At 43.4% G+C, this 63817-nt stretch overlaps 1 protein-coding gene, 1 long non-coding RNA gene and 1 other non-coding gene across 4 annotated transcripts; 1 reads left to right on the forward strand and 2 right to left on the reverse strand.

Moving 5' to 3' along the window:
- The first annotated feature begins 8790 nt into the window (after positions 1–8790).
- On the forward strand, positions 8791–57647 carry LOC129620860 (uncharacterized). 2 transcript variants are annotated; one of them, XR_008698754.1, is made up of 5 exons: positions 8791–9776; positions 25844–25961; positions 28690–28756; positions 46242–46412; positions 57334–57647. It is a non-coding gene; the product is annotated as an uncharacterized LOC129620860 (long non-coding RNA). The 2 variants fall into 2 exon arrangements; XR_008698753.1 differs by lacking the exon at positions 46242–46412.
- On the reverse strand, positions 9457–12438 carry ZBED3 (zinc finger BED-type containing 3). The gene is made up of 2 exons (XM_055536633.1): positions 12268–12438; positions 9457–11021 (listed from the first exon to the last, which is right to left on the reverse strand). Exon 2 carries the CDS (start codon positions 11005–11007, stop codon positions 10369–10371), a length of 639 nt encoding a protein of 212 aa, XP_055392608.1. The 5' UTR covers positions 11008–11021; positions 12268–12438; the 3' UTR covers positions 9457–10368.
- On the reverse strand, positions 23534–23671 carry LOC129622192 (small nucleolar RNA SNORA47). Its single transcript, XR_008699868.1, has one exon. It is a non-coding gene; the product is annotated as a small nucleolar RNA SNORA47 (small nucleolar RNA).
- Positions 57648–63817: the final 6170 nt, after the last annotated feature.

The raw sequence follows: 63817 nt of genomic DNA on the forward strand, positions 1-63817 counted from the left end.
AAGGCGTTTCTGGACCCAGCACCTGAAGGTTCTCAGGGACTGTTGAAAGTGTCTTCCCCATTGTGTTCTAAGTGTGCTTCTTATTTTTTAGGGCATCACTTATGTCTCTGCTATGAATCTTTAAAACATTTCATTTTACTTTTTTCAGGCTTTAAAGTGGAAATATATTTGCATTCTTTAAAATGAGTCAGTGTTTACCTGTGTGTCTATGTGAATCAGGGCCCAGGCTTTTTTCTTTGTCTTTCTGCTTTACTATTCTTAGTTCTGGCTTATGTCCTTATAATTGCAAAATGACTTTTGAAACTCCAGTCATCACATTCAAGTCCAAAACAGGGGAAAGAGCAGTATTCCTGTTGTTTCTCCTTTATCAGGAAAGCAAAAGCGTACTCAGAAACTCTCATAACAGACTTCTCCTTGGGGTCATTAGCCAGAACCTGGTAACATGACTGCCCATGGCCCCAGGGGAAGTTGGAAAGGTGGCAACAGGATGGTCTCTGTTGCCTTCAGCCAGTGGTGAGCCGTCACAAGGTGGAACATGTTGCTGTTCGAACAAAATCAGGCCTCGGTGAGCAAGGCAGAAGGAGGTCAGTGACTACTGAATGGGCAGTGACTGAGATAACCCAAGTGCCAATCAGTGGTGACTGGGGGGTTGGTTAAATGGTAATGCAGGCCCACCATGTAATACTGTAGCCATTCAGGTGAGTAAGATAGAACTGTCTATATCATGATGGAGAAGAATATTCTTACTACATTGCTGATTTTAGAAAAGTATGTAAAGCATAATCCCACTTAAAAATGTATATAAGGGTCATATCAAATTATTAATTACCCCTAGAGTGAGCAGATTTTCACTTTTTTATTATTTCTATATTTGAACTTTAACGCAGATAAAACCCAGAGAAGGCGATGACACCCCACTCCAGTACTCTTGCCTGGAAAACCCCATGGACGGAAGAGCCTGGTGGGCTGCAGTCCATGGGGTCGCTGAGGGTCAGACACGACTGAGCAACTTCACTTTCACTTTTCAGTTTCATGCATTGGAGAAGGAAATGGCAACCCACTCCAGTGATCTTGCCTAGAGAATCCCAGGGACTGCGGAGCCTGGTGGGCTGCCATCTATGGGGTCGCACAGAGTCGGACACGACTGAAGCGACTTAGCAGCAGCAGCAGCAGATAAAACCTGTATTGTTAACTGTGCGTACTCAGAGACATTATAGTAAGTAGGAATATAACACTAGGAAGTGGAGAGGCCTTCAGGGCACAAGCCCAGGTGTTTTCCTTATGCTCATACACCCAATTTCATTTACCATCTGTACTCCCATGGCTTCCAGGTTGTCTTAGCCAAGATACGTATCCAAGCAGCTTATTCAAGATGGAACCCAGAGTCTTCTCCAAACCTGATGTTTTCCAGTTTACTCTCGGCAAGCAGCATCATCTACCCAGTTATGCAAGTCAGAACCTAGCAGGCAACCTCCATTTCACTCCACACCCTTGTCCCTCTCCCCCTTGACTTCCAGTATATTGAGTCAGTTCACTGTCACTATTCACCCGGATTATTCCACTAGCTTCCTAACTTGCCTCCCTGCAGTCACTCCTTCCCTCTAGTCCGTCTTCCACTCTGCAGAACATAGTGTCTTCACAACTCTCTATTCATCATCTTCTGCTTAAATCCTTGCATGGCTTTCCATTACTCTGAGGACAGAAACAAAAACCCTAGCCCCTAGGTCCCCAGCTGGCCTAGCCACTGCCAGCCTCTCCAGTCCTGTCTTGGGCTGCCCTCCTGCTCATTCTCTGGGCTTTTTCTCAGTTCCTCAAACATGCCATGTCCTCTCTCATCCCAGGGCTGCCTATATGTTGTTCTATCTGGAATGCTAACTGCCCGTTTACCTAGTTAACTTTGACATGTTCTTTAGCTCTCTGCTAATGGATTCTTCTACAGAGATGGCTCCCTTGTCTCCTGAGATTAATTGTCTTTGGTTCATGTTCTTGAAAATCCAGATGTGTTTCATTTAGACTACTTAACTTGGGTTCACAGCTAAGTATTAGTGTGATTCGTATATTTGTCTGTCCATGTGAGCAAGATTTTGGTTTTCCTCAGAACCCATTCCTAGTGCCTTGCACCATACACTTACACACACAGAAGAGGTGCCTGGCATCATACACCATGGACGCATAGAAGGGGAAGAGCAGGTTGGGTTTGAGGAACCACAAGTGGTTTGGTATCAATGGAGGTTTATGTGACTGAGGAAATGGAAGAAATCGAGGCTACAAGAGAAGGTAAAGCAAAAGCTTTCAAGCCATTTTGACCATGATCTGCGTTAAGAAATACAGTTTATGTCACAGCTCACTACATGAGGGTCTGTATGTGCATATATAACAGGTTTTATAGATACCAATACTAGGGCTTTCCTGATAGCTCGGTTGGTAAAGAATCTGCGTGCACAATGCAGGAGACTCTGGTTCGATTCCTGGGTGGGGAGGATTCACTGGAGAAGGGATAGGCTACCCACTTCAGTATTCTTGGGCTTCCCTTGCGGCTCAGCTGATTAAAGAATCTGCCTGCAATGCAGGAGACCTGGGTTCAATCCCTGGGTTGGGAAAATCCCCTGGAGAAGGGAAAGGCTACCCACTCCAGTATTCTGGCCTAGAGAATTCCATGGACTGTATAGTCCATGGGGTCGCAAAGAGCTGGACATGGCTGAGTCACTTTCACTTAGCTATTAGTTCATGTAATGCACTTCTTTTTTGTTTTCCAAATTACTGATTCCAACCACTGCATTGATTTTATAGTCCATTAATGGGGTGAGCCCTACAGTTAGAACAACACTGATCTGAACTTGGTTTTCAAACTGTTTGACAGAACCAGTGGCATTGTCTTAGGAGCTACAAGTGTGTGAGTGTGAGAATGAGAGAGATGTAGAGGTGGGAACAGGATGGGACGCTAAACTGGTGAGTCCAGTTCTCATGCCATGGACAGAATAGGAGCGGGTAACCATTTCCTACTCTAGGGGATTTCCTGACCCAGGGACGGAACTTGCTCTCTTGTGTCTCCTGCATTGACAGGCGGGTTCTTTACCACTGCACCACCTGGAATATAAACAGTACTTTCAGATTTGTCCCTAAATCAGACATTCTTAGGGGAATATTATAAACTCTGCCTTCAAAATATTTCAGTCATGTTTTTAAGGGTTTTGGATATGTAGACAACAGTAGAACCTTAGAGGCTGCAAGCCCCTCACTTGATTATGAATCTTCTCTGACTACCTGAAAATATTAGTACTTCTGCCTCATCAGACATTTGGGTTTTGTGGTCCTAAGTCTCAACAATAGAGCACTGAAGTACCAAAGAAACAAAACAAAAACCATTTATCAAGTTGTTAGAAATTGGAGTTGATGGAAAACCTTTAAATCAAAAGTCCCTGGAGGATGAGGAGCTTGGGGAAGCTAATGTGATGGACGCAAACAGAGTCTTGAGTGCGCTGAGTCAGGATGACTTTCAGAAATTCTCCGGACAGAAAGCCAGCTTTCCTTATCTGTGTTAGAATGCCATGGTGTTTCATTGCCCAGAAAGCAAGACAGGGAAAAGTTGGTGGACTATTATTAAATATATTTAAACATGTGACAGTGTGTTACTTAGCTTCCAATTACTAGTAGACTTCAGAGGCCAGGAAGGTTGCCAACTCATTCATCTGATCATTACTTACCTTGACCAAAGGCCCAAGAGAATATATACTGAAATAATAAAGCTCTCATTAGCATTTAATGCTTTTCCTTAAAGCCTTCATTTTAATACTATGAAATCAGATTTCAGAGAATGTCGTAATTAAGATTTTCATAAAGAGAAACATTTAATACTGTTTAAATATGTAATGACTCCCAGTGCTATCTGAATTCATTCACATCATAAACCCACTAAAACGGGCTTTAATCACCACTAGGATTATGCTCCCTTTACTTAACCTTAATGTACAACACCTTCAAGGCCAATTTATGAACCACACACAGAATTATCGCTGCTTTATTATAATCACACCCTATTAACCAGAAATGTTAATCTGGTTATATTCATCAGACTGGGCTCTGAGTAACTGGCAGCTCTTTTCAAAAATCAACTTTTCCTGGAAAGATGAATATTTGTAACTTTAGAACACACCAGAAACTCCTCAAGGGCTTTAAGCTTGGAAGCATTTGTGGAATAACTATATAATCTTCAAAGGTGATAACTTTGAAGGCAGAAGTGCATAGATGGATTGGCTTTGATAGATTTACTTGTAAGATGAGTCAGACGACTTGGTAGTCACAAGTCAAGTTGAGCTTGACTGGATTGGCTTCTTTGGCAAATCAGGTGTGATATTTATGTTTTGATAGAAGAGTAGTCCCATCATGAGGGAGAATGATTTGGCAGAGCCTTGTGGCTTATGTTCCTCTCCTCTCGGGAGTCATCCCGGAGGAACTTGCTCTTTCTGAAGTCCTTCGGATTGGTTTAGAGCTGTCTTTCAGATAAGTAAGAGAAAAAAGGAAAAAAAGGAGTCATTGTTACTGAGTTTAAAATACGTCAGAATTTGCCTAAATAGTAATCATAATAGCAACTCTGTAAGGTATGTCTTATCCCCATTTTACTGATGAAGAAACTGGATTTCAGAGAGATTGAAGTGGTTGCCAAGGTGACATCTAATAGAGGTAGTTGGAAGCTTAGATTTTATTTTTAATTTTTTTGTGTTTCAACATTTTTACTAATAACATTTGAGCACTTTTTTTTTAACTTAAGAGTTTAATTCACATCTGACTAAAGACTCAACTCTTCACACACACACACACACACACACACACACACACACACACACACACACCAGCCTTTCTAGTCAGTGTACAAATTTATAAACTCCGGAGGCATTCTTCATACCACTTTCTAGGTATCTTTCTCAGAAAAGGCTATGAGGACTCCCTGCACTGGGCAGAGAGACCGAGGAAGACACAAGAGGGAAAGATGAGGATCCCCAGTAAAGTGCTGATTCCCAAGGAGGAGGGGCTCCTCAGGCATGTTCCTTTCTCACATCACCCCCATCCAGACCCAGGTCAGACAGTGTAATGTGCTACGGTAGGTAGATAATGCCTGCCACTTCCCCACCTCCCCACGCGTCCATACCCTAACCCCTGGAACCGCAGTATTACCTGGCAGGGGGGACTCCGTTTGCAGTAGAATTAGGTTGCTGACCAACTGAACTTAAGTTCAGTAGACAGCCCTTTAAAATGTGGACGAGAGGGGCAGACTGATGGGTTGTGAGAAAGACTGGTCCCTGCTGGCCTTGAAGAAGAAGCCAGAACTTGGGCAGCCTCCAGAAACCAGAAAAAGAAAACACACACACACACAAAAAACAAGATTCTCTTCTGGAGCCTCTAGAAAAGAACACAGCCCTGCCAACACTTTGAGAGGCATTTTAAGACTTCTGACCTGCAGAACTGTAAGTTAATACATTTGTGTTGTTTTTAGCTACCAAGTTTGTGGAATCTGTTACAGCAGCCATACAAAACTCATGATGGCCAGCCTCGCTTCCTCTCAGCCCCAGAGCTCATGGGCAGGAATAGCCCACATGGACCAGTGTCAGCAGACACTCAGGCCACGATACAGGTCAGGCAGTGGTGAAGAGGTGGGTCAGAAGAGAGTCATGGAAGGAGGTCGGCTGTTTGGTTCCACATCTGGCTGGGGCCCATGGATTGATGTCCAGCTTCCAGTCTGCGGCTTAGGAGCTGTGGTCTCTCGTAGGCCGTTTCACCTTGTTGAAGTGTGGGGCCTCAGAGTAACACATGGATGATTATACCTGCCCTGCTTGCAGGGTGCTGTGAGAACCGAGACTGGGGAATGGGAGAGCATGCTTACACACATTTTCAGTTCTGGGTAGTGAATCTCATAGTGCCTCACTTCTGTAGAAGAAGTGTGATACACCATTGTTATTTTTAATAGTAAAAACATATATGTGACTAAACACTTTCTTCTAAATCTACAATTAACAGGAAAATCTAAACAGAACCACCGATTCACTCAGAGATTGCTGTTTCACTGAACTTTATGTTATCATAGTACATTAGAGCCAAGGGGACCTTAATGATCACATCATCCATTTTCCAGACAAAGGAGCAGACTGAAGATCAAACCTTTTTAGAAACAGAATTCCCCAGTAAGTCCATGGTAGCAAAACAAAAGCTTAGTTTTTATGAATCCTTTCTGAGACATTAAGACATAGACAGCTTTCTAAAGTAGAAATTCAGCCCAAACTAAGCAAGCCGTTCCCTTCTCCAGCCTCCAAGGGCGACACCTTAGGTGCATAGAGCTCTAGCTCTTTCGGTCTTGGTTGTCATTACCCTGATTTGCCCACACCCTCTCCTCTGCCGAATCTCAACTTAAAAGAAGTGGCCCATCACTTGACATCATGGCAGGAGTTCAGGAGTTGGATTCAGGGCATTCTGCATCCCAGTTCCAGACCTCCACCTTGCCATGTGCCTTGCCCTCAAAGGCAGCAACTGTCTGCTGCTATTAGCAAGCCTTACTGTATCAATCAGGGAAGTTCTGCCAGTATAAGAAGGGCACATCCCCACCACCCATTAGCAGTGACAACGCTAATGTGAGCAGACTGGGCCAGAGAGACCGAGGTTATCCCCGGAACCACCTCTGCACTTTCAGATCCCAGCACTTACCCGACAGGATGCCAGCTCAGGCAGCTGGTCCTGGTAGCCCTTGTGCTCTGCCAGGTGAGCCAGCAGAAGCCCTCAGGGCCAGAGAGGGCCAGGGCCAGGGCGAGAGTGTCTGACGAGGATGGAGTCAGGTGAGGCATTGTAGCCACCAAGTGGATGAGCCACTCAGGCTTATTTTTCTCATCTGTCAAATGATCGAGTTGGACTGCATTTCCTTCTAGGCTTTTCTGGAATTGCAGGTTATCTCAGTTCTTGTGTGGGAAGCCTTGTGTATCTTAAATAAGCTGAATGCTGATAGTAAGGATTTTCCATTTGCAAGAAGTAATCTTTATTTTTAATTATAAAAGTAATTTATGCTCGATATGGAAAAGCTATAGCAATGCAGAAGTGTAAAAAGTGTTTTAACACCCACAACCAATAGTAAGTCATCTGTCAGGCTAATTGCTTTCCCCATCCCCTGAACAGATGACTGGTGCACCCATTAGCCACCTTTCTTGAAAGAGTGGTTAAGATTCTAAAACTCATTCTTTGCTTACATTAATGGTTTGAACAATTGGTGAAACTGAAGAGTGACATTTTTTTTTCTTTCCTAAAAGTCCAAATTCAGATTGTATAGCCCAATTATAAACACACATGAAGAAGTTACATTTCAGTTCTTAATAGAAATAACATTATTTTTAGAGTAATACAAAAACTGCAGGAGACAAGAAGAATAAAATAAAATGTTAATAGCAGTCTGACTAAGATGACAGGACTTTGGGAGATTTTTTCTTTCAGTTTTTCTTCCTAGATTGGGGCATTGCATTTATATTAATTGTGTAATGAAAAAAATAATAATTTTAAGAAAAGTGTTCCTGATAATTGATATACCTCGTGATTAGATTCAAACCAAACAGCCCCAAACGGACACATTAAAAGTTCACTGACTAAACAGCTTTTAAAAATTTACTTCTGCTTCCTTTTAGGCTACTTCTTTTTTCTGTTAGGAATTCCACTCAGAATTAAAGATAAAGGAATAATTGTATTAATTGGGAAAACTGAATGGGTTTATCGCCTCAAATATTTATTGAGCAGCTGCCACAGGTAAGACACTGGGGGAGCTGGATGAATGAACACCAGTCCGGCTCCCAAGGGTACACACCAGAGGGCCTTCCTAAGGGCTTTGAGACACAAAATGCTGAGAGTCCAGAGAAGTAAAGAATCATTTCTGAATGATGAGGAATCCAGGAAAGCTGCATGGAGGGAGTCGAATTTGAGTTTATTCTTAGAAAATGAGTGGTATTTTTCATACTCAGATTGAAGGGCTTTTTTTAAGAGGTGGAAGTGCAAACAGGCACAGAGGTGCCAAGACCAGGACACATCAGAACAAGGAGTCCAATTTGGCTGAAGCATACAGCGTGTGTGGAGGAGGGGACAGATAAGACTGGCACAGGGCTGGAGGGGACTTGACTGTCAGGCCACAAAGAGAGCTTGCAGAGGATGGGTGATCTCGTCTTGAGCAGGAAATGTGATATAATCAGTGTCAGAACAATTCCTCTGGCTAAGTTGAGTGTCAGGTAGGTGGTAGTGTGAGAAGACGAGGATGGAAAAGTGAATCCCAGCTGAATGATAACCGGGTCCTGAGCTGGGCAGGTGACATCAGAAGGAAGACAGATGTAAAAGTGAAAGTCTCAGTCACTCAGTTGTATTGGACTCTGTGACACCATGTTCTGTAACCCACCAGGAATTCCTGGTGCTCATGGAATTCCTCTGCCCATGGAATTCTCCAGGCAAGAATAATGGAGTGGGTTGCCATGCCCTTCTCCAGGGGATCTTCCTGACCCAGGGATTGAACCTGGGTCTTCTTCATTACCAACTGAGCCACTAGAAATAGACTCAAGAGATCAGGGGCCTAGGATTCAGCAGGACTGGTGCTCAAATCCCATTCTTCCTCGACATTACTTAGTTCCTCTGAGCCTGTCTCTCCTCTGCAAAGTGGGTGTAGGAGTAATTATATCATGGGGTTACTGCACGGTAGGCAGTTATTGTCCAGCATTTTTGCACAGCTCTGGCATGGTGAGTGGTCAGTACATGTCAGTGTCACTGATGGTACGACCTGGAGCTGGAATTAGGAAGCAAACAGGTGTCAGCTGGGATGAGTGAGTAACAAGGGCAACAGTACAGCAGCCGGGAACACGGCATCTGGAGGTAGAGACTGGATTGGACTGCTGACACTGCTACTTACCAGCTGTCATCTTGTACAAGCCACTTTAGCCCTCTCTCAGTTCCATTAGCTGTAAAGTGGGCAGAGTATTAGTATTAATATGCCCCCCTCCCCAGGGAGCTGCTATGGAAATAAAGTGAGAAAATACATGTAAAGGCACCTGACACATTTTAAGAGCCCAATAATTCTTAGCCATTGGGTCAGGGGTGGGGATGTGGAGTTGAATACATTTACCCCTTCCATCCCCAGTGGCAAGATGTGCACGTAGAGGTGGAGATGTGCTGCAGGGGACTGAACATGAAGGACAGACCTGGGAAGAGCACACAAGGCTGGAGGTAGTCAGGAGTTTCTGGCACGGCGGTGACTGTTGGAGCTCTCCGGGTAGATGAACCAAGAAGGAGTACATAATTTGGCCTAAGGAAACAATCAGAAAAATCCAGAGTATCCGACATTCTATAAGACATCCATGGGGCTTCCCAGGTGGCTCAGTGGTAAAGAATCCGCCTGCAACGCAGGAGCCGTAGGTTTGATCCCTGAATGGGGAAGATCCCTGGAGTAGAAAATGGCAACCCACTCCGTATTACTGCCTGGGAAGGAGCCTGGGGACTACAATCCATGGGGTCGAAAAAGAGTTGGACAGGACTTAGCATGGCAACATCAAAAGACCCAAAAAAGGTGAAGGAGGTGGCCTCAGATGGGAGGGTGCCTTCCCCTTGGCCCAGGTGTGAGGGCTGAGGAGACGTGGGGGAGGAAGCTCCCTTCCTGTCAAGGAGGGCGGGCTGAGGTCAGGTCTTGCAAGTAAGGTGGCAGGTGTGAGGCAGTGAAGTGGGGAAACCTGCCACAGCTGCCATCAGGCTGCAACGGGGGAAGGAAGACGGCGGAGGTGAGACAAGGCGCTTGGTACTGGGGGGCCAGCTGGGGAGGGGAGCAAAAGGAGGGCTTCTCCAGGACTGCCTTCCTAAGGCACTAGGAATGCTAGGGTAATGAGCAGTTCTGGAAACTAAACCTGGGCAAGGGCTACTCATCAAAGACTTACTCGTTAGGAAGTAAAACTTTTGGGGGGTAAAAATGCCTGATCCTCGTTTCAATGCACACTCTACCCTGGGTTGCGGGCACATGGTGTGATAGTCTTTGGTGTGTAAGGAAGTTTCGGTCCTTTCAAAGTTACCGGCCGAAGAATGGCCATGGCTCCAAGTGCTCTAGGTTCACGGGGCCAGTGGACTCTTTTCCAAAGGCGGTCAGAGGAAAACCCCCGCCTGCGCGGATCCCACGAAACGGCACCAGCAGAGGAGGCCGCCGGAGAGGATCACGAGCATGTTCTGGTTCTGCTTCTTAAGACCCTGCATTTGGCGATTTCAATTCGGCAGAGGGGTCAAGGGACTGAGATCCCGCTCCCAGGTGAAGCTGAAGACGCCGCTCCGCGGGCCACACGCTGGTGGAGTTGGGGGGGGGGGGGGGGTGGGAGCGGCCAAAACCTACAGGAGAACCTTCGTGATGACGCAGCCGTCCCTGGGTTCCCCCTCGGGCTCGTCTTTGAGCGGAGCGTGCAGCGAGGGGGCCGGGGCCAAGGCGCCCTCGCGCCGGCTCACTTCTCGCTGCCGCGCCTGCAGCGCCTCCCTCTCTGCCTGCAGCTCCCGGCGCGCCTGGGCCGCCGCGCGCTCCTCCTCCTGGAGCGCCCGCCGCCTGCGCTCCAGGGCGCGCTCGCCCTGCTCCACCGCCGCCTCGCGCCGCGCCAGCTCCCGCTCGCGCAGGCTGCCCCGCACGGCCAGCGCGCCCATCTGCTCGAGGAGGCGCGCCCAGTCGCCCTCGGCGGCCGCGACGGGGCCAGGGGCGGCGGGTGGCGAGCGGCGGGCGGCGCTCTCCGCCAGCTCCCGCCGGTGCGCGCTCCTCAGGTGCTTCCAGAGCGCCGGGGTGCTCGCGTGCCAGCCCGGGCCGCGGCCCACTTGCTCCCCGCACAGCCGGCAGGTGGCCCAGGGGCCCGCCGCGTGGCCAGGGCGCGCGGGAGCCAGGTGGAAGTACCCCCAGGCCTCGGAGTACGGCGCCCCCAGGCGGCCCGCAGCCGCGTCTGGCCCGCCGGTCTCTTCCATGGTCACTGCCGGCTCTTCGCTCCTCATTCTTTAGGCAGCGCCTGCACCGAGGGAGACAGGGCTAAAGTTAACGACCGCAAAATTACATGTGCAACTGGACAACCGCTCCAACACACAGCTTCTAGGACTAGATTTAACCTGTGAAGAAACCATGCCTCGTTCTCACTATTGATAAAATCCTGTAGTTTGGATAGTCACTTGCATTTCTTTATCAGTTCGGTTCAGTTGCTCAGTTGTGTCCAACTCTTTGCGACCCCATGGGCTGCAGCACGCCAGGCCTCCCTGTCCATCACCAACTCCTGGAGCTTACTCAAACTCACGTCCATTGAATTGGTGATGCCATCCAACCATCTCATCCTTTGTCGTCCCCTTCTCCTCCTGCCTTCAATCTTTCCCAGCATCAGGGTCTTTTCCAGTGAGTCAGTTTTTTGCATCAGGTGGTCAAAGTATTGGAGTTTCAGCTTCAACATCAGCCCTTCCAATGAACACATGGGACTGATCTCCTTTAGGATGGACTGGTTGGATATCCTTGCAGTCCAAGGGACTCTCAAGAGTCTTCTCCAACACCACAGTTCAAAAGCATCAATTCTTTGGCACTCAGCTTTCTTTATAGTCCAACTCTCACATCCATACATGACTACTGGAAAAACCATAGCTTTGACTAGACTGGCCTTTCTTGGCAAAGTATGTCTCTGCTTTTTAATACGCTGTCTAGGTTGGTCATAGCTTTTCTTCCAAGGAGCAAGGGCCCTTGAGAAATAAGTCTTTCTCAGTATGTATGTTCATTTGTTTATTTCAGCATGTTAATTACTCAGAAAAAAAAAATGTTCAAGATGCCTAGGACTTCTTTCCATAATCAGGAGTCTTTGAAATTCACTGGATCCTTACCTAACAAGTACTGAGACTAAAATTGGGAAGCCAAGCTTCCCATAAGTTTTAAAAGTGCTTTATATATATATTAGTTTTAACTAGTCTCTTTTATGCTTTTTTTAAAAGAAACTGACCTTTTCTGAATAAAAGCAAGGCTCCCTTTTGAATTCTTCTTGCAGTGTTACAGAAGGAAGGAGTGGGGAAAAAGAGTTTTAGGAATGAAAATTTTGTTTCTTAGACCTTAAGTGCTAGGACTAAGCAGCTTTTTAAAAAGCTTTCAGAGAAAACTTTTTTCAAGATAAAAATATCTTTTTGTGATTTTAAAAACCATGTGCTTATGAGAAAATTGTCCTGAGTCATTAAAATGCACATCTCATTTAGAAAACAGCAATATACAAGGCAGTTTTCTAAACTTACCTTCAAATGAGGCGGTGGGCAGTCTCGGTCATTGCCTCAGAGTTTTCAGCAGACCCAAGTTCTCAGGTGGAAACACTGGCGTGACTTCTGAGATCTCAAGAACCATCAGCTGTGCTAGGAGTAAATTCAGAGGACAGGCAGCCAGTAAAAGACATTCAATTAAACAGCCCTAAAAGACACTAGAAATACTAGCTAGTGCCATGACCTTCTGGTGTTCATTTTCCCAACCCTCTCATAGTTGCTCCAGTCATGAAACAAAATTAGTTCTCTGTGCTGCTTATCCCAACTAAATGGCCCTCTCTGTATATTTGCAAGATAAAAGGTTGGTCAGTTCCAAGAAAAAAATAATAGTTGTTTGTTTTGTCCAACAAACAGTTGTAGTTAAAGGGGTCCAAACACAACACAATGCCTCTCATTGCAAGGTCTTTTCTATTAAGAAAGCATTTCCCAATGTGATGACCTATCAAATGAGGAAGGAGATAGAAAAGGTGACATTTCTTCTTTAAAAAAATAACTTCACAAAGGATCAAATGTATGATTCTCAACAAATCTGCTTTGGAAGTTTAAAAAAGGAGAACACCTTGGAGCTCTCCTGAGAACTTATTTCATGGGGAGAATTCAGGCCAAGTTGGGAGAAGACTGGGCAGTGAGATGGCCAGTGCTCCTGTCAGGGTTTGAACCAGCAGCCGTGGAGATGGTGAAGTTCCAGAATCTTTTATTAAAGGCAACGAGGGATGACTGGGGGATTCCCTGGTGGCTCAGAGGATAAAGTATCTGCCTGCAATGTGGGAGACCCGAGTTCGATCCCTGGGTCGGGAAGATGCCCTGGAGACGGAAATGGCAGCCCACTCCAGCATTCTTGCCTGGAGAATCCCACGGACAGAGGAGCCTGGAGGGCTACAGCCCACGGGGTCGCAAAGAGTTGGACACAAAAATAAGAACAGAAAAGACAAGTTGATTTTTTTTAATTTATTTTTTTATTGAAGGATAATTGCTTTACAGAATTTTGTTGTTTTCTGGGCTTCCCTGCTGGCTCAGATGGTAAGGCATCTGCCTGCAATGTGGGAGACTTGGGTTCGATCCCTGGGTTGGGAAGATCCCCTGGAAAAGGAAATGGCAACCCACTCCAGTACTCTTGCCTGGAATGGATGAGCCTGGTAGGCTACAGTCCATGGGATCACAAAGAGTCAGGCAAGACTGAGCAACTTCACTGGCTCACTGGTCAAACCTCTACGTGAATCAGTGATAGGAATACATATTTCCCCTTCCTTTTGAACCTCCCTCCCAACTCCCTCCCCATCCCCCCCTCTAGGTTGATACAGAGCCCCTGTTTGAATCTCCTGAGCCATACAGCAAATTCCTATTAGTGATCTATTTTACATATGGTAATGTAAGTTTCCATGTTTACTCTTTCCGTACATCACACCCTCTCCTCCCCTCTCCCCATGTCCATAAGTCTGTTCTCTAGGTCTGTTTCTCCATTGCTACCCTGTAAATAAATTATTTGTACCATTTTTCTAGATTCTGTGAATGTGCATTAGAACACAATATTTATCTTTCTCTTTCTGAGTCACTTCACTCTGTATAATAGGTTCTAGGTTCATCAGCCTCATCAGAATTGACTCAAAGGCGTTCCTTTTTGTGGCTGAGTAATATTCCATTGTGTATATGTACCACAACTTCTTTATCCATTCATATGTAGATGGACATCTAGGTTGCTTCCATGTTCTAGCTATTGTAAATAGTGCTGCAATGAGCAATGGGATACATGTGTCTTTTTCAATTTTGGTTTCCTTAGGCTATATGCCTAGGAATGGGATTGCTGGGTCATGGGCTCCAAAATCACTGCAGATGGTGACTGCAGCCATGAAATTAAAAGACGCTTACTCCTTGGAAGGAAAGTTATGACCAACCTAGATAGCATATTCAAAAGCAGAGACATTACTTTGCCAACAAAGGTCCATCTAGTCAAGGCTATGGTTTTTCCTGTGGTCATGTATGGATGTGAGAGTTGGACTGTGAAGAAGGCTGAGCACCGAAGAATTGATGCTTTTGAACTGTGGTGTTGGAGAAGACTCTTGAGAGTCCCTTGGACTGCAAGGAGATCCAACCAGTCCATTTTGAAGGAGATCAGCCCTGGGATTTTTTTGGAAGGAATGATGCTAAAGCTGAAACTCCAGTACTTTGGCCACCTCATGCGAAGAGTTGACTCACTGGAAAAGACTCTGATGCTGGGAGGGATTGGGGGCAGGAGGAGAAGGGGACGACAGAGGATGAGATGGCTGGATGGCATCACTGACTCAATGGACGTGAGTCTGAGTGAACTCCGGGAGTTGGTGATGGACAGGGAGGCCTGGCGTGCTGGGATTCATGGGGTCGCAAAGAGTCGGACACCACTGAGCGACTGATCTGAGCTGATCTGATGGTGGTTTTATTCCTAGTTTTTTAAGGAATCTCCATACCATCTTCCATAGTGAAGATGTATCAATTTACATTCCCATCAACAGTGCAAGAGTGATCCCTTTTCTCCACACCCTCACTAGCATTTATTGTTTGTAGATTTTTTGATGATGGTCATTCTGACTGGTGTGAGGTGATATCTCATTGTGGTTTTGATTTGCATTTCTCTAATAATGAGTGCAGAGAAGGCAATGGCACCCCACTCCAGTACTCTTGCCTGGCAAATCCCATGGATGGAGGAGCCTGGTAGGCTGCAGTCCATGGGGTCGCTAAGAGTCGGACACGACTGAGCGACTTCACTTTCACTTTTCACTTTCATGCATTGGAGAAGGAAATGGCAACCCACTCCAGTGTTCTTGCCTGGAGAATCCCAGGGATGGCGTAGCTTGGTGGGCTGCCGCCTATGGGGGCGCACAGAGTCTGACAAAACTGATGCGATTTAGCAGCAGCAGCAGCAGCAGCAATAATGAGTGATTTTGAGCATCTTTTCATGTGTTTGTTAGCCATCTCTATGTCTTCTTTGGAAAAATGTCTGTTTAGGTCTTTTTCCCACTTTTTGATTGGGTTGTTTGTTTTCTTGGCATTGAGTTGTATGAGCTGCTTGTATATTTTGGAAATTAATCCTTTGTCAGTTGTTTCGCTTGCTATTATTTTCTCCCATTCTGAGGGTTGTCTTTCCACCTTGCTTATAGTTTCCTTTGCTGTGCAAAAGCTTTTAAGTTTAATCAGGTCCCACTTGTTTACTTTTATTTCCTTTACTCTAGGAGGTGGGTCATAGAGGATCTTGCTTTGATTTATGTCATCAAGTGTTCTGCCTGTTTTCCCTAAGAGTTTTATAGTTTCTGGTCTTACATTTAGGCCTTTAATCCATTTTATCTTTGTATATAGTGTTAGGAAGTGTTCTAGTATCATTCTTTTAGATGTAGCTGTCCAGTTTTCCCAGCACCATTTATTGAAGAGGCTCTCTTTTCCCCATTGTACATTCTTGCCTCCTTTGTAAAAGATAAGGTACCCATAGGTACATGGGTTTACTTCTGGGCTTTCTATCTTGTTCCATTGGTCTATATTTCTGTTTTTGTGCCAGTACCCTACTGTCTGGATGACTGTAGCTTTGTAGTATACTCTGAAGCCAGGAAGGTTGATTCCTCCAGCTCCATTCTTCTTTCTCAAGACTGCTTTGGCTATTCAGGGTCTTTTGTGTTTCCATATGAATTGTGAAATTTTTTGTTCCAGTTCTGTGAAAAATGCCACTGGTAATTTGATAGGGATCACGTTGAATCTGTAGATTACACTTGGTAGTATAGTCATTTTCACAATATTGATTCTTCCTACCCAGGAACATAGAATATCTCTCCGTCTGTTTATGTCATCTTTGATTTCTTTCATTAGTGTCTTATAATTTTCTGTGTACAGTTCTTTTGTCTCTTTAGGTAAGTTTACTCCTCGATATTTAATTTTTTTTGTTGCAATGGTGAATGGGATTGATTCCTTAATTTCTCTTTCTGATTTTTCATTGTTAGTATATAGAAATGCAAGTCATTTCTTTGTATTGATTTTGTATCCTGCAACTTTGCTAAATTCACTGATTAGCTCTAGTAATTTTCTGATACTATCTTTAGGGTTTTCTAGGTACAGTATCATGTCATCTGCAAACAGTGAGAGCTTTATTTCTTCTTTTCTGATCTGGATTCCTTTTATTTCTTTTTCTTCTCTGATTGCTATAGCTAGGACTTCCAGAACTATGTTGAATAACAGTGGTCAAAGTGGACACCCTTGTCTTGTTCCTGATCTTAGGGGGAATGCTTTCAATTTTTCACCATTGAGAATAATGTTTGCTGTAGGCTTATCATATATGGCCTTTACTGTGTTGAGGTAGGTTCCTTTTATGCCCATTTTTTGAAGAATTTTAATCATAAATAGGTGCTGAATTTTGTCAAAGGCTTTTTCTGCATCTATTGAGATTATCATATAGTTTTTATCTTTCAATTTGTTAATATGGTATATCCCATTGATTGATTTGCATATATTGAAGAATCCTTGCATCCTGGAATAAACCCAACTTGATCATGGTGTATGAGCTTTTTGATGTGTTGCTGAATTCTGTTTGCTAAAATTTTGTTGAGAATTTTTGCATCTATGTTCATCAGTGATATTGGCATGTAGTTTCCTTTTTTGGTGTTGTCTTTGTCTGGTTTTGGTATCAGGGTAATAGTGGCCTCATAGAATGAGTTTGGAAGTGTTCCTTCCTCTGCAATTTTTTGAAAGAGTTTTAGAAGGATGGCTTCTAAAACTTCTCCTGTGAAGCCATCTAGTCCTGGGCTTTTGTTTATTGGGAGATTTTTGATCACAGCTTCAATTTCAGTGCTTGTAATTGGGTTGTTCATAATTTCTATTTCTTCCTCATTCAGTCTTAGAAGATTGAACTTTTCTAAGAATCAGTCAGGTTCTTCCAGGTTATCCATTTTATTGCCATATAATTGTTAATAATAGTCTCTTATAATCCTTTGTATTTCTGCACTGTCTGTTGTAACCTCTCTTTTTTCATTTCTAATTTTGTTGGTTTGATTCTTCTTTTTTTCTTGATGAGTCTGGCTAAAGGCTTGTCAATTTTGTTTATATTCTCAAAGAACCAGATTTTAGTTTTATTAATTTTTACTATTGTTTCTTTAATTTCTTTTTCATTTATTTCTGCTCAGATCTTTATGATTTCTTTCCTTCTACTAATTTTGGAGTGTTTTTTTTTTTGTTCTTGTTGTTGTTGTTGTTCTTTTTCCCATTGTTTTAGGTGTAAAGTTACGTTGTCTATTCGATACTTTTCTTGTTTCTTGAGGTAGGATTGTATTGCTATAAACTTCCCTCTTAGAACTGCTTTTGCTGCATCCCATAGGTTTTGGGTTGTTGTGTTTTCATTGTCATTTGTTTCTAGAAATTTTCTGATTTCCCTTTTGATTTCTTCAGTAACCTGTTGGTTGTTTAGAAATGTGTTGTTTAATCTCCTTGTGTTTGTGTTTCTTACATTTATTTTCTTGTAATTTATATCTAGTCTGCATTGTGATTAGAGAAGATGCTTGATACAATTTCAATTTTCTTAAATTTACTGAGGCTTGGTTTGTGAAGCAAGATGTGGTCTATCCTGGAGAATGTTCCATGTGCACTTGAGAAGAAGGTGTATTCTTCTGCATTTGGATGGGATGTCCTAAAGACATCAATGAGATCCATCTCATTAATGTATCATTCAAGACTTGTGTTTGCTTATTAATTTTCTGTTTTGATGATCTGTCTATTGGTGTGAGTGGGGTGTTAAAGTTCCTACTATTACTCCAGCTTTCTTTTTCTTCCTATTTGCATGGAATATATTTTTCCATCTTCTCACTTTCAGTCTGTATGTATCTTGAGGTCTGAAGTGGGTTTCTTGTACACAGCATATATATGGGTCTTGTTTTTATATGCATTCAGCCACTCTGTGTCTTTTGGTTGGAGCATTAAATCCATTTGAAATTAAAGTAATTATTAATATATATGTTCCTACTGCCATTTTCTTAATTGTTTGGGGTTGATTTTGTAGACTGTGGCTTGGATCATGAACTCCTTAGTGCCAAATTCAGACTGAAATTGAAGAAAGTAGAGAAAACCACTAAACCATTCAGGTATGACCTAAATCAAATCCCTTAGGACTATACAGTGGAAGTGAGAAGTCAATTTAAGGGACTAGATCTGATAGAGTGCCTGATTAACTATGGCTGGAGGTTTGTGACATTGTACAGGAGACAGGAATCAAGACCATCCCTACGAAAAAGAAATGCAAAAAAGCAAAATGGCTGTCTGAGGAAGCCTTACAAAGAGCTGTGAAAAGAAGGGAAGCAAAAAGCAATGGAAAAAAGGAAAGATATACTCATTTGAATGCAGAGTTCCAAAGAATAGCAAGGAGAGATAAGAAAGCCTTCCTCAGCAATCAATGCAAAGAAATAGAGGAAACCAACAGAATGGGAAAGACTAGAGATCTCTTCAAGAAAATTAGAGATACCAAGGTAACGTTTCATGCAAAGATGGGCTCAATAAAGGACAGAAATGGTAGGGACCTAACAGAAGCAGAAGATATTAAGAAGAGGTGGCAAGAATACACAGAAGAACTGTACAAAAAAGATCTTTATGACCAAGATAATCATGATGGTGTGATCACTCACCTAGAGCCAGACATCCTGAAATGTGAGGTCAAGCAGGCCTTAGGAAGCATCGCTATGAACAAAGCTAGTGGAGATGATGGAATTCCAGTTGAGCTATTCCAAATCCTGAAAGATGATGCTGTGAAAGTGCTGCACTCAATATGCCAGCAACTTTGGAAAACTCAGCAGTGGCCATAGGACTGGAAAAGGTCAGTTTTTTCATTCCAATCCCAAAGAAAAGCAATGCCAAAGAATGCTCAAACTACCGCACAATTGCACTCATCTCACACGCTAGTATGGAGAAGGAAATGGCCACTCCAATACTCTTGCCTGGAAAATCCCATGGATGGAAAAGCCTGGTATGCTACAGTCCATGGGGTTGCAAAGAGTCAGACACGACTGAGCGACTCCACCACACACTAGTAAAGTAATGCTTAAAATTCTCCAAGCCAGGCTTCAGCAATACATGAACCATGAACTTCCAGATGTTCAAGCTGGTTTTACAAAAGGCAAAGGAACCAAAGATCAAATTGCCAACATCCACTGGATCATTGAGAAAGCAAGACAGTTCCAGAAAAACTATTTCTGCTTTATTGACTATGCCAAAGCCTTTGACTGTGTGGATCATGATAAACTGTGGAAAATTCTGAAAGAGATGGGAATACCAGACCACCTGACCCGCCTCTTGAGAAACCTGTATGCAGGTCAGGAAGCAACAGTTAGAACTGGACATGAAACAACAGACTGGTTCCAAATAGGAAAAGAAGTACGTCAAGGCTGTATATTGTCACCCTGCTTATTTAACTTATATGCAGAGTACATCATGAGAAACGCTGGGCTGGAAGAAGCACAAGCTGGAATCGAGATTGCCGGGAGAAATATCAATAACCTCAGATATGCAGATGACACCACCCTTATGGCAGAAAGTAAAGAGGAACTAAAAAGCCTCTTGATGAAAGTGAAAGAGGAGAGTGAAAAAGTTGGCTAAAGCTCAACATTCAGGAAACGAAGATCATGGCATCTGGTCCCATCACTTCATGGCAAATAGATGGGGAAACAGTGGCTGACTTTATTTTTCTGGGCTCCAAAATCACTGCAGATGGTGACTGCAGCCATGAAATTAAAAGATACTTACTCCTTGGAAGGAAAGTTATGACCAACCTAGACAGCATATTCAAAAGCAGAGACATTACTTTGCCAACAAAGGTCCGTCTAGTCAAGGCTATGGTTTTTCCAGTAGTCATGAATGGATGTGAGAGTTGGACTATAAAGAAAGCTGAGTGCCGAAGAATTGATGCTTTTGAACTGTGGTGTTGGAGAAGACTCTTGAGAGTCTCTTGGACTGCAAGGAGATCCAACCAGTCCATCCTAAAGGAGATCAGTCCTGTGTGCTCATTGGAAGGACTGATGTTGAAACTGAAACTCCAATACTTTTGGTCACCTGATGTGAAGAGCTGACTCATTTGAAAAGACCATGATGCTGGGAAAGATTGAGGGCTGGAGGAGAAGGTTGATATGGAGAGGATGAGATGGCTGGATGGTATCACTGACTTGATGGACATGGGTTTGGGTGGGCTCCAGGAATTGGTGATGGACAGGGAGGCCTGGCGCGCTGCAGTTCATGGGGCCGCAAAGTCGGACACAACTGAGCAACTGAACTGATTTTGTAGATCTTTTTTCTTCTCTTGTATTTCTTGACTATATAAGTCCATTTAGCATTTGTTGTAAAGCTGGTTTGTGGTTCTCAATCAATTTTGAATGAGATCTTTGCCAGGTACAGTAATCTTAATTGTAGATTTTCCCCTTTCAGTACTTTAAATATATCCTTCCATTCCCTTCTGGCCTGCACAATTTCTGCTGAAAGATCAACTATTAAGCATATAGGGTTTCCCTTGTATGTTACTTGTTACTTCTCCCTTGATGCTTTTAATATTCTTTCTTTGTGTTTAGTCTTTATTAGTTTCATTAGTATGTGTCTTGGCATGTTTCTCCTTGGGTTTATCCTATATGGGACTCTTTGTGCCTCTTGGATTTGATTGATTGTATTTCCTTCTTTTTACTTTATTCTGCTCTTCAGAAGCTATTTCCACCATTTTATCTTCCAGTTCACTGATTTGTTCTTCTGCTTCAGATATTCTTCTGTTGATTCCTTCTAGAGTATTTTTAACTTCATTAATTGTGTTGTTTGTCTCTGCGTGTTTATTCTTTAAGTCTTCTTCTGCTGCTGCTGTTAAGTTGCTTCAGTTGTGTCCGACTCTGTGCGACCCCATAGATGGCAGCCCAACAGGCTCCCCCGTCCCTGGGATTTTCCAGGCGAGAATACTGGAGTGAGTTGCCATTTCCTTCTCCAGTGCATGAATGTGAAAAGTCAAAGTGAAATAGCTCAGTCGTGTCTGACTCTTAGCGACCTCATGGACTGCAGCCTACCAGGCTCCTCTGTCCATGGGATTTTCCAGCAAGAGTACTGGAGTGGGGTGCCATTGCCTTCTCCTAATTCTTCTAGGTGTTTGTTAATTAATTCTTGCATTTTCTCCATTTTGTTTTCAAGGTTTTTGATCATCTTTACTATCATTATTCTGAATTCTTTTTCAGGTAGTTTGCCTATTTCCTCTTCATTTATTTGGACTTCTGTGTTTCTAGTTTGTTCCTTCATTTATGTAGTATTTCTCTGCCTTTTCATTTTTTTTTTTTTTAACTTAGTACGTTTGAGGTCTCCTTTTCTCAGGCTTCAAGTTGAATTCTTTCTTCCTTTCAGTTTCTGCCCTCCTAAGGTTGATCCAGTGGTTGTGTAAGCTTCCTATAGGGTGAGATTTGTGCTGAGTTTTTGTTTGTTTGTTTTTTCTCTGAAAACAAAGGCTGAGTGAGGTGGTAATCCTGTCTGCTGGTGATCTGGTTTGTATTTTTGTTTTGTTTGTTGTTTAGATGAGGCGTCCTGCACAGGGTGCTACTGGTGATTGGGTGATACTGGGTCTTGTATTCAAGTGGTTTCCTTTGTGTGAGTTCTCACTATTTGATACTCTCTAGGGTTAGTTCTCTGGTAGTCTAGGGTCTTGGAGTCAGTGCTCCCACTCCAAAGGCTTGATCTCTGGATCTGATTCCACAGCTGCTCGGCTTCCTGCCTCAGTTGTCCCAGCTCATTCATCCTTGAATTTCCTCACAGCAGAAACAAACAAATGAAAGCCCTGGAGGGAGCTGGGGCCCGCATGGACTGGAGGTATGGAGGTCAGCTGGGTGCTCAGCAGTCCCTGGCATGCACAGCTAGCATACAGAGCGCTGTGCACTGCAGAGACCAGCACCATGGAGATCCCCTGACCACACCCAGGCCCGCGCCCCCACCAATCAACTCTGTGGCACCACGAGTTGCTTTAATAATAGTATTTAGTGAAGCTTTTAATTCAGTTGCTCGTTACAGATGCAGTATAGTTTTCTAAGTCTCATTTGTTTTTTTTCCCCCACCAAGTAATTCCTTGGAGATTAGGCAGGATATTTAACATTATCTCTTGACTTAAAAAAAAAAAAAAATTATCAGAATCATCAAAAAAGATAAGTACCAAGCCTCTTTTAACAAGAGGCCTATTTATATATATAGGCCTATTTATATATTTATATTTACCTATTTATATATCTATTTAATATACCTATTTATACCTTAAATATACCTATTTATCTATTTATATATCTTCTGATATAATAGGCATTGATTTGAATATGACAATTAGTATAAAAAGTCTTAAGAAATTAAAGGCTAAATTTCCCTCAAGAGATTTACTAAACCACTAAACCCCCAAAGCTAGAGCGGTGGGATGAGGGGAGTTACAGACCCCCTTCAAGAATAACTTTTTTTTTTATGTTAGTAAACATTATGTTTAGTAAACAAAGCCAGATTTTAGTTTTAGACTTTTTTTTTTTGTAATCTAACTTTACCTGAAGTTTTTTCTACATTCCTTTTTTTTAGAATTCCATTTCTTCTAAATTAGAATCTTATCTTTCCAGAGTACACCACTTTTTTTTACTACTAGAAATACACAAAAGTGAAGATAATAGAAAATAGTAGTACTATGAGTCCCTGGTGGCTCAGCTGGTAAAGAATCTGCCTGCAATGCAGGAGACCTGGGTTTGATCCCTGGGATGGGAAGATCCCCTGGAGAAGGGAAAGGCCACCCACTCCAGTGTCCTGGCCTGGAGAATTCCATGGACTATACAGTCCGTGAGGTCACAAAGAGTCAGACACGACTGAGTGACTTTCACCATGAGTCCCTATATTTATAGACCAAGAGGTTTAAAGTTTCTGTGTAGTATCAAGACTATTGTTTTGCATTCTTAAGATTGCATGCTTTCTTGAGATAGGGGTTGAAAATGGTATATAAGCTTCAGATTCTCCTACCTGTGCCAAAGTCTGAGAGCTATTATTACTGATGTGCCCCTACAAGTGCTGGAGGTGACCAATTACTGTCCTGCTTTATCTCCCTATAAGATGTCTCTGGGTTTCTTCAAAATCTGGGGTGCCCAGAGGAGTGCCACATACAGGAGTGCCATCTGTTCTAAGATATAAAGTGGAAACAGGGGTCAGAAGCACTGATTTTGATTATTTAATCCTTTGGATTTAGCGGAGTGCTCATCTGAGCCAGGGACAAGCAAAACCACAAGTGTCGGCCAGCACAGTGCTGCCCCTCTGGGGGCGGCAGAGGGACTTCCTCTGCCTCTGCAGGCCTTCGCTCTCGGAGGTCTTAACCAGTGGAAGGCAGCATGGTTCAGAACTGCCTCACCTTCTCAGTCCTCCGACAACAGCTACTTTCTCTCTCAAAAGGGTCTTCTTTTAACACTCAGTCTCTAAAGAGTGACCAGCAGTAACTGTGGCCATCAACCATTCCTAGGAGAGCCTTCCTAGCTCTGCCATGCAAGCCCTGAGCTCATTTCAACCATCCCTACAGTGCAGAGTGAGAGAAGCTCCTATCATCTGGGCTTGGAAGAGAAGTCTTAGAATCTTCAGCCACAACCGTAATACACAAAGAGCTCTTACAAACTGGGAAGAAACAGACAAACAAGCCAGTTGAAAAATGGGCCAGAGATGTGAGTAGCTGAGTGACTCAAGAGCAAAATCAGATGGCCAGGAAATTTGTGAAAAGATGCGCAACATCACTTATATTAAGTCTGTTGTTAAATCCCTTACTCTAACACAAATGAAGAGGTCTGTCAGCCGAAGCTGGAAGGGAGGCTGAGAAGAGAGTGTACTTGTGCATTCCTAGTGGAGATGGGAAGGCTTTTAGGAAAAGCAATCTGCAATTTCTATTAATTAAAAATAGATATAATCAGGGATCCAACTCCTGGGCATCTATTCTGTATAACTAAAAAGGACCAATATGTAAAGTAACATGTATTAGGATGTTTGTCATAGGGTTGTTTAGAATGGCTGAAGACTGAAAACAAATGAATCCCTATCGGCAGGGGAATGGCTCAGTAAACAATGTGTAGTCACCCTGGGGAATATTATGCCACCATTAAAAAGACTGGATTGGAGCTCTGCCAGAGAGATTTCTGGAATAATGTTTTGGGAGAAAAGCAAGATGCAGAAAAATGTGTATAATATGATCTTGTATTAAATAACAAGTAGAACTGTATAGGGTATACAGATTTTTTATATATATGAAGAAAAATAGGGAGACACACTATGGGTTGAGGGGGTAGCAGCTGATGTGAAAGGAGAAGGGGAAGAAGTAAAGACAAGGGCGCTAAGGAAGCGTGCAGGTGGTCATGTGTCTACGTTTAGGCAGAGTTATGTATATGGCAGAGTCTATGTTTATATTCATGTATAAATAATAATTGTATAAAACAATCCTCGAGCGTGTGAGTCAGGCAGGCCTAGGTAGCCTTAACTCTGCAGGCTGGAGGGGACAGTCTCATGGGGTATACTGTGCTGCAATCTGGCCCTGAGGGGTCCCAGTGTGTGAGCTAGCTTCGAGCGGGTAGTTCGCTGTCCCCTGCCTGGGCAAAAGGAGATTCTATATCCAGAGAATGGGGGGAGGTGCCGTGGGAGGGTACCCACATCACTCGTCTCCCTGGCAGAGGGCAGGCACTCAGGGGACACTGCATTAAACAAAATGAGCCTGATCTTATGCTTCTTAGCCCCAGCTCACCCGAATCCTCCATCTCCGCATCTGTCAGGGGAAATGGTAAGATTAGGTGCCCCTAATAAACAGGCAGCTGAAATCAGATAATGCAAGTGATGTCACTACTGGACTCGCCAGTGCTGCTGCTGCTGCTGCTAAGTCACTTCAGTCGAGTCCGACTCTGTGCGACCCCATAGACGGCAGCCCACCAGGCTCCCCCATCCCTGGGGTTCTCCAGGCAAGAACACTGGAGTGGGTTGCCATTTCTTTCTCCAATCTCCAGTGCTATATCATTTCAAAATATGAACAAAAGGAAGCTCCCAGTATTTACTGCTCACACATGTTCAACTGAAGATCTTAGTGGCTAAAAGGCAGTGCTGTTTTTCTTTTTAACATTTTGTATACAATAGAGGAGGTAGTTAAGTAAGAATTCTGAGGATTTTTTTTTTAAATACATAAGGTAAATAAAAAATCATAGATCCACTTCCCCATCATCAACCAAATTTACTTTCAGTTCCTCAGTTGATCTTCCTGCAAAATATGAAGGTAGAAGATAATATAGAAAAGTAGAAGATAATATAGCAAGGTAGAAGATAATATAGGAAGGCCTAGTTTGCTGGAGTCCTGTGATATGCATTTCTTCCTTACTGATTACCCCTCAAATCAAATATCTATTAACTGATATGGTTAGGTTAAAAAGAAGAAAATGAAAATTTAAAAGTTCTCTTCATTTTCCTTAAACAATTTTTAAACTATCAGAAATATGCCAGTGAATGTGATTATTTGACTTAGGTCCATTCACTCCATCCACTCCTTCATTCAAACTCTTCTTGTGTACCTGCTCAGGGCCAGGCATGTGCTTGCCACCCAGGATACCAAGAGGAGAACCACATAGTCCCTGCCCTCCAGAAGCCTGCCATCTGGTGAGGAGAGATGCTTCAACATGCTAATGCCCATGATAAAGGTCAGAGCAGTGTTCACTCATGAGGACTGGGGAGGGGTGGGTTCGGAACCCTAGCGCAAACGTTCATGCAGACACCCCTGCTTAAGCATCCTTTCCCTACCTTGCTCGGGGTACAATGGTCACTAAAACACATCACCATAGAGCTGAATCTAAAAAATAAAGCTGCAGTTCTTTAGTTGTATAATCTGGCTTCCAAGCTCATATTTTAAATAAAATTTCTTCAAGCTAAATAAAAGCTCTGCTAGCATGAAATTAACAGTGGAAAATTTTGAATCCAATTTCAGGCAGAAAAAAAAAACTGGAAAAAAGAGAGTAGACTTTAGTTATTTCATGAAAAAGGAAAAAGTAGTGTTGATGGTATGATGCTTCTGAATTCTCCTTTGATGAGTTTTCATTCTATTATCTATTAATTGGAAGGGGTGATGTCTAAGCTGGTGGAAGATAAGACATTTGCGTTAATTACCTCTGCATTTGATGGATTACCTCTGCATTTGATGGTCTCTGAAGAAGTTGTATTCTTTTAATAATTTATGAGATTAAAACCTAGATTTCTCAGTATGATCTCCCAGAATACCAATATAGAGAATAAGGGAAGAGATTGGAACCTGGATGAATAATTTGTGTAAATAATGGTGTAAACACACCATGAATGACGATAACATTGAGAATCACCCCATAAGCCACCCACGGAAGTTAATTTTATTATTTCATACTTAAGCTTTACACATACAAAATATCAGGCAAGCTAAAGGCCAAAGAACCAGGCAATGTTCTCAAAAGGAAATAACAGATGGATTAAAGCTCTGTTTGTCCATCCAGGGTTAATCACTTTAGGTGGATTAATCCAGCAGAGTTTTAAACAAGTATGTGCAGGTTGAGCCTGGCTGGATCTTAGGTGAGAAATTCACTCTAATGTGAAAGCCACACAGACTTGTGTGAAAACACAAAGCATTTTTATCCACCAGTAACTTTAATCAAAGCAGAATATAATAATTAATACAAATAATTACCTGTGACAACTGATGTATCAAGGAAACCACAATTCATCCATTAGCTGTCCATCTCTGTTGAAATATTAATTTACTACCATGTATTAATCTATTTATAAACATATCCAGACAATTAGAAAAATTAGTCTGTAGTCAGCAGGCTGAAGGCTTAAATAAATTAAAAATGCTTCCAAACTGTAAAGGATGGATACCTCGGTTAGGGAATTGAGTGGAAAAGTTTAGAAAAATGTTACACATGGAGTATAAAAACTGTACTGGACCCACAACTAATTAACTGGTATATAGAGATAGTCTCTAAATGTCATAAACCCAAATCTGAGATACCTCTACCATTAGCTAAAAGGCTGAGCAACATTATTAATGCGTTTTTTAAATGAAAATCTTCCCTAAAGTGGACCTTTATTTCAGGCCTACATTACTTTAATACATTTGTTCCTAAAAAGAAGGGTGCTGATCCATTTTAATCTTGTAAAATGCATAATTTAAATGAATTAGAGGGATGTAAGACTTTAATTACCCGGTTTTGGCTCTTGACTTTTGCATACTTTATTGTATACTTTTTCATTATCAGTTGCCTCAAGCTATTTTTAGTCCAAAAAAAGTATATGAATAATTACATTAATGAAAAGTCCACCAAAGGATTACCCTAGTTATGTCAATTTATCAAGCTAATTTCTACAAGTTTCTCTTAAAAACCATTATCGTTGTAGTCTTGGCTAATTAGAAGTTCTCATGGTGGCAGGTACTTATTTTTTTTCTTTTAAGGAGGGAAAAATAACTTGCAGGGTAAACTTCGAGCATTAGGTTAGCGTAAGTGATTAGAGCAAACTGCTCCTGTCTGTTCCGAAAGGATCAGAAAATCCCTTTGTTTGAGCACGGTAGGGACAGGGTCTTTGTTTGAGTATCTAGCTTGCATTCAGTTTCTCGCCAAAGTGGGAAGAAAGTCTCAGTTAGAGAAAGGGCCCCAACCACTTGTCCTGACTACAATAAGGCAACTTCAATAAGGGGAGAGCACAATATTTTCGATATTCCTAAATAACTTTTTTTTTGACGAGAGATGGTAGAGAAGGAGCAAAATGAGGTGCACAAAGAAACTGCACGAGGCCTTTACGCAGAATCCCCGGTCCAAACGCATCTTATACGTAAAGGACGACCGACCACCGCCGAGGGCAGGTCGGCACCTGGCTCACCCGGTGTCTGAGCGTCGGCGGGTCGCGGCTCCCCCGGGGCCCGGGGCTGGTCCCCAGCTCACCCCTCCATCCGGCCCGGCCCGGGGGAGCCTCCCGCGGACCCCGCCGCTCCCCCGCCCCGGGAGTCCGCAGTCTCCCCGCGGGCGCGCGCCCACACTCACCCCATCACCTCTGAAGCGGGCGGTGGGCTGGGAGTCCGGGATGGCATAGCCCCTCTGGGCTCCTCGCAGACATGTTGTCCTGTGCGGAAACCTCCGCGCGTCCCCCTTAAAGACACAGCGCTCCGTTCAGGAGCCTGGGCTGGGAAGGGGGCGTGGGTGAGGACCTGTTGTTCAAAGGGCTGGGAAACCGCTTCCAGACCGTCCAAGTCCACCAGCGACAGACTTGCGTTTGCCCAGGTTTAAAAAGGATGCAGTAGTTTAGTGATTTTTTTTTACAAGTATAATTACACTTTTATATCTTTATATTAATCTTCCAAGACCTGGGTTCCTGGGCTTGAGTCTTTGAGTGTAATTTTCATCTTTTCAGGTTCAAGGTGTGTGATGGCACAAGTTATCAGAAGAAATGCCCTGAACTAAAGTCTGGACAGATAAAGGTAGGGCTCATTGGTGTTCACGAAAACCTAGTAATGTTAGCATGGTGTATCGGTCAGTTTTTGGTGGATTATGCTGAGGTAACAACCCCTACAACCCAGTGATTTACAAAAACAAAGATTCATTTCTCAATCAAATTACATCTGCTGCAGGCAGCTTTTCCACCACTGTTTTGGCTTCCAGGCTCCAGGTTGAAAGATCAGCTTTTGAGGGGCCATGCTGACTATGTGCTGGAAACAACCTTGAGGGAGGAGGAGTCCTAATTTGTAGTGCTTGCTAATTCTATGATGTAAATACTCACAACCATGAAGGACTTCGGGTCACTAATGGTTTAACAAGTGACTTGCCAAGTTTCTGGACATGTAACAATCAGCTCTTATAAACCACTGGCGCCTGCTGCTCCTAAAACTGGAAACAGTTCACATTCCACATACCTAAGTTCCGCTTGCTTCAGTTCTACTCACATTCTGTTGACCAAAGCAAGTAACTTGACAAAGCTGCTCAGTGGGGCCAGAAAGTATACTCCTCTTATAAAGAAGACTTGCCAGTCATGTGACAATGGGCAGAGATTGTACCGTCCTTTTAAAAGAAGTTGAGTAAATAAATAACCCTGAATATTCATTGGAAGGACTGTTGCTGGAAGCTCCAATACTTTGGCCACCTAATGTGAAGAGCCAGCTCTTTGGAAAAGACTCTGACGCTGGGAAAGATTGAGGGCAAGAGAGGAAGGGGGCTGCAGAGGATGGGATGGTTAGGTAGCATCACCAACTCAATGGACAGGAATTTGAGCCAACTCTAGGAAATAGTGGAGGACAGAGGAGCCTGGTGTGCTGCAGTCCGTGGGGTCACACAAAGTCAGACACAACTTAGCAACCCAACTACATCAAATAAAACTGGTTACAATAATACAATCCATTTTACATACTTTGGTTCAAGTAATTTTTTTAAACCTCATTATTTCCATAAACTAGAGTTCATTAACAATCCATTAATGGGATTTCTCCTTACCATTCCAAGAATGGTGTCAGAAGAAGAAACAGGTTGGATGTCTTCAAGGGGATAATTTGCAATGTGAATATTAGCTATTAGGTTACTACTTCTCTTTTCTCCCAAAAGATGCCCATACTTAACCACTGTGGACATCTGATTAAAATAATAATTGCTGGTATAAGTGAATCAGATTAAAGGTTATCTCTTATTCATCACTTAATTAATCACAAAATTTAATTAATTACAAAGTTTATTGTACCTGGTGATCCTTTTAACAAGAGATCTTATCACTTTGAGTACCTTAAAAATCCATTTGACCATATAATGAGACACATGGTATTTTTCTTAGTTCTAGTTAGTGCTATTTGAGTAAGAGTCTTAATTAAGACAGCATTCCTGCCCTCAAGAAGATTTTACTCCAGTGAGACAGACAAATGAACTCCAGGAAGAAAGTGAAAAATATTGTAAGAGGAAACCTTCCTGTGCCACACTAAACTGAGAACAACTACATCGTCTTGAAAGTGGCAACATTTAACCAAGGAAAAACCTGTCTTTTCTGTGTCCAGGTCCACAAGCAACAGACTTGTGTCTGCCCAGGTTTAAAAATGATGCAGTAGTTTAGTGACTGTTCCCAGCATCAGGGTCTTTTCCAGTGAGTCAGCCCTTCATATCAGGTGGCCAAAGTATTGGAGCTTCAGCAACAGTCCTTCCAATGAATATTCAGGGTTAGTTTTTAATTCCATGTTTAAACTTTCTAATAATCTGAAATCTCTTGTAGTTTTAAATTAAAATTTAAATCAAATTATAAAATACATCTCCCTTGCCCCACACTCTTTGTTCAAATTTCAACAAGAAAAACACTCTTTAGTTCTTATTTTGGTGGTAACCGTTTCTCTTTCATCATGCTGTTAATGATAAATAAGAGGATCTCGTTTCTGTCCCCTGCCCTGGAAGTTGGCAAAGCACAAGCACTTTCATTGATAATGCAGAATATTCACTCTTTAGATTCTTGCCAGAGATTATAACTTTCCAATCTGCTAGCTAATCCTTATCAAAAGTCCAGTTTGAGAAAATTACTTATGGATGTTGCTTTAAAGGCTTGAAATTATAGAGCTGTGTACTTGAACCACACTCTTTGGATGCATCCTTCCTTTATGTGCTTTTGGCCTCTAGCTTTCTTTTCTTAGATGTTTTTGTCTGGTTTTGGTGTCAGAGTAATACAGTCTTACAAATGAATTGAGAAATACACCTTCCTCTTTCATAATTTTGAAGATTTTGTGAATAATTGGTGTTCTTCTTTAAATGCTTCTTGAAATTTAACAAAGAAGCCATATAGCCTGAGCTTTTCTTTAAGGGGAGTGTTTTAAATGACTAATTCAATTTCTTCACTGGTTGTAGGTCTTTTAGATTGTCAGTTCATTCTTGAGGAAGTTGTGGTAGTTTGTATCTTTCTAGGAATTTGTCTATTTCATTCAAGTTATCTAATGTGTTCATGTACACTTGTATATAGTATTTCTTTTTAATTTCTGTAAGGTTGGAAATGCCAGGCTGGATGAAGCACAATCTGGAATCAATATTGCCAGGAGAAATATCAATAACCTCAGATATGCAGATGACACCACCCTTATGGCAGAAAGCGAAGAAGAACTTAAGAGCCTCTTGATGAAAGTGAAAGAGGAGAGCGAAAAAGTTGGCTTAAAGCTCAACATTCAGAAAACTAAGACCATGGCATCCGGTCCCATCACTTCTTGGAAAATAGATGGGGAAACAATGGAAACAGGCAGAGACTTTATTTTTGGGGGCTCCAAAATCACTGCAGATGGTGACTGCAGCCATGAAATTAGAAAGACGCTTACTCCTTGGAAGAATAGCTATGACCAACCTAGACAGTATATTAAAAAGCAGAGACATTACTTTACCAACAAAGGTCCGTCTGGTCAAGGCTATGGTTTTTCCAGGAGTCATGTATGGATGTGAGAGTTGGACCATAAAGAAAGCTGAGCACTGAAGAATTGATGCTTTTGAACTATGGTGTTGGAGAAGAATCTTGAGAGTCCCTTGGACTGTAAGGAGATCTAACCAGTCCATCCTAAAGGAAATCAGTCCTAAATATTCATTGGAAGGACTGATGCTGAAACTGAAACTCCAATACTTTGGCCACCTGATGCAAAGAACTGACTCATTGGAAAGACCCTAATGCTGGGAAAGATTGAAGGCAGGAGGAGAAGGGGACGACAGAGGATGAGATGGTTGGATGGCATCACCGAGTGGATGGATATGAGTTTGAGTAGGCTCTGGGAGTTGGTGATGGACAGGGAGGCCTGGTGTGCTGCAGTCCATGGGGTCACAAAGAGTCGAACACAACTGAACAACTGAACTGAACTGAACTGAGAGCAGTGGTTAGCAGAAGCCTACAGTTTAGCTGACTTAGAGAAAATTTGGAAGGTAGTTTGAGGAGCTGAGGATTAGGAAAGAAGGGTATGATCTAGCTACTTTTAATGCTGACATTAATAGATACAATATGGATCCAGGTTTTGTGGTGCTTGAAAGTTTATACTGTGTTGAGGACCCAGGTACTCTAGGCATTGGGGACATAAACCCATTAAATCATTGATTTAATGTATACAATTTACCCTGAATGGCTGCATCCCATCCTTTTAACATATTATTCCCCAAATGGCAGCTTAGCTGAAACTTTAATAGGCTATCCTAATGATCTATCAGGCTAGCTGCTTCTGGATGTACATGTGTTACCAGTTCAGTTCAGTTGCTTAGTCATGTCCAACTCTTTGAAACTCCATGGACTGCAGCATGGCAGGCCTCCTTGTCCATCACCAACTCCCGGAGTTTACTCAAACTCATGTCCATCAAATTGGTGATGCCATCCAACCATCTCATCCTCTGTCGTCCCCTTCTCCTCCCGCCTTCAATCTTTCCCAGCATCAGGGTCTTTTCCAATGAGTCAGTTCTTTGCAAAGTATTGGAGTTCTGGCCAAAGTATTGGAGTTTCAGCTTCAACATCAGTCCTTCCAACGAACATCCAGGACTGATTTCCTTTAGGATGGACTGGTTGGATCTCCTTGCAGTCCAAGGGACTCTCAAGAGTCTTCTCCAGCACCATAGTTCAAAAGCATCAATTCTTCGGAGCTCAGCTTTCTTTATAGTCCAACTCTCACATCCATACATGACTACTGGAAAAACCATAACCTTGACCAGACGGACCTTTGTTGGTAAAGTAATGTCTCTGCTTTTTAATATGTCATAACTAGTTGGTTTAATATGTCATAACTGTCTAGTTTGGTCATAATTTTTCTTCCAAGGAGTAAGCATCTTTTAATTTCATGGCTGCAATCACCGTCTGCAGTGATTTTGGAGCCCCTCAAAATAAAGTCTGTCACTGTTTCCACTGTTTACCCATCTATTTGCCATGAAGTGATGGGACCTGATGCCATAACCTTCGTTTTCTCAATGTTGAGCTTTAAACCAACTTTTTCACTCTCTTCTTTTACTTTCTTCAAGAGGCTCTTTAGTTTTTCTTCGCTCTCTGCCATAAGGGTGGTGTCATCTGCATATCTGAGGTTATTGATATTTCTCCTGGCAATCTTGATTCTAGCTTGTGCTTCATCCAGCCCAGCGTTTCTCATGATGTACTCTGCATATAGGTTAAAAAAGCAGGGTTAAATATAGCATATGTTATAGGTTCAGCCAAAGCTGCTGAGTAAACCATTTTCCCCTTCACCTGTTCCTCATCTTAATTCATCAGAGGTGAGAATCCTCATCCTAATGCCACAGCACACCAAGGGTTCTCATCACTTTACCTACCACTGGAAATGAAATTCTTGTTACTATCTGATGGGTAAATAATCCAGTTCCAGAAACCCATCTTGAGGTTTGGAGATTCATAGGTTTTAAGTTTCTGCTTTCTAGGGCCACTCTGGTATCTACTTTTTAAACTTGGGTTCCCTAAATTCAGGGGCTTCCCTGGTGGCTCAGACAGTAAAGAATCTACCTGCAATTCAGGAGACCTAGGTTCAATCCCTAGGTTGGGAAGATCCCCTGGAGAAGGGAATGGCTACCTCCTCCAGTATTCTTGCCTGGGGAATCCTAAGGAGAGAGGAGCCTGGCAGGCTGCAGTCCATGGGGTCACAAAGAGTTGGGCACAACGGAACAACTACCACTCCCTAAAATCAGTAATGAAAACAAAAAATAGGGTGCAGGTAGCTTGAGAGGTAACCACAGGATGATGGGGAAGCATGGAGAGTTATAAGAGAAATGTGTGCCAGAATAAAGAGTCTTTGTTTTGTTAACTCTAAGTAATTGTGTGCCTTTCAAATAATGTTTTCATTTTATATTTATAATCGTGAGTGTGACAAAAGGTATTCCCACATGGTGAACTGTTTTCGACCCTCACCTCTAGGTTTTTCAGACCCAACTTCTTCATTTTTTTAACTTTACCATTTTCTGTCAGTTAATGTGAGGAAAATGTTACTATAGACTTTATTTCATTGGTTGACTTTTGACTTGAAGACTCAGGAAGTATTTTAAACTTACCTTTGAAACGTAACATTTTCACTACCCCTATATATATGAGTGTGAGTCTCTTTTGGCTTGAAACAGTAAGCTAAGCTTGGAGTTTATCCTGAAGGCATGCAAGAGAGGCACATAGTAAGATTTATATTTTAAGCATACCACTTCAGGGAAGGATGTGGGATGTGTTGGGGGAAAAAACCTACTAGAGACAAGTAGACCAATATTGCAATATTGTGGACCAAAACTGAGATATTTTTAATATTCAACCAATTCATCATGTAGCAGAAAATAATAAGCAAGAGAATGGATGGATGATGTAATTGGTACATGTAACCACAGTGGAGTTGGGGTTCCATGTCTCCCTGCTGTCTTTTCCTGACCATGGTGTGCTGGAGGAGCCTGGGCTGCTGCTCGGAGGGCACCATCCTTGTGGTCCCCACCTTGAAAGAGTAGTGCTCCCCAGGTGACCCCTTGCATGTCCCTGGGATAAGAGGGAGACACTGGTGGCAGAAAAAAAATGGCTCTCTTCCTATGGGAATTCTCAGGCCTTAGAAATTTATTCCTATTTCTCAGAACTTTTAGGAAGAAATAGTAGATGGGTTTATCTCAGAATTTCCATCCCTTTTCAGAATCCATTAGTCCACCATCCTGTATTTTGTTACGGTTTATGTGTATCTGTTTACCTTAAACTATTACATGCCTCTGACTGTGCAAGGCTTGCAGTTATTCAGACAGGACCCACTGGACCCATTTCACATTTTCCTTCCCCCAAGGGCTGTAAAATGTCAAGGACCCACGGTGCACTTTCTGGCTGCTTCACTCCACCCTGCACTTGCAATTTCTGTTCATGTACAGTTGACTTTACAGTCAGAATCAAACCTACATGCTGTAGGACATGCTAAGGAATGGTGATGTCTTAACACAGGAAATACTGTTTTTCTAACTGCCACATCTTGAAGGGTGGGGGGCAGAAAAGGCAAAGCAGCGTGAATGACAGCAATACAGGCCTTCCTGTTCTTACTCACCCACCAGGGTCCCTATCCAAGGCCTGTGTTTGGAAAGCAGACCCAGCCAGAAGAACAGTGGAAGGCGCCCCTGCACGGACAGCCTTGTCTGGGTGCACCTCTGTTGGACTCTTGCTCAAAGTGCTGGCAGGGCTGGGGCGGTGGGGGTGGTGTTCATACTGCTGGTTTGAAGGCCTGATGTGACTGTTAGGGCGAGCATCTGGAGGTTTATCTTTCCAGGGGTCCGTGTCCCCTGCCATGGTCAAGGTTGACGTGATCTGACCCTGGTGATCAGACATTCCACACAAGTGTCAGAAGTTCTTCCTAGCTTCTTCTGCCAAAGGAAAATGATAAATGCACAAAAGAGCTGATTTGGCTCTTTTCTGAGATAGTTAAAAAGAATAATAACAACAAAACCGTTTTGATTTTATTCTGTGTCTTATTCTGCAGTAGGAGAAAAGGAAACCATTGTATGTGTGGTTGGGGGATACAAAGTCTGGTTCACGGGTCTAGGGTCCAGCATCTTGTCCTCAGAGAAGCCAGGTCATGGCACTGCAGCCCGTTGGCTTCGTCTGGGTTGATGTGGGATGAACCAGGCTGCCTGTATCTGTGAGTGATTTAATTAATTTAAAATCTTCCTCTCTTCCCAACCACACATCCTTTTCATTCCTCAAGTCACCACTTTTATGAAGACTTCTTAGACTGTACAAGGGGTATGGTCTAACTTGGAGGACAGAGGAAATTTAGATGAGAGAGAGCCTAGAAGGAGCCTTGCCTTTGCAGCTCAACTGTAGTAATCTTGGTGGCAGAAATCCGATCTCATGGTTTTTATATTCCTTCCATACAGCTCAGCACAGTTCTGGGCAGATAGTAGGTCTCAGTATGTACGTGGAGGGATTGAAAATTCAAACGTGTAGTATGCCACTTCTGTGAGGCATTTAGGGTAGTCAGGTTCACGGTGATAGAAAGTAGAAGGGTGGGTGCTGGGGGCAGAGGAAGGGGAGTTCATGTTTAATGGGTACAGAGTTTTAGTTTGGGAAGATGAAAAAGTTCTAGAGATGGCTGGTGGTGCTGGTTCCACAGCCATGGGGATATACTTAATGCCAGGGAACGGTCCACTTATTTACTTACATTTTGCCTGTTCTTTGCCATTATGATTTATTACAGAACATTGAATATAGTTCCCTGTGCCAAATCTCTTAATAGTGAAGTCTCACTTATGAAATAACGGGACTTAAATTTATGCCTTTGATTTTTACTTTTTTTGAAACCTGTCATCTTTCCAAGAAATGATTCCTCTTTATGTGTCACGTGACTGTTTTTTATTGTTAGAACATGTTGACCAGATCCCTGACCCATGGTCTCCAACTGGTTCTGTTTCAGACCAGTGTGTGCTGGTTTTACAAATGTGACTTTGTCATGTGGGTGTTACCTCCAGTGCCTTCTCCTTATGTCGTTAGCTACATGTCTTCAGGCGCCCGTTCTCTTGTGTGTGTTGTTGGAGGCGGCATGGATCCGTGGGAAGGTCATGCCCTCGGAAATCAGCCTGCCTGCCTGTCAAGTGGCTGAACTTTCCTTTTCTTCTGTGTAAAATGGAGATAGTCTATTGTAGAGGTTTACAACTTTTTCTGTGAAGAGCCAGATAGTAAGTATTTTGGGTTTTATGGGTCAAGAGTCAAAAGTCTAGGAAAACACAAGGAAACAAACTCCTCTGATTTCTTAGAAAGAAATTCAAGATATAACCCTACAATATTTTGTAATACTCGTATTACAGGTATCCAAAAAGAGCGGAAACCTGTTTTGCTTAACTGAGGTTCAGAGTTAGTGCTCCTTGTTATTAAAGTTGCTTGCAAATGCGCATCTCTTCATCCTGGTTCAGGACATGAGAGCAAATGAGGTTCGGGGTCGGCAAGGCTGATGGGCTCAGTAGATGCATGTGGTGAGAGATGCAGATGTTTTCCTCGGCATATTTGCAGTGAACAATACCGTGAAGACACACAGGCTGTGGACGCTCCGTCTTTACGAATTTGTGACCTTGACTCCGAGGCCTCCTCGTGCTCCCGGGTGTTCTCATTTGCGTCCGTTGGAATGCACATCAGCAGATCCCACATCCAGTTCCACCAATTTAATGTCTTCTCAGCTCTGCAAGGATTCTTTCATGAGTTGTTAGTAGTTCTTCTCAGTCTGTGCATGGAGGCTCGATCTTCAGTCCCTTCCCAACTCAGCGTGAGGGTGTTGACTCCTCACAGAAGCAGCAGCAGAGTGGTTACAGGGACATCTGAGATCATTGAGAGCCAAAGAAAATCGCCTCCGGTCATTTGCCTCCTTCTTAATTGACTTGATGTTGCTCCCAGTGTCCTTAAGAACAACTGTTCTCACCAAAAGGCCAGTGGTGTTAAATATATCTTCTCTGGGTACACTTTTTCAGCTGCATCTTGTTGTGGCTTCTTTTTGGTCTTTGGATGTGGGGTATCTTTTCTGGTAGATTCCAGAATTATTATTATTTTTTTTTAATCTATGGTTGTTCAGCAATGAGTTGTAATTTTGATGATTTTGTAAGAAGGGGTGAACTCACATCTTTCTACTCCACTATCTTACTGGTCCTTCTTGAACTTTTTTCAAACTATCCACTTTAAAAGGTTTAAAATAGTAAATTTTATGTGTATTTTACTCCAAAAGAAAATAATGTTTTTTTTAAAACGCACATACCATAGAAATTTGAACCTCTTCCCTATTTCTCCGTTTAGCCTCTCTACCCGGTGCAAAGGTGCAGAATCAATGTGTGGTGTGAATGAAATTTCCAGTTCAGGACTTTATTGACGGTCCAGTGGTTAAGACTTTGCCTTTCAATGCAGGGGGTTTGGGTTTGATCCCTGGTTGGGGGGCTAAGAGCCCACATGCCTCGAGGCCAAAAAACCATAACATAAAACAGAAGCAATATTGTAACAAATTCCATAAAGACTTTTAAAATGATCCACATTAAAAAAAATTTTTTTTTTTCAAAGAAATTTCCAATTGATATGCTTGCTGGGAAGGCTTCAAATACTGGGCTCATTTCACACTTGCTAGCTCTGTTTTTTAAAACGTGGGAACATTTGCATCAGGCGTTTGGCTTAGATCTGTCTTTGTGCTTCGAGCCTGCGTGAGAATGGTTAGGAAGGAGTCCAGATGCCAACCAGCATCGCCGGTGTTAGCGCTGCCCTCAGAGTCGTAGGGAAAGCAAGTGATGCTGCAAGTGTGGGTATATTACTTAAGATCCAAAACACTTGAACCTTTCAAGTTAGTTTGGTTTTGTTGCTCATCTGTAAAATGGGGACAATAATAGTACTTTCCTCCACTGAGCTGTTATGAGGGTTAAATGAGATGAATTACATGAGCTACCCAGGACCTGTCTATAAATGGCAGCTGGGTAGGTACTATTTCATTTTGTGGCTTCAGCATGGCTTTGAGCAGAATGCAAGTAGACTACTGGTCCTTGTAGACCCACAGTGCCCTCGTCTGGGACATGTAATCCCTCTTGTAACAAACACCTGGAGAATACCAGCTTGCTGGCTGGAGGAGCAACCTTGTCAGAGAGAGCCTGACAGCTCTTTTTTGCAGACTGACTTCCCTGCTCAGCCAGGCACAGTGCCAGCAGCTGCTGGGCTCGTAAGTCCCCTGTCGTGCTGTCTTTCATTTAAATTGGAAAGATCTTGGGAAAGGACTGGACAAGACCCAATCTTGGCGGCCTTCTCACCAGCTTGGTCAGGTGAGACCGGATTTGGCGGCTCTCTTTCACTTTGGAGGTTAGAGTTGGGGAGGGCAGTTTCCAGGGAAGAGGATTGCTTTTTCCTGGAAAAAAGCAGTGTTGAGCCAAAAAAAGAGCCTACCAGTGTGCACAAGTGCTCTGGGTGAGTCAAAGGAAATCAGCCACGGGCCCCACCCTCAGGACGTGACTGATGACCTCTAGGTCATGGACGCCTGTTTTCAAAGAACAGTTGCCTTTGGTTTCTTCTTTTCCCAGGGAGTTGAGCATATTGATCTTAAGGCTTTTCAAGGTTTGGCATCTAAAATTTTGACCTTGGTTTAATATGAAGGGGGAACTTACAGGTTGCAAAGACGAAACTGAAAAAAAGTGAAAACATGTAACGAAAAATACTTGAAATAAACTCAAGGCCCCATTAACATTCAATCAGCACTTCCAACAGAAGCTATTTTTATATTCCTATTTACTAGCATGATATACTATGGTTATTTTTCCCCATGACTCAAGAGGATGGGATAGTTTCCCCTTTCTTCAAACAGTTCTTAGTTTGAATGTGACACAGAGTCCCCATTTTCCCCATAAATTGTATATTTATAGCACTTGGGAATAGCCAGAGTGCTGTGTGTCTCCTAAAAGTACTTCTGTATTTGAATTATGGAGGAAATGACTTAATAGAATTCTGAATTGTGGGCACTCTTGATGGAGCAGGAGCAGAGAGGAGAACAGGACTCGGTGTTCCGGGCCGGGGTCCTGTCTGTTCTGAACACCATCCCTGAGGCTCCCCTTGGCCATGTGCGCCTCGGGCAGGGCGCTGGGGGCAGGCGGCCCAACTGGTTCGCCAGGCGAGGCTGTGGGCGTGAGCACAGGCTTCACATCATGGGCTTGGCTGCAGCTCTGCCCTGTCCTGGCTCTGAAAGCTTGGGGCAGTGACTTCCCCTTTCTGCTGCTTTTGGTGTTTCCTGTCTAAACTGGCCTAACAGGAGTGACACCTGGGGTTATGGTAAGAATCTGAATAACACAGGGAAAGCTCTTACCATAGTGTTTGGCATGGAGGGAGCCATAAGAAATGGTTCTTGTTCCCGAGGGAGGTTCGGAGCAGGGTGCACGTTATCTTCTGTCCCTTGCATCCTTCTTCCCGGTCCAGTGGCCTCCTTTGGAAGCCCAGTGGCCCTTCCTGAGACCAGCTGAGATCTCTCCTTGGGTGGCGGTGCCCTCAGAAACCCAAGTAGGATCCAAGGTGGGTGATGTGGCACAAAGATGGCCCTTCTAAGCCCACCTCGGTCCAGGCCTCCACTCCGCCTTTGTGTGCATGCAGGCTGGTCCTCTGCATTACGTGAGACATCACACGGTGGCCCAGGGCCAAATACATATTAGCCTGGAGGTCCTCCATGTAGCAGATGACCCCTTTACAGCCCTGCACTCTAGATGACAGCGGGCAGCTAGTGAGCATTTAGGAACTAGTTTTTTTTGTTTGTTTTTAACTATATTACTTTATGTTCTTCTTGGTTGCACTGGATCTTTCGTTGCAGTGCGTGGGCTTCCTCTAGTCCTGGACAGCAGGGGCAGCTCTCTGGTTGTGGTGCTTGGGCTTCTCGCGGTGGCTTTCCTCCTTGTGGCACAGGCTCTAGGTGCGTGGCCCTCAGTAGCTGCAGCACCCAGCCTCAGTAGATGTGTGCATGGGCTTAGTTGCTCTGTGGCATGTGGACCAGGGATTGAAACCCATGTCACCTGCATTGGCAGGTGGGTTCTTATCCACGGTGCTACCAGGGAAGTCTAGGAACTTGGTTTTTTATTGTTGTTTATTAAAACGAGTTTTATAGTATAATTTATATACAACAAAATGCTTCCATTTTAAATGTAAAGTTTGGTGAGTTTTGAAAAAATGTATACCGCCATGTAAGTACCACTTGAATCCACATACAGAATATTTCCATCAACCCCCCAATGTTCCCTTGTATCCTGTTCCATTAGTCTCTCCTTTTTCCCACCCCCCAGGCAACTGCTGATTTGCTTTCTGTCACTGCAGAAAAGTTTGTATTTTCTAGAATTTCACATAAATGTGTCAGGCTTCCAGTGCTTTTGAGAGTCATCCATGTTTTTGCAGTATATCCATGGGGTCTTCCTACTTATTGTTGAGTTTTATTCCATTATATAGATATGCCACAATTTGTTTATCCATTCCCCTGGTGATGGGCATTTGGGTTGTTTCTGGTTACGTGTGTTGTATAGCTAAACATTTGTGTTCAAATCTTTGTGTGGATATATGTTTTAATTTCTTTTGGGTAAATGCTGGGAGTGGAGTTACTGGGCAATATGGTAAATACAGTATATGTTTAAATTTATAAGAAACTTCCAGAATGTTTTCCAATGTAGCAGCAGTATTTTACACTCCTACCAGCAATGTCACTGACCCTTGGTATTGTCTGCATCTTTTATTTTGGTCATTCTAGTGGCTGTGAAGTGGTGTCTTATTTTGGTTTTAATCTGCATTTTCCTAATGGTTAATGATGCTGAGGTCTTTCTGTGTGCTTATTGGTCATTCATATATCTTCTTTGTGGTGTCTTTGCAAATATCTTGCCTATATTTAATTCGTTTCTGTCTTCACAGTTGAATTATATTAGTTCTTTTTATATTCTGTGTATAAGTCCTTTGTGAGATATATATATATGAATGAGAGGGAGAGGAAACATTTCCTCCTATTCTGTGGCTTTATTTCTATTTTCCAAGTAGTGATTTTTTAATGAGCAAAAGTATTAATTTTGAAAAAGCCTTATGTTCCAGTTATGTCCCTAATGGTTTGTGGCTTTTAACCTGAGAAATATTGGCCTATACCAAATTTACAAAGATTTTCTTTTAGGTTTTCTTCCCTGATAGCTCAGTTGGTAAAGAATCTGCCTGCAATGCAGGAGACCCCAGTTCGATTCCTGGGTCAGGAAGACCCACTGGAGAAGGGATAGGCTACCCACTCCAGCATTCTTGGGCTTCCCTTGTGGCTCAGCTGGTAAAGAATCTGCCTGCAATGCAGGAGACCTGGGTTTGATCCCTGGGTTGGGAAGATCCTCTGGAGAAGGGAAAGACTACCCACTCCAGTATTCTGGCCTGGAGAATTCCATGGGGTCGGTTGCGAAGAGTTGGACATGACTGGGCGACTTTCACTTTCAAATTTAGTTTATGGTTTTCAATTTCATATGTTGTCTATTACCCATTATGAGTTAATTATTGAGTATGCTGTGAGTTGAGGCTCAATACTTGTAATTTTTGCAGCGTCCCTTTCCCTATGGAAATGCCTGGGCACCTTTGCTGAAAATCACATACATTTGTGGGTCTGTTTCTAGATTGTCTCTCTTCTGTTGATCTATATTTCCCTGTCATACTGTCTTGATCACTATATTTTATAGAAGTCTTGAAACTGCTTTGGTTGTTCTAGGTCATTTTCATTTCCTTTAAAAATGTAGAATCAGCTCATCAAGTTCTAAAAGAAAATCTACTGGAATTTTGATTGCAATTGTGTTCAACCCATGAATCAATTTGGGAGAGAATCACCATCTTAGCAATATTGAACCTTCAGATCCATGAGCATGATATGTATGCCTGTTAATTTAGGTCTTCATATTTTTTGCAGTGTTTTTAAAATTTCAGTGTATAGGTTTTGCACATACTTTGTCAAATTGACTACAAAGCATATCATGTTTTTTGATGGTATCAAGTAAGTATATATTTTATTTCATTTTCCAAGTGCTCATTGCTGGTATATAGAAATATAATCAAGTTTATATATTGACCTTATATCCTATGACCTTTATAAGTTCAACTCACTAGTTTTAGTAGCTCTGTGTATGTGTGTGTGTGTGTGTATGTATGTAGATTCCTTAGGATTTTCTAACATAATAAAAATATTTGTGAACAAAGATTTGTTTTTTCCCCATCCATTATCTGTGCTTTTTCTTTCTCTTTTGAGCCTTTTTTGGGGAAATCATTAGAGCTTGCAGTGCTTAACAGAAGTGATGAGAGAAAGCATCCCTGTCTGTTCACTTTCTTAGGGAAAAGTATTCAGTCTGTCACGGGGAAGCCACAATATTACCTGTAGGTTGTGTGTAGATGTGCTAAAATTTATTAATAGTCTGCTTTTAATTATTACCATGTTCTGGCAATTCTGAACATGTCAGTGATAAAGTACCATCTCCCAATTGTTTAAGTTCCAAACAATTCCTGAGTTACTGTTGGGTTTTTTTAATGTATATGAAAGCTTGGAATTCACACATTTGTATTGATTATCTGTTAGTAGCTATATTTTATGGGGAAATGAGGAAATCCCTAGCCATAAATTGCTCCGCTGTTCCCTGCACACGCACTGTGACTTGGCGGCATGCATTCTTAGGAGAATGCGTTTGTAACGTGTTGAAGTCCCTCCAGCTCACCTCGGGTACAGTCTGTGCCTCACGTGCCTGGGGTGAACTTGCTCCTGCATTTACACAGTAAAGTCCAAATAAAGAGTTACAGCACGATAAATGCAAAGATGAAGCAACAGAACTTCACTTACCTCAGTTCTATGGTCTATATGACTATTGGAGTTTTTACTTATGTCTTAAAATTTAAGACACTTATGACAGTGGAACTTCCTTGGTGGTGCAGTGGTTAAGATGCCTTGCTTCCAATGCCAGGGCCACGGGTTCCATTCCTGGTCAGTGGAGTTCTGCACGCCCTGCCGTGTGGCCAAAAAAGGAGAAAAAATTAAACAGTGAAACTGTGAGGTGTAATATTTTTGTTTGCTAAGGGCAAATTTTAATTCATACAGGAACTATGTTACTGAATTGAGTAATATCCTTAAAAATTGAAGTTTATTCATCTTAATTGCTCTTCTTATTGCTTAATTGTAATCCTCGTTTTTGTGATGGGCCAATAGGTAGGTCTAAGTTTTTTTCCTTTTAACACATTATTGACCGGGGGATTCTTGCAGAAACTGATGCCTGTGGTGTTAATACGTCTCTGGTCAATAAGCGTTAAACGTACATTAATGAAGTAGGAAAAATAGTTGTTATGTTTGCATGTTTGTACTGTGTTATCTTATTTTTTATTGCTTACTTTTGTTTTATTGGCAAACTTCCATTCACAAAGTTCAATAAGAGAAAACTCTCGCTGTCAGCAGTCCTTTGCTGGTCATCACTGTTGTTCATTCCAATTCATGATTATTCAAGACAGGAATTTAATGCAGTAGGGGAGCGTCAGCTGCAGCCCTGGTGAGCTGGGGCCTGGGCGGCGCCAGCCCTGGGCAGTGGTCAGCCCGCACCTCACCCCGCCAAGCAGACAGAGTGCGCTTTGGTTGGTTACTTGCGGGTTATTATGTTTGTCTTCTGGGGAGCATTTTGAGTTTTGCTCTGAGGCAGGGGCACAGATAAAAGACAGACAGGTTAATGATTAAAAGACATGAGGTGATTTTGTGAAGTTCTAGTGGAAAACCCTGGCCTGGGAGTCAGGAGACTCTGCCCTCCCATCACCTCATCTGCTTTTCACCTCTCTGGGGTTGAGTGAGGCCATCTCAGTGATTTCTTCTGCTTCTGAAATTCAGTGGCTTTCTTGTCTCGTAATAAAGTATAAAGGGCTATTATTACTGTCGTTGTTCATATCAGTGGACAAAGAAGAGGCCCTGGAGACATTGACCAGTGGAAGGGAAGGACAAGGCAATTATATATTTAAGCATTTTCTGTGTGTGTGTGTTACATCGCTTCAGTTGTGTCTGACTCTTTGCGACCCTATGGACTGTAGCCCGCCAGGCTCCTCTGTCCATGGGATTCTCCAGGCAAGAATGCTGGAGTGGGCTGCCATTTCCTTCTCCAGAGGATCTTCTGGACCAAGGGATGGAACCCATGTCTCTTATGTCTCCTGCACTGGCAGGCAGTTTCTTTACCACTAAAGGCAAACGAAAGAGTCTTGTCCTCAGCCACTTCAGTGACGCTCACTCCTGTCATGATGCTGACCTTGCACCTCATTTGCAGGGCTCTGGGCCTTTCTTATGGAGAAGGAAATGGCAACCTACTCCAGTATTCTTGCCTGGAGAATCCCAGGGACAGAGGAGCCTCGTGGGCTGCCGTCTATGGGGTCGCACAGAGTCGGACACGACTGAAGCGACTTAGGAGGAGGAGGAGGAGGGCCTTTCTTAAGTTAGATTGCAGAGGACAGACAGATGGTGGCTAACTCATGATATGTCTGCCTTTGAGGTTTCTCCTGGGTGCTTAGCTCAAACCCACCTCTGCCAGGGAATTTTCTGTGGCTTCAGACAGCAGAGGGAGAGGCTGTTCTGTCCCTGGCAGAGGCAGATATAATACCGGAGGTCAGAGCCTCTCCAAAGATGTTCATGGATTACCAACATCCTTATCACTTGGTGTGCTTCCAGACTTACAGATCCAGAATCTAAGGTGAGGTTCCAGGGATCTGCTAATAAACTGTTTCCAGGAGGTATAAAGCCTTCTGAGGTTTGAGCACCATTCATGTGGGAGGGTGACCACGAGAGTGAAGATTTGAAAATGGTTCAAAGCTGATACAGTACAAATATATTACTGAACATATTTTACTGCCTTTGTTGTTTCACAATATCTTGTAATTATTAAATAACCAGTGTTTTGTCCTTCAAGCTCATCATTCTGCAAAATCAAGAGATGTCATTTTAGGTAGTATCAAGTACTATGAGAAAATAAAATGAGATGACTGATCATGACAAATCATAAGGTGACATTCACCACATGGAATCCATGGCCTGAATAAAAGGTTAGGGAAACTATAGTTGGCTAATGAGAAAGTCAAGTTTAATTAATTGTCCTCTGATGAGCAGATTTGCATTGGGATTTGGCTCCTGAGCTCAATAGCTAATTACAAGCTAGCTTGTGAATAGTAGGTAATCTGCCTCCACAGTTTCACGTTGGAGATGTCACAATTGCTATTTGTTGAAGGACAGCCAGGCAGAGGGACTGGATACCAACCGGACTTCTCTAGGGGCATCCTGAGATAGTGGTCTTAGAGAATGGATCAGCTGTCACCCACAGACTAAGATAGAATCTGTAGTTTTGAAGGATGTGCTGTACCTTTGTACAAGGCAACGTACCTGGTTGCCTTTAAATCATGGAGGCAATAGGGACTGTAAAATGGCCTCTAGTTGACCCCCTTCTACTAGCCATGATGTGTCCAATTATTTCAGAGAATGCCATCTTCCCCTGTTCTTCTAGTTCTACCTCCCATTCAGACTGGGTTCCCGTAACTTACCATATCAAGAGCATTTGACCGCATTCAACACCCGGTCATCATAGAAGCTCTCAGCCGTCTTGGAACAGAAGAGAACTCCCTGAACCTAGGAAAGGGCCACAACAACAGCAACCCAGCTTTCAGCTAAGAACACAGTGAGTGCTGCAAGACCGAATGCTTTTCCCTGATATCAGAAAATCACTCTGGCTGTAAAGAATGGGATGTAGAGAGCCGGGCTAAAGTCGGGGATTTAGTGGCATATGGCACCCCACTCCAGTCCTCTTGCCTGGAAAACCCCATGGACAGAGGAGCCTGGTAGGCTGCAGTCCATGGGGTCGCGAAGAGTCTGACATGACTGAGTGACTTCACTTTCACTTTTCACTTTCATGCATTGGAGAAGGAAATGGCAACCCACTCCAGTGTTCTTGCCTGGAGAATCCCAGGGACGGGGGAGCCTGGTGGGCTGCCGTCTCTGGGGTCGCACAGAGTTGGACACGACTGAAGCGACTTAGCAGCAGCAGCAGCAGCAGGAGGTTACTGCAGTAGTTTGGGCAAAGATAAAAATTAGAACTTGGGTGTTAGCAAGAGAAATGAGAGGTATTTGAAAGGTAAAGTAGACAAGGCTCACAGATTTATCTAGCAAGGGAATGTTATAAGGACAATTCAACTGGGTAGATGGTGCTGGAATATTAGGAGGATGGCAAATACCATTTTCTTCTGCAAAGACCCCTACCCTCTATACCCAGAGGCAATTACAAGAGTCTGGTATCTGTGGAAGAGATGTGTATGCCGAAGAGAAGCATTTGAAAATACTAAAATATACAGCCCTCCTGGGTGGTGGAGTGGTAAAGTGTCTGCCTACAATGCAGGATACACAAGAGACACAGGTTTGATCACTGGGTCGGGAAGACTCCTGGAGGAGGAAATGGCAACCCACTCAATATTCTTTCCTGGAAAATCCCATGGGTAGAGGAGCCTGGCAGGCTATAGTCTATGGGGCTGCAAAGAGTCAGGCACAACTGAGTGAGACTGTGTATCTCTGACAACACACGGGCATTGAATGAGAAATACAAGTCTTGGGAAATAAATTGTTGGGAAGATGTGCCAATACAAAAATACTGGAGAAAAAGTGAGAATGATATATTTCAAGGTGCTTTATAACAAAGCTCTTTAACATACTATCTCATTTAAGTATCACTAGAGTTGACTCATTGGAAAAGACTCTGATGCTGGGAGGGATTGGGGGCAGGAGGAGAAGGGGACGACAGAGGATGAGATGGCTGGATGGCATCACTGACTCGATGGACATGAGTCTGAGTGAACTCCGGGAGTTGGTGATGGACAGGGAGGCCTGGTGTGCTGCGATTCATGGGGTCGCAAAGAGTCAGACATGACTGAGCGGCTGAACTGAACTGAACTGAAAGCTTGTAAGATAGATTTTTTTTGATACCTGTTTTTGAACGAGCAATTGGAATCTCAGATTCATTGTCATTTGTCCAACACTAATCAATGGTGGAAGAGTTTTTTTTAACCTATGTCTTCAGATTCCAGCCTCCCTGATCTTTTTCAATGCTTCAGTGAAGGTTAATTTCAGCTTTGAATAGAGTCATCAGAAAGAATTCACATCTATACAGACTGCTGCTGCTACTGCTGCTGCTAAGTCGCTTCAGTCGTGTCCAACTCTGTGTGACCCCACAGACGGCAGCCCACCAGGCTCCTCTGTCCCTGGGCTGCTCCAGGCAAGAATACTGGAGTGGGTTGCCATTTCCTTCTCCAATGCATGAAAGTGAAAAGTGAAAGTGAAGTCGCTCAGTCGTGCCCAACTCTTAGCAACCCCTAAGGCAATGGCAACCCACTCCAGTACTCTTGCCTGGAAAATCCCATGGACGGAGGGGCCTGGTAGGCTTCAGTCCATGGAGTCGAGAAGAGTCAGACACGACTGAGGGACTTCACTTTCACTTTTCACTTTCACGCACTGGTGAAGGAAATGGCAACTCACTCCAGTGTTTTTGCCTGGAGAATCCCACGGACAGGGGAGCCTGGTGGGCTGCCGTCTGTGGGGTCGCACAAAGTCGGACATGACTGAAGCAACTTAGCAGCAGCAGCAGCAGAGCCTCTCTTATCAACTGTTTCCCTTTTCTCCCACCAGCTTAGGTAAATCCTACTTACCCTTCAAGGCTCAGTTCAGATTGTTCAACTCCCATGAATCTTTCACGCCCGTTCCTACACACTGATTTCTTTCATATTAAAAAAATTTAATTAACTTGATTTCATACCATATATCAAAAGCAGTATTTCAACATGTAATCAATATAAAAACTGAGTTGTTCTACAGTCTTTTTTCCTCAAGTCTTTGAAGTCCAGTGTGCATTTTACCCTTATAGCACATCTCTGCTTGGACACGTCCATGTCTCCACTAGCGGCTTCTCCGCCTCCGTCTCCTCTTCCCTCCGCCACTTGCTCCGCCTCCATCACCTCTTCTGCTGCTACTGAGAAAACAGTATCTTTTCCTGTTGTCACTCCCTTGGCCTGCAACCCCACCACAACCTGACGCCCCAGCCTCTGCCACAGGCCCCGAGCGCCTTCTCCCCAGCAGGGCCTCGCAGCTCTGCACTCCGAGAGCCTTTCCAAGCGGCTGTCCACTGCCTCCTGGGCAGAGGCTGCTTCCAGGCCCTCCGTGAGGGGGCGTCTCTTCCTGCTCGGTTTCGGCGGCTTTGTGGCTGGGACCCGTATGGACTGGGACCTGGGCAGTGTGCTCACAGCTCGAAGGGTCCTAGGGCGCACCCCCTCCCCTGGACCTGGGGCAGGGAGAGCGTGCCGGCCCCCTGGATGCCACCACCTCTGGCCGCCGTCCCCTGTGTTCCTTGGCCTCCTCCTCCAGCACCTGGCAGGTCTCCTGGACAGGGCAGCAGGAGGCTATGGGCCTGGTTACCCCAGACCAGGCGGCTGGCTGGAGAAACGTGTTCCCTCCTCTCACCCTCGGACCTCCTCACGGAGCTTGTGTTTTGTGTCACTCAGTGTGTGTGTGTGTTTGCCACAGTCTATTTGAACTGTGGTGGCTCAGCGGTGATCGCCTGCCAGTTCAGAAGACACAGGAGACACGAGTTCACTCTCTGGGTCAGGAGGAGCCCCTAGTTGAGAGAATGGCAGCCCGCTCCCGTATTCTTGCCTGGGAAATGCCATGGTCAGAAGGAGTCTGGCAGACTATAGTCCATAGGGTCGCAGAGTCAGACACAGCTGAGGACGCACGCATATTTGAACTGTTACTTACGTATGCATCCATTCATTTGTACGTTCATTATTTTATTCAACCCAGAATTATTGAATGCATACATTTAGAGGCACTCTTCTACATGGTAGTTCTGTATCTAACTCTTAAATCCTCAGTTAAGCTTGAAGATGTTGTTTGTGGCGGTGGGAAGACCCAGATTCTGGGGCAGAACATGAATGTAGGGCCAACTGAAGGGGAGAGTGGTGGACTTCCCTCTCAGCTTTGTCCTCTTGGGTCTGCACGCTGGCGAGTCATGCGGTGCTTCAGGGTGCTCTGGGTGCAGAGGAGGGATGGTGTCCACCTCGGGGGGCTGAGCTGGGTCTTATGTGAAGTTCAGGTGACGAATGAAAGAAGAATTTCATTTTCTAAGCCATTGCTCTGCCTGGTCCTTAGACCAGTATCCTCTGTGTTTAAACTGGGGAGCGGGAATGACCATCTTAGTGACTCGAACAACGACAACCGAGAGTCAAAAGACGGAAGATTTCTGTAATTGTGAAGGATATAGTGACTGCACGTGGGCTTATAGAATCCTCCCAGTCAGAGGTGCATTTTCACCCCCTTCCCCTCCCCTGGACATCAGATGGAAGCTAACCTCGGAAGGGTGAGCATAGCCACAATAGACAAGCATCACCTTCGCTGTTTTCCCAGGCATGGGGGAGGGGAGAAAGCTGTACTTTCTCAGTTCTCCAGCTTTCTCTGCTGTCTTAGCCTGTGTATTCCTAAAGGAAAGCCAAGATGAAGGGTCACAAACAGGTAGTCTGAGAAATTATACTAGATACCAGGAATGAGGGCTTCCCTGGTGGCTCAGATGGTAAAGAATCTGCCTGCAATGCTGGAGACCCGAATTCGATCCCTAGGTCAGGAAGAACCCCTGGAGGAGGTCATGGCAACCCACTCCAGTATTCTTGCCCAGAGAATCCCATTGGCAGGGGAGCCTGGTGGACAACAGTCCACGGGGTCGCAAAGAGTCAAACACAACTGAGCAGCTAACACTTTCACCAGGAATGAGGAATGGGACAGTGAAACACGGAAGGCAGAAAAGCCACTAGAAGAATGTCATGTTAATCCACAAATGACCAAGAAGTGCATGAAAAAGTGCTCAATATCACTAGTCATCAGAGGAATTCACATTCACGTCTCCATGAGACACCCCGGAATGACCACTGAGATGGCTAAATTACAGAGACTGGCAGCTGCAGAGGTTGCTGAGAATGTGGAGTCATTGGCGCTCTCATAAATTATTGATAGAAGCATAAAGTGGGCACAGCCACTTAAAAACAATCTGACCATTTCTCATAAAACTAAACGTACATGTCTATGACCCAGCGATTCCATTCCTAAAAACTTACTCAGTGAGAATATCCATCCACAGCCAGACTTGGGTAGGAATGTTACCTACAGCAGCAAATATGAAGATCAGCATATTTACAGGAGGATAGATGAGCAAACAGGTTGCTGTGCAATATTGTTCTCTGCAGCATCAGACTTTACTTTCACCACCAGACACATCCACCACAGAGCATCATTTCTGCTTTGGCTCAGCCTCTTCATTCTTTCTGGAGCTATTTCTCTGCTCTTCCTCAAGAGCATATTGGATACCTTCCAATCTGTGAGGCTCATCTTTCAGTGTCATGTCTTTTTGCCTTTTCATACTGTTCGTGGGGTGCTCAAGGCAAGAATACTGGAGTGGTTTGCCATTCCCTTCTCCAGTGGACCACGTTTTGTCAGAACTCTCCACTATGCCCCATCTGTCGTGGGGGACCCTGCACGGCATGGCTCATAGCTTCATTGAATTACACAAGGCTGTGATCCACCTGATCATTTTGCTTTCTGTGATCATGGTTTTTGTTCTGGAGGCTGTGGGATTGTAGTTCTTGTTTCTGCTGTCAGCCCACTGATGGATGAGGATAAGAAGCTTGAGTGTTTTTACAACATAGCATTTGGCTTCCTCCAGTGGGTGATGAGAGAGAGAGAGAGGTGGCATACAGCCTTTTATGACCTAGTCCCAGAAGTTACACAGTCACTTCCACCTCATTCTGTTCCTTAGAAGTGAGTAACTAAGTACAGTCCATACTCAAGGGGAAGGGGGTTAGGCTTCATCTATTGAAGGAAGGAGCATCAAAGAACTTGTGGACATATTTTGAAACCACAATGTATTTCCAGTAGAGTTCAACCTTTGTCCTTACATGCGTATCAGTTCTGCATTAAATCCATTCTGTCCAGTCGCCTTCAAACTTTGGCCAGCACAGGGATTTAATACAAGGTTAATAGAAGAAGTTACATTCCCTGTTGCTGCAACTTGTCCCAAGTCCATAATTAATCTTTGTCATCTCCCTTCCTGCTATCTGTCTGTATTTCCCTTATGCTCATCTGGTTCTTTGACTGGCTTTCATTGTTTTCTTGAATGGATGACTGACACCCTTGTCTGTGAAGTGTCTGGGCCTCTGGAAGTGTCTGGCCTTCATTTTGTAAGGCCGTGATTGTTGCAGTTGCTCATTTCATCATCACTGATCACAGAATCACCAGCTGATATCCCAGTGAATCTCTGTGTTCCAGATATACTCCTCTTTATGCTCCATGAAGAGCTAAGTCTGCTCTTAAATAATCAGAGTCAATTACTCTTGCCAGTATAAGAACACCTTTCTTTGCTTGCTAGTCTACTGCCATGAGGAGGCCAAAGTTAACAAGTGGAAGTCTCAAGTTCAGTGGAAGGCCTACTATTTTCCCTAAGGAAATAATTCTCCTACCTGAACACAGAATGGTTAATTCTACAGAAATTTATATAAAAGAATTATGGTAATGGGAAATGCAAATTTTAACTAGATTAAAAGGGGTGATGGTGAGTTGGGGGCCGGTTTTCTGCTAATCCTGGACCAGTGTTGCTGGACACTGGGGACGTGGCACTGTGGACATACCATAGAGTATGTACATCTGTACATGCCATACATATACAGTATTCTGGAGAACAGCATCCTAACAAGAGGATGTTTGCCCTGAGTGGACACTTAAGCTGAGTTATTTGAAGAACTTTCCAAGAGCTGCTTCCAGCCACGAGGGAGTGAGCCAGTTCTGGAATTACCTTTTGAACCTGAGCAAGTAGAAAACTAAACAAAATATAGGAAACATTTTCAAACATTGGAGAAGAGTTGTGATCCCTGAGAAATGGAAAACAAATGGAGCAAGGGCTACGATCACAGAGGCTTTCTGCTTGGAGGTAGCTCCAAGGCTGGGCTTCAGACAGGGGAAACTGTATATATGGTTCCCATAAAAAATTACTAACATCCTCCTGACAGTTTATTAGTGAAGGTGCCTTCAGATTTTAAAACTGTCTTCAGTATTACAGGGAAAAGAACAGAGTCAACTATTAGAATGTTGCCATTCTTTTAAAAAGTTACAAATGCTTGAGAATGTTTCAAAATATTTTGTTATAGAAAATGTTAAACATACACAACATAGAAAGAATAGAATAATGAATCCCCGTGTGTCCGCCAGCCTCTTAGGGCCTCTTTACCAAGACTCCAAAGAAATCTAGAATTCTGGGTTCACACTGCAGGTGGCTCAGGTGGCCACTCAAGAGAAGAATGTTTTCTCACTGTTTCCTTCACAGCTTGAGTGATCACATTGCCTACCCCAAGAAATGGATTTCTTCCCCTCCGGTGGGTTTGTCTGCTCAGGTTGTCTTTAACCAGAGGGGGTCAAGGCCAGAGATGAAGAGGGGTCTAGCTGTGCCTACTGGAGGGAGCAGTGTCCTCCTGTTTCTTAGTAATTCACTGTAAATCAGTTCTGATACTTGTCAGAGTTTTATTTAGCTCTGTTCTTATTTTCCTTCTGTTGGAACATCATTCGTTTTTCTTGGACTGTGGGATACAGTCCATGACCTTCACCTGGGCTCCAGCATTACTGTCTGTAGTATTTCACAGTAAATGAATTGGTATAACATCGCCCATCTTCCTTCTATATTGTTTGACTCTTGCATTTTGATCAGCCTAGGCTGCTCACTGTTTTCCATCTTAGTTCAGGGAAACCAGGAAAAAATTGCTTTGAAATTGATTTTTTTTTTTTTTTTGGTATGTTTTTCTAATGAAATTCTGTGATGGCCTTGGTTGTGTTTTTCCAAATCTCCTCCCATCTCACTTCTGTTTTCACACTGAGATGCAGTTGTTTTTCACACTCTGGAGCACAGAAAAAAATATGGACTGAATTCTATGCTGAGCAGAACCCATTTGGACCTCTGGGTTTTATTGGGGGTACTGCATTTGAAAGAACATATTGGCAAATAGGAGTGTGTCAAGGGGAGAGCGAACAGATTGATCTGGGAGCAATATATGAAGAACTAACCATGGAGAAAAAACAACCTGGGGAGATGCAGTAGCTATCTGCAAAAGCTGTACTGAAAGCTAACTGTGAGAAATTGGAGAAAGGCAAATTTAGTTTTATAAGATCCTTGTCTTATAAATTCTAAGAGTAGATTAGATTAGAAATATCCAGCATTCTAACTAGATTGTCTCATAAAGAAGTGTGTTCTCCTCCCTGAGAGTCAGATAAAGGCCAGATAACATCTCTTAGGAATATACTTACAGAGGCTGTTCCCAGTAACAACAGAAAACCTGTTTAGAGCACTTATTTTGTGCCACGTATCATTCTGAGCACCTTTCCTCTCTTACTAATTTAATCCCCAATGGCAGCCTTTTAGATAGGCGCTTTAGATTCATAGACTCTTATTCTAAAGGCTTAATAGAAAGGTGCATGGCACATCTATCTGGTGTTAGAAAACACCCCCATGGAACTATCAAATACATTAATATTTCTGTGATAAGGCATGTGAATTTAACATTAAATAGAATACATACATGAATGGGTTAGATTTTGCTGCAAATGAATTCAGGTCAGCTCTTCTCGTGAAATAGGTTTTGACATTATTTTTTCAACATTATTTATTTAAAAATGTATTTATTTATGTATTCATTTGGCTTTGCCAGGTCTTAGTTGGGGCATGTGAGACAAGTTCCTTGGCCAGGGATCGAACCTGGGCCTCCTACATTCAGAGCACAGAGTCTTAGCCATTGGACCACCAGGGAAATCCTTTGAAATAATTTTAGATTTACAGATTCTGAATTGTAGATGAGGGAATAGGGTCTCATTTTGTTATCTTTAGTTTGCTAATGAATACACTGATCAGATCAGATCAGATCAGATCAGTCACTCAGTCGTGTCCGACTCTTTGCGACCCCATGAATCGCAGCACGTCAGGTCTCCCTGTCCCTCACCAACTCCCGGAGTTCACTGAGACTCACGTCCATCGAGTCAGTGATGCCATCCAGCCATCTCATCCTCTGTCGTCCCCTTTTCCTCCTGCCCCCAATCCCTCCCAGCATCAGAGTCTTTTCCAATGAGTCAACTTTTCCCATGAGGTGGCCAAAGTACTGGAGTTTCAGCTTTAGCATCATTCCTTCCAAAGAAATCCTAGGGCTGATCTCCTTCAGAATGAACTGGTTGGATCTCCTTGCAGTCCAAGGGACTCTCAAGAGTCTTCCCCAACACCACAGTTCAAAAGCATCAATTCTTCGGTGCTCAGCCTTCTTCACAGTCCAACTCTCACATCCATACATGACCACAGGAAAAACCATAGCCTTGACTAGATGGACCTTTGTTGGCAAAGTAATGTCTCTGCTTTTGAATATGCTATCTAGGTTGGTCATAACTTTCCTTCCAAGGAGTAAGCGTCTTTTAATTTTATGGCTGCAATCACCATCTGCAGTGATTTTGGAGCCCAGAAAAATAAAGTCTGATACTGTTTCCACTGTTTCCCCATCTATTTCCCATGAAGTGGTGGGACCCGATGCCATGATCTTCATTTTCTGAATGTTGAGCTTTAAGCCAACTTTTTCACTCTCCTCTTTCACTTGCATCAAGAGGCTTTTGAGTTCCTCTTCACTTTCTGCCATAAGGGTGGTGTCATCTGCATATCTGAGGTTATTGATATTTCTCCCGGCAATCTTGATTCCAGCTTGTGTTTCTTCCAGTCCAGCGTTTCTCATGATGTACTCTGCATATAAGTTAAATAAACAGGGTGACAATATACAGCCTTGACAAACTCCTTTTCGAGGCATAGGGATTAAATAACTTGCACAAAGTCGTACTCTTAACCATCCCATGTGCTGCCTCTCACTAAGCTCCACCTCCTCTTACTGAGTTGAACTAAGTGCCACCAGGTGTCTCTTCCAATTCCGGGAGCCTTGATTTCCTGACCTCTGACTCCAACCTGTGCCTCAAGCTCTTCCCACCAGCTAGAGATGCATTAGGGAGATGCAAGATCTGTTCCTAGAGGCCATGTTGAAATAAGAGAGATCTGGAAAAAGGAGATGGCTTCTTTCTACTCCAGGTAGATTGTGTCTCACGGGTGGCATCTTAGTGTAATTGCCCTCCATGCACTAGGCCGAGCCAACTGAAGAGAAAATGACATGTCATTATGATTTGTCTTCAGTGAACTTCCCTTTCATATCTTTCCACCTGTTACCCAGACCACCACCGCCTGAATCCTGATGACTTGGGACTGCCTCCTTTCCATCCATGTTCCAGGAATGATTTTCCTAGAAAGGAGCTGATGTCTCTTAACCTTTCTTGCACTATCTAGACATGCATTTTGGAGTAGTAGAAAGAAAATGGATTTGTACATTCAAATATCTGAATTTAGGTCCAGAAATGCAAACTTGGGCAGTCACTGAAACTCATTCATCACTTTGTGAAATGAGATGGATAGTACTTACCCAGGGATGAATTCTGATTCTATGGGCCTTGAAGTTTATCCTCTTTGGGGGACCCTTTTTAAACAAAAGAATACAAAATTGTGAATACAAATTGGGTGGGTACAAAATGTGTATTTATTTAGAAATGATGCCCATGGGCATATAAGGGAAGTACAATGCTTTGGAAGTGAAGTGTAAAGAAACCATCATATTAACAAAAGATCTTTTTGTGTGTATATGAATATATCACTTGGGCCCCTTACCAGAGTTAGGAAGGGGTCCATTCAGCGAAGGGTCTTGAAGCTTAAGATTTATTAATATCATGATAAATTTGCTTCTTTCTCAGCCTCATAGAGTTGTGAAAATTAAATCACAAGACTAAATATATGAAAACCTGTTTTGTAATTACTAAACATAGTTGTATGTATACTTGAGTGTTCCCATTCTTCACAAGAGCATTTTAGATGAGTTCACAGTTCAGTTCTCTGCACTGCAGAGATCCAGGGAGCCCAGTATTCTTCTTCTAAAGATCGCTCTTGTAGCTCAGTGTGCGGCAGGATGGAATTTCCATGTGCTGTCAACTGGACATCTTCTTCATCTCTCTCTCCCATGTTGGGTTTCTTACTTCCTGCATGCCTCCTCGTCCTCTTTCTTGGTTTAGACCCTCTCCTTTTGGTGGGTCTTATTCTCCAATAGCTTCCTGAGGAAGGTTATTTGGGAGGTAAATTAACTGAGACTCTGAATGTCTCAAAAGTCTTTATTCTAGCCTTATAACTAACTGATAGTTTAAATGAATCTAGACCGTAGGTTTAAAGTCATTTCAAATCAGAATTTGGAAGGCATTCTGTTATATATATATATATATATATATACACATATATATATATTTAGCTTCTGGTATTACTCTTGAGAAGTTCTGGGAATTCCAATCCCCAATCAATCCTTTGTACCTGAAGATTTTTCCCCTTTGGAGAAGGTCTAAGAATCCACAATAGCATATGCGGTTGATTAGATTATTGCTCAGATATATTCACTGTTCTCTCTTTCCCTCCCACTCAGGTGAGTGGACTGTGCTTCCCAGCTGTTGGATTCTAAGCTTGGCTATGTGGCTTACTTTGGCTGACGGGATATTAGCAGACTGTTGCAAGCAGAATTTGAAAAGCACTTATGTGATTGAACTTGTGCTCTCACGTTTTGTCATCAGAAGCAGCAGAACACGCTGATGACTAGCCCACTGGTTCTAATAGATGGAACAAGGCCAGTCAGTCCTGGCCAAGTTCAGCCTAAATCAGCAAAGCTGCCCAGCTGAGCCTAGCGGAGATCTGCCAACCCTCAGCTGATTCACAGATGAATGATAATAAATTGCTGTTATTTTAAGCCACTGAGTTTTTGGATGTTTGTCATATAGCATTTTGTGGCAATGGCTTTTGGTGTCAGGGATTGGTATCTATTGGTATTAGGAATTGGTATCAGCAGTAGGATATAGACAGAAGAGGAGCAAAAAAAATAAGTAGCATTGGTTTGGGGACTGAATGGTAGGCAACAGAAGCCTAATAAGAGGCTGGAAATAAAATCTAGACCTGTGTTATGTAGGAATGAAATGGTTCGTGAATGTTTGGTAACTTGGGATATTCACCTAAAAATATTTGGATTTGTGCTGAGAGATCTACAGAGAAAATAATGGAAGGGTGAACTCATCGTATGTAGCTACAGATAATAGACGTGCAAGAAAGAAATGAATTCCTAGGTGAACCAGCCAGTTTTCAAGGAAAATGTAGATGAAATAGAGTCCAGGACTAGCTGAGTTGGAGAATAGCTTTTTCACCTTCAGCTGGTGGCTTGGTGGCGAGTCAGCTGCATCGGCCCCTCTGTCCTGGGGTGCTCAGCGGTCTGTCCTCATGCCTGTGCGGACTGGAGGTTTGCCACTGCTCCTCACAGGGCTCCAGAGGGCACCACTGTCTGAGGACTTACAGATTGCTTGTCACCAACTCAAAGGACATGAATTTAGGAAACTCTGGGAGATAGAAGCACAAGTTGGAATCAAGATTGCCGGGAGAAATATCAATAACCTCAGATATGCAGATGACACCACCCTTATGGCAGAAAGCAAAGAACTAAAGAGCCTCTTGATGAAAGTGAAGGAGGAGAGTGAAAAAGTTGGCTTAAAACTCAACGTTCAAAAAACGAAGATCATGGCATCCGGTCCCATCACTTCATGGCAAACAAATGGGGAGACAGTGGAAACAGTGTCAGACTTTATTTTATGGGGCTCTAAATTCACTGCAGATGGTGACTGCAGCCATGAAATTAAAAGACGCTTGCTCCTTGGAAGAAAAACTATGACCAACCTAGACAGCATATTAGAAACCAAAGACATTACTTTGCCAACAAAGGTCCATTTAGTCAAAGCTATGGTTTTTCCAGTAGTCATGTATGGATGTGAGAGTTGGACTATAAAGAAAGCTGAACACCAAAGAATTGATGCTTTTGAACTGTAGTGTTGGAGAAGACTCTTGAGAATCGCTTGGATTGTAAGGAGATCCATCCAGTCCATCCTAAAGGCAATTAGTCCTGAATAGTCATTGGAAGGACTGATGCCGAAGCTGAAACTCCAATACTTTGGCCACCTGATGCGAAGAACTGACTGGATGGAAAAGACCCTGATGCTGGGAAAGATTGAAGGCAGGAGGAGAAGGGGACAGCAGAGGATGAGATGGTTGGATGGCATCACCGAGTGGATGGACATGAGTTTGAGTAAGCTCCAGGAGTTGGTGATGGACAGGGAAGCCTGACGTCCTGCAGGCTTGGGGCAAAGAGTCAGGGTCACAAGGAGTCAGACACGACTTAGCGACTGAACAGCAGCAACAAGTCATGAAATCACACACAGCGTAATGTCAGCTATCAGATCCACTTCATACCAAAGGAGTTGTGAGAGGAGGCTCATGACCATGGACTCCACTGATCATATCACATGTTGTATCACCTAGAAGGAGCAAGCTTCATAAAGCGCTGGAATGGTCACTAGGGCACAGGTGTAACTCCAGCTTGGAGACAGCTGTACCTGGAGAGGGTAGGGTTACAATCCTCAGGAGGCATTGTGCACATTACATCAGGTCCTCTATATGATATGCGTCCTCAGTGGGAAGACTGTGCAGGTCTGGGAACCAAGGGGTGGAAGCAGGAGACGTACCAGGTATCATCAGTCCCAACAGCCCACTGGGGAGCTTGGTGTTTCTTGTCTCTGCAGCTCTGTGTTAGAGGTCCTGCTACCCAAATGCAGTGCACTCTTAACAGGAAATACAGCAAGGGTCCCACTGAACCACTTGCTATAGCTGCGACCAGGGCATTTTGGATGCCTTGTAACCCAGGACCAGCAGGTGAAGTGAATCCTCAACTAGGCAGAGATCATTGACTTTGGTCCGTAGGAGAAGTTGGAGCCGCTTTTTACACAATGGGGGCAAGGAGGAAATGTCTTTGGATCCCAGGTGATCCTCGTGGGCACCTCTTCTCCATCCTTGCTCAATTTTTGAACAGATATGGGCAACAAATTCTGTATGAAAAGAATGTGATTACTAAGACCCCTCTAGAATGAAAGTTTGGGTCATCTTACTAAGTAAGCCACCAAAAAGCTGCAGAATTGATAAACTGAGGGGGAGGGAAATTTAGATCGGATGGTGTAGGTGGAAGAGAATGGATCCTATTTGTGACCTCGAGACAAATGTCAGCATCAGGGGCTGTAGGTCTTCCCATAACTTCCCTCTTCTAAATTTTTCCTCTGGAAGAGAGACCAGTAGGAACCATGGGGCATTTGGCCTGTAAAGGGCAAGAAATAGACGGTGGCAGCCATAACAGTTCACTGTTTAGGTCTCCCTTAAAGATAATCTACCGTGTAAATCAGAGTTAACTGATAGCCCAGCTGCCACATCTCTGTATTCAATGCCTTGTGAACAAAACGGCCATCCTTCCCTCAGGCGGCTTCCAGCTGATAACTGAATAAGGTGAAGGTACTAGAGTGAGGCTGGGCTTCCCTGGTGGCTCAGTAGTAAAGAATCTGCCTACCAGGCATGAGCCATGGGTTCGATCCCTGGGTCGGGAAGATGCCCTGGAGAAGGAAATGGCAACCCACTCCAGTATTCTTGCCTGGGAAATCCCATGGACAGAGGAGCCTGGTGGGCTACAGTCCATGGGGTCCCAAAAGAGTTGGGCACAACTGAGCGACTAAACAGCAACAGCAACTAAAATGAGGCTTGGCCTACCTGAGGTGGAGTTCCTTTCATGAACAGCCTTGGGTTCAGAGATTCCTCTCTGGCCTGGCTGAGACCTTTGCAGAACTGTTCTGGAGTCTGAAGCTTTTCCTGCTCAAGTCTATCTTTCCCCTCTCCTTTCATAGGTATCAGACCTGCATTGTGATCTGAAGGCTCTGCCCATCTATTCTTGCTCTCTATCCGTTTACCCTTCACAGGCATTTCCCCCAGTAAATCTCTTGTACATATCATTGCCTCTTGGTCCTTCTCAGAGGGTCTGTCCCAGGGTGGTTTTTTGGCTCTGGCAATGGACATACTATGACTTGGTATAGTTTCTGTTCGCTGGTGCTTGGGGGACCCTTTCCATTGAGGGAGTCAAGACTTTCAGTTAGAGGAAATTTTATGTCTTCTTTTCAAATCTTCCAAATTTCCTTTTCTGGAGCTTGTATTAGTCGAATATTGGACCTTCAGGATCAAGCTCCTAATTTCCCTGTCTTTGCTCTTCTATTGTTCATATCTTTGTCTTTTTGGTCTACTTTCTGGGAGACTTTCAACTTTATCATCACACTTTTCTATCCATTTTCCAAATTTCAGATCTCTTATTCTTAATTTCCAAGAGTTCATTCTTATTTTTCAATTATTTGTTTTCTTTAGTACCTTTTGTTTTCTTTAGTATCAAGATACTCAATGTACTAAGTACATTTCCTGAATGTACTTTCTCTTCTTGTCTAAGGGTGTTATTTATAGGTTTTTATTTTTTCCTTCTGGTCTTTGGAGTGTTCATTATTCCTGGCGTTGTTCTACTTCCTCTTACTTGCTTAGGAGTTAGGCACCTTTCTCTACTTTGCTCAGGCCGGAATCTTCCAGTCATTCTCTGTCTTTACATATTATGATTTGAGAAGAGGAGAGCCTAATGATTTCATCAGAAAACTGTGTGTCTCTATTTCTCATCTTAGTTGCTGAGAGGTAAAGGGGGGAAACTATCTTTTCTCTACCAGCTTATAACTGGAATTCTTCCATGACTTTTTTCATGTTGGAAGAGTAAATCGGATCAGATCTGCCTCCCTCCTAATTAGCTTGTGTAGGGTTATGCCAGGAGAGCCCACCCTGGAGGCCTTGGAGAACCAACAATGCAGGGTACATGGATGCAGCTGGATTGAATGCCAAGAGCAGGAAGCATGGCGGAGCTGGGAAAGAGCACTTTTCCAAATGGCCTGTTCAAAGACAGGTTGGGAATTGTAACTGAGTTGAGGTAGACTCAGTCAGGGGGCTTCCCTGGTAGCTCAGCTGGTAAAAACAATCTGCCTGCAATACAGGAGACCCCAGTTCAATTCCTGGGTCAGGAAGTTCCCCTGGAGAGGGGATAGGCTACCCACTCCAGTATTCTTGGGCTTCCCTGGTGGCTCAAATGGTAAAGAATCTACCTGCAATGCAGGAGACCTGGGTTTGATCCCTGGGTTGGGAAGATCCCCTGGAGGAGGGCATGGCAATCCATCCAGTGTTCTTGCCTGGAATATCCCATGGACTGGCTACAGTCCTTAGGGTCAAAAAGAGTCAGACACAACTGAAGTGACTGAGGACAGGACAGACTCAGATATGGAAGAAGGAACAGATAGGAGAAGCTCTAGTGTTCATCAGAGTCAAGATGGAAGCAGCTTATCTGAATCTCTGGCCTTGTCAGACCTGTCTGGGTGCCACTGCCTTCTTGGTCCTCAGTATCTTAACACAAAGTAGGGAACAGCAGTGATCAGGTTCTAGAATCAGCAAGTGCTCTGTAGAAGAGATCACGACCAAAATCTCAGAAAGTCACACTCTTGCTCCAACTCTGAGTCTGCCTACTTTGCCCTCACATTTTGTATATCTTGTTCAATTGGGGCATTCTTGTCCCTTACTGGAGAATAAGGTGTGGAGGATGTCAGTGGTATGGCTAGAGATTGGCCATTATTAAAGCAAAGGGGAGACTTCAGCATCTGAGACAGCTGAGGGGGACACCAGATCCATAGACTAACCAGAGCAAAGGCACAGGTGTGCCGCCCACCCGAGAATCATTACAACCAAGAATGACTGCCCGGCAGCAGGAGAAACCCCCTCCTTTCCCTGGCACCTCATGTTGATCCTGACCAAATTCTCAAACCCATATATCTGGACATCTGGTGTGACGAGTCCAAGGGCACTCCTCAGGGCATGCAGTCTGAATATCTGAAACAGCTACCTTGGAAGCCTAACAGTGATTCCTGGTCACTGCCCCCTCCCCTGGAACCGTTCACTCTCTGTCCCTGCTTTCAGGCCCTAAATGATTCAGTTAGGAGTCTCCTAGGACAGGTGACACTTTTTCCTCTTGCCTCTCTCTTTTTTTTTTTCTCCCAATACCTTGTGTATCTTGAGTAGAACAATTGGGTGTGGATTATCTACCCGAGGGGGCTTCCCTGATGGCTCAGTTGGTAAAGAATCTGCCTGCAATCCAGGAGACCCTGGTTCGATTTCTGAGTTGGGAAGATCTGCTAGAGAAGGAGGGATAGGCTACCCACGCCAGTATTCTTGGGCTTCCCTGGTGGCTCAGCTGGTAAAGAATCCACCTGCAATGTAGGAGACCTGGTTTCGATCCCCAGGTTGGGAAAATCCTCTGGAGAAGGGAACAGCTACCCACTCTTGTATTCTGGTCTGGAGAATTCCGTGGACTGTATAGTCTATGGGGTCACAAAGAGTTGGACAGGACTAAGCAACTTTCACTTTCACTTTATCAACCTGAGAGCCCTTTCCAGAACAAGGTGTTTCCAGGACAGGTAAATGGGCTGCTCTCATTCTAGTGTGCAGTGATGCTTAATAAGATTTCCTTATTTCCTGTGAGTTTGTTTATCAAACACTCTAGTGTGGAATTTATTTAGGAAAAACAAATTATTTTCTAACTTCCACTGCTGTGCTGAGAAGAATAGAGATCCATGATGTAGGAAGCCCCAAATAGGAAAACCTTCTTGTTTTCTCCTTTGAATTAATCAATTATCAGTTAATCAATTATTTTCCATTTTTTCTGCTTGCTTATATTTCCCACAGCCTAGTCTCATCTTCCTACTTTGCCCATTCGTCAATCTGTTGATTGTGTAAATATAGTTCTTGTTGATTCGTTTAAATATTAACCGTAACCACCGCCACCCTAAAGTCTTGTACTGCAGTTCTAGCAGAACAAATTTTAACACTGTTTATGTATGTGTGATTTGTTTTTTATTAGCCTGTTGGGTGCCGTCTATGGGGTCGCACAGAGTTGGACATGACTGATGCAACTTAGCAGCAGCAGCAGCAGC

Source organism: Bubalus kerabau, chromosome 10 (assembly GCF_029407905.1).
Source record: "Bubalus kerabau isolate K-KA32 ecotype Philippines breed swamp buffalo chromosome 10, PCC_UOA_SB_1v2, whole genome shotgun sequence".
Classification (NCBI taxonomy): Eukaryota; Metazoa; Chordata; class Mammalia; order Artiodactyla; family Bovidae; genus Bubalus; species Bubalus kerabau.

Bases quoted from the DNA above. Each gene is read 5' to 3' on its own strand.
- ZBED3 (XM_055536633.1), bottom strand. From the start codon at position 11,007: ATGAGGAGCGAAGAGCCGGCAGTGACCATGGAAGAGACCGGCGGGCCA.